Source organism: Sturnus vulgaris, chromosome Z (assembly GCF_052056855.1).
Source record: "Sturnus vulgaris isolate bStuVul1 chromosome Z, bStuVul1.hap1, whole genome shotgun sequence".
Lineage (NCBI taxonomy): Eukaryota > Metazoa > Chordata > Aves > Passeriformes > Sturnidae > Sturnus > Sturnus vulgaris.
Window position 1 is genome coordinate 44,586,252 of NC_142283.1, and position 72,089 is coordinate 44,658,340.

Consider the following 72,089-nt stretch of genomic DNA (forward strand, 5'->3'; position numbering starts at 1 on the left):
CTAGTTCTCATTTACAGTATGTGATTTATTGAGGACAGGTCAGTTGGACTATTTGTGCTCTGCTGATTCACATAATTAGGCTATATTTTGACCAATAAGGAAATGTTGTTTTGACAGATTTGTAGTCTGCTTATCCCAATTGTGGTACAACAGAATTTACATTTGCAGATAGACATAAACGTAGGGAAATAACTAATAATTTTAAAATATCCCTTTGATTCAAATGGAATCTGAGTCTTCAGTCCGACTTCAACAAGGAAGACATCTTGACTTCTGTCAAGAAAGACACTAGTTCTTCACAAAGCACTGGAAAGCTGTCTCCTCCGATTTATTGATTTGAATGACTCTTTTGCATTTTCAGTTTAAGATTAAATTTTAACAATCCACATTCCTAAATCACTGGTGGTGAGACATCTGTGAGCACATACCCTTAAGGTATAACTCCAAGACTATTCGTGTCAGCGGGAATTGATCTGTTCAAACTTCGTGTCATCCTGGGGGTTCTGGGTTTCCCATGAACGTGAAGAGTATTTTTCTCACGTTGGAAAACAGAAGTTAGGTTTCAACACCTTGTGGTGACCGCATAGTATGAGTACTCACATTTGATTGCTGCAGGGGGGTGAGACACGTTTTTTACCCTGCCTTGCTGTCTGTAGTTACCTGTACCGTTCGCAACTCGCTGGGCCCGAGGGGAACCCCTCGCCCCCACACTCCGCTGCCGGCTGGGGACCGCCCTGCTCTCCGGGGGTGCCGGCAGCCCGGCCCGGGACCTGCCCCGGCCCGGAGCCAACACCTGCCTTCCGCCTCCCGGCCGTGCCCGGCCCCGCGGGGCGCCGGGGCGGAGCAGGCCCGGCCCGCCCCGCTGAGCCGCAGGTAGGGCAGCCGCCCACCCGATCCCATCGCCTTCTGCCCGCGCTCGGAGTCTCCGCGCCCCGGCGCTGGCCGATGGATCCCGAGGCGGCGGGGGACGAGCTGTCCCGCTTGCGCGCCCTCTTCCTGGCGTGCGACGCCAGCGGCTCGGGCCGCATCGAGCGGGAGGACTTCGCTGCTCTCTGCGCCGAGCTGCGGGTGCGGCCGGCCGAGGCCGAGGCCATCTTCCAGCGCCTCGACAGCGACCGCGACGGGGCCATCACCTTCCCGGAGTTCGCCCGTGGCTTCCGCGGCGCCACGCGGCCGCAGCCCGGTGGCAGCGAGCCGGGAGGCGAGGACATGGAGGAGGAGGAGGCGTCAGCGGCTTGGGTCGCCGCGGGGCTGGAACAACCCTGGAAGGACTTCGAGGTGCGGCTCGGGGACGAGGCGAGGTACATCCCCAGGTAAGGTCCGGCCCTGCCCGCTCCGTCCCAGCCCAAGCCCGGCGGTGGGAGCGGGTCGCGGCCCCGGGGCTGGCGGGCCGAGCCGCGGGCACCCCGGCCCCGCCGCTGCCGAACCGGCCCCGCCGTCCTGGGGGCGGGAGCGGCCCTCCCGGCGGGGCCGCCGCCGGCGCTGATGCAATCCCGGCTGGGGAGCGGCCGAGCCGCCTGACCCCTCGCCCCCTGCGCCTGCAGGTGTAGCGAGCCCTCCGCACACCTGCTTCCCGGCTGCGGTGGTTTCCAACGCCGATCTTCCAGCGGGCAGCCGCTTCTGGCTGCCTCCGCTCTGTTCTGCTAGCGACCCACGTGGGAAAGTCAGGCTGCTAGAGCACACGGGATGTAAAGTTCTGTCGGCTCCGCAGGAACTTCTTCCTCGTGCTATTCCCCGACCAGCCCTCGGCATTTTTCTTCCAGCTCTGTCAGCCTTTTCTTGGTACAGGCTGACCAGCAGAAGGTTTGCCTCCACGTTAACGGTGCTGGTAAATATGGCCCTGGGTCTGATGAGCTCACTGAAGATTGTGACAGTTTTTGTCCCCGGTCTCAGTGAAATGAAGACAACTGTTGGTAGCTCGGTTTGAGATTTAAACCCGTTTACCACTAGTCTGTCAGTACAGGGCTGATTTCAGTGTACAGAGGCACAATTGTGGTGACTCTCAGGAGTCTGCCAGAAAGCTGTGGTGCTCAAAATCAATATGAAAATGTTGGCCATAGAAACTATAAAGTGATTCTGCTTCATTTTAAAATTGTGGTTTATGATGGGAAACAAGTAATCTGAGTTTCAGGATTTGTCAGCTAGTCAAGAGAGTTAAAAAATGTCATGTATGTGCACATATCTCTGTGTTGTCTCTGTGTAGTGCTCCTTAAATTCCTACCTAGATCAATAATTTGGTTCCAGCCACATGAAAATGTGTTTGGATTATGACGTGAAAAGTTTCTTCAGTAAAATTTTCAGTTGCTTAACCTAATACTCATGTGCAAATATGAAGTAAATTTTCTTTTATTTTTGGACTTAACATGCTTTAGTCTAATTGGACTGCCCCGTTTCAGACAAAACAGTAAGTTCGTACAGGTCTTTCCTAATTTGTTCATGGTGCTTTCCTTGTTAGACACTTGCTTTCTACAGAAAGAGAACAAGAACAAAAGATTCTTTGAAAGCTTGCAGGCATAGTTTATAACCTGAAGTCAGAAACTCAATAGGAGCTGAAAAAAAATCTGACTCATGAACAGTGGTAACTTGTAAAAGCATCTGTCTCCTCTCGGTAATAGTTCTGTTTCAGTATCCTGGTTACTGTTTGCAGCAGCAGTTTCAGTGTAGTCTAACTGATTGTCTAAAAGGAGAGTAGTAAGGAAGGGGAACAGCTTTAATTGGCTCCACTGGCAAACGCATCTGGTAGTTTTGCTAAATTCGTTATGACATAATGTAATTTGTGTTAGGATTCTTTTACATAAAAACTGAAAACAACTAAGTTCTGTTGGTTAAACGCTATCAGGTAGGCAGAAATTTGATGTAAATATTTCCTATTCAGGTTCAGATTTTAACATCCTTCATGGCTGGCTGTATTTATTAAGTGTGTGTGTCAGTGTCAACTGAAAAACAGTGTGCCCTTTGTTTTTTCTCTCTCCTGTCCTGAAGTGCTAGAAGTAGGTTTGTTCTACAGCTCTTTTATTTTACCATTTGTAGCCCACATCCTTTTTTTGTTGTTGTTGTTGTTGAAACATATGAAAGGTTTGTTTTTTGTTTTGTTTTTTGGTTTTTTTTGTGAATAGTTCCACTAAAATCATTAGGACCACTTACATGAGTAATGAATATATTGAAATTCTTTGAGGAGCCTTAAGCAGAAGAATATAAAAAAATCAAGCAAAGTACAAGTTGGACTAAAATATATTTATCTTTTGGTTTAAATTATTGAATTTGTTTTAGTTGTTTCAGGAAAAGGCAGTACTTTGAAAACTGCAACTGGCTTGGAACACACCTCCGTTTTCAGTGCTATAAAAGAGTTGGCATCCTTTTGTTGTATTTTATTGCTCTTGTTGTGACTGCAGTTTGGTGTATCAGTTGCACAGTCCTTTTAGATTATACTTCAAGAGATTCAAGTCTATGTTGAAGCTGTGTTTTTATTGTTTGCAGTTAAACAGGCAGAGTCACACTAAAGAGTCTAATTACAGCCTTGCTCTTTTCCTCCTCACCTGAACAGATTTTTTGGACTAAACTAAGTTAGGTTTCTTGGTAAGATGGTTACTGTGAGTCAAAGTATTGTTTGCCTTAGCCTTTACTTGTGCTTGGCGGGCAATTTGCCTCTAGGAAAAAAAAGGTGGAAAGTCTTTCCAGGCTGATAACCTATATATGTGAAGTCAGACTGTAGAGGAATTGTACAGAGGGTCGGTTTTTTTGTGCGTTCATTGTTTTTTTCTTGTTGTTGTTGTTTTGCTTGTTTTTAATTTCATTTAAAGTGCAGCTACCCTTCTGCATTGTTACATTTAATCAAGGCCTTTAGTTTATACGTATGTATAGTGAATTGCCAGCTGGAGATCTGTTTTATTGAGAAGTCAGCCGTGTTCGTTAGTTTATTCCTCTAGGAAGTATTTGCAATGGTACAGGGGTGGACAAAATAGAAACTTACCTTTTGGTGCTCCAGGCAGTGAGTGAATCAATGCTCTGCCACACTGGTAGTGTTTAGCCCTTGATAGTGTTACTGGATGTTGCACTCTTTCTTGTGTCCAATCTCAGTTTGAATTTCAGTGGCAAGACTGAAAGGTTCCCTCCATGCTCCTAATAGACAGATGTGTTCCTTTGAACGTGTGGGAATGTCTCCCTCATGGCAATTCTTTTTCCATTCTAAAGCTTGAGCAAGGAATAATCTAACATCTTCTGACACTACAAGAGATATCTTGTACTTATGAATGCCTTCAGTAAATTACAGACAAAAACCGTCCCGGAAAACAGATTTTAAAATTTCATGTCAAAGACTTCAGGCAGAAAGAACAAAGGCTTGGGACTGTCAAAAAGACTAAGCCCTACCAGGCAACTTTAGTGCAATATTTGGCAAATTGGATAATCTTATTGGAAAATGAGCTAAATTAATTAGAGCATGGGTGGATTAATATGAAGCTGAAAGTTTGTATCCCTATTTTGAGTTAAATCTGCTGCCTCTGAGAGGCCTCATACTCCATTGCTTTGTGTTTTAGTCTTTGAGACTGTTTTATTTGTGTGCCTTGTACTTTCAGCCAAGCTGACTATTCATCAGACTCAGATTTCAGTGCTGCCTGATTGTGAGATTTTATGCCTCAATTCCAAAGTCTTTTAATGTGATTATGATAACAGTGTGCCCCCAGCCATGTATTCGGGAGCTGTGTAGGAAATGTGGATCTGGGGGATGTGATAAAATGAGAAAAGCATGCTGTTCTTAACGTGAGCTATTTAAACTGCAAAAACAGGCAATGCTCATGGGATATACCACTGTACTACAGCAAAGAAGAGAAGCTCTGCTGCATAAAAAACCCATCCAAAACCTGCCATGCTCTTGCTGTCATAAAATAGGATAGATTTTTGCCAAAGTCAATATAGAGCACAGTATAAACTTTTATCAGCAATTTGTGTTTACTTCCATGAGATGATGAGCCATGAAGTCAGAAGTGGAGAGGTTTCCCTCGAGGTTGAAGCATGCTCCCTGGAGAGGACATAAAGGCAAATCCTGAGGAAAAGCAAATGCTGTGACTTTTTTTTTTTTTTGTTACAGTTCTGGAGAGGGTATCTCGTCTGTAAGAATGTTGTCTTGTCTTTTAATACATATCATGACAGGGGTCTGAGAGGTGCTCTGCTGAAAATATGATGGATACCCTTCTGTGAGCTGGAAAACTTTCTAAGCTACTTTAAGTTTTATCGCTTTTCTGATTTTTCCTTTAATCAAAACAGCATCTATGCCAACTAATTTAAGCACTGTAGCATTCATTTTCCTGGATTATTTTCCTGGTATCATCATGTGATCATTTGCCATAATGTCTTTGAAGTGTTCTCCTTTTCTACAGACTTCATCTTTCCCTGCCTGTCTCACAGTCTTTTCTAGTGCTCTACTGGCTCTAAATCACACCTCTAAGAGATGAGCATTCATGCTTTGGAAACATTAAAAATCTTTCCTCTGGGAATCAGACCTTGGCTGGGCTGTCCCATCTGAGGGTTACTGATTTGATTGTGTTCTTTTAATGCAGTCTGTTTGAGAAGGGATGGACACAGAAAAAGAAAAGGTAGTATTTAAAAACCCATAGTGCTTCAAGTTGACAAATATTTTGGATTTTACACTGTGTTAAAATTCTGTGTAATCTATTTTTCTTCAAGGCACTCAATTTAGAAAAAGTGTTAGGCACTTAGCAGTGACGAAGTTAGATCCTTTCCAATCTGTATCAGATTTCGTTGTTCTTTTCCATTGACTGTTGCAGTGGCATATCCAATGTGTCTGCTTTTCAGGAAAAGGTACTTCTCGATCTCTTGAAGGCATACATAGGCTGTTGGTCTCCAGTGTAAGCACAATTATCAACTCATAATGCTTGAGCTTTGTTTTGTTCTGACTACCCTGCTCAGACCTTCCCAGCTCAGACCTTATGCTTCATCTCTTCATGTCTATACCAGAACAGAACTTATGCAAGTGATCAGAGCAATTTTACAGGCTGACCTACAGGTGAAAGAGAGAACTAAAATAGTGTTCTAAAACCAAATACTGCCCTTAGGGTTAGACTGAGGCGCATGTGAAACATAGCATATTCTTTCTGGCGATTACATAGGGAACACATGTAAGATACTGAGCAACTCTGGAGTTGTTAATAGTTGAAAAATTCCATCATCTTCCTCTGAACTGCATTCAGAGTGTGGATAATTAGTTGAATGGTTACTGTAGAATCAGCAAACCAGAAATAATACTATGAATTGATAAGGATTAATATAGCTGTGTGGAGTAAAGGAAATTGTGATGCAATATAACCTAAATATCTGATATCCCCAGAATCAGTGTTGTGGGTTTTTTGGTGCAGGTTCTCCCCCTACTCCTGCTCCACTTCTATTCAACCATAGTATTTTAAATCTATCATATTAGAAATTACATTATAATCAGAGTAGTTTTATTTTTTTTATGCAGTTCTCACAGGAACTCTCTCAATACTGTAACTTTGCTTAAGTTAACTCATGTGAAGCTGTGCAAATATTGACTAATTAGTCTTACTAAGTACTAATTTTACAGATGGTTTATGCTATAAGACCTTTGAGATGAGGTAAGTAAAAGCCAAAGCAGTCCTTGGCCACAATGTTATACTTTTTGTGGGTTTGATGTCTGCACAAAATAGCAGAGAAGCAACAGAAATAAATGCATGCATGATGAGTAGAGCAACCATAGTGCCAGATGAACAAAGTGACAGACTTTCATGCCATATATTAAAAATCCTCTCTCTATGGATTAGTATTTGTGAATACCTTTAAGTTCCACACTCACACATTATTGTGTTAGTGTGGAACTTAAAGGTGTGCAGCTAAATGCACTGAAAAAATTAATTTAGGATTGCAAGGAAAACCAGTTTTAAAGGGCAAGTCCAAGCATTTGAGACGAATTTTGCTGAAACATTTTGTCCAGAAAAAGGACAAACTATTTAGAGTTCAAGTCAGCTTGGTGAAATCCATTTATAAAATCTTTTGTGGTAATTAATTTTGAATGACTAAAGAATTTGCAGAAAGAAATAGTATGTATTCAAGAGGAAATGAGGACAAGCAAATTGGGCAATATTAATTGCAGCTAATTTGCCCTGCTGCCGCAGTGTCACTGATACTCACCAAAGCATGTGAAAACAGAGGAATGTTTAAAAATATAAAATGAAAATTGGAACAAATGATCTTCAAATACTTATTGCATCTTGATACAGAGTCCTCATAATTGCTGCTATCTTCATCATGGATTCATGGATACTTGAAGTGACTAAATCACTGACAGTCTTTCCAATTAATCACAGTGAAGAAGTATTACTTCGTCCTGAAAGCATAAGTGATTAAGTAATCCTGCTAATTTTGTTGCATGTCTTTGATTTCTCACCTGTTTTGTTGTTGTTATTGTTGTTTTTGGTGTTTTCTAGTGATTCTTTTTTTTTTTTTGTTGCTGTAGTAGTTGTGAGCCTACTTTTTAATTAAGACATCCTGTATTGTTGCTGTAGAAGCACACATATAAGTATCATTGAGAGTTTCAGTGACCAGTTGTGATCTTTCCAAGCCCTTTCCAGAATTCTACATGGTTAGTTGTATGGATATTGCTTGACTTCTTAAGCCTAAGTATTGCTCCATAAAACTGTGTTGCTGAAATATTTTGAATCCAGCTGTGTGGTAGATGGTCATTGGGATATGAAATATAAAACTTTTTTTTAATCCCAGAGGGACAATAAAACCTCACAGTAACTACTTTGAGTTTCTGGCTACTGCTTCTTAAAGCAGTCTTAGCTGTGTGGCAAAAGGTCAGCATCAAAGGCATACTGATTTCTAGCTTCAATTCAGGCATGTGTATTTCCAGATCACAGAATATTCTGAGTTGGAAGGGACCAACAAGGGTCATCAAGGCCAACTCTAAGTGAATGGCCCGTATAGGTATTGGACCCACAACATGGTGTTATTAACACTATCCTCTAACTTATGTTGGGTTTGCATATACTTTGAAAAGAATTACAATATAGTTATGGTTGGAAGGAATCTTGGAGACCATCCAGTCCAACCTTCCTGCCAAGGCAGTGTCAGCTAAGAGCAGGTTACACAGGAATCTGGCCAGGTGTGTTTTGAATATCTCCAGAGAGGGAGACCCCACAATAGCTTTGGACAGCCTCTCCCAGTGCTCTGCCAACCTCAATGTAAAAAGACTTTTCCTCATGTTGAGGTGAAACTTCCTATGTTTTAATTTATGGCCATTGTTCCTTGTTCTGTCACTGGGCACCACTGAAGAGTCTGGCACCATCCTCTTGGCACCCACCCTTGAGATATTTCTGTGTGTTAATGAGATCCCCTCTCTATTTTCTTCTCCAAACGAAACAGGCCCAACTCCTGCAGTCTCTCCTTATAACAGAGGGGCTCCAGACCCCAAATTGTCTTTGTGACCCTCTGCTGGACCCTCTGCAGTACTCCTTGTCTCTCTTTTACTGAGGAGCCCAGAACTGGACACAGCACTCCAGGTGTGGCCTCACCAGGGCCAAGTAGAGGCACAACTCCTTCAGCCTTCTGGCCGTGATCTTCCCAGTGCATCCCAGGACACCATTGGCCCTCCTGGCCACCAGGGCACTGACGGCTCATGGACAGCTTGTGATGCACCAGGAGTCCCAGGTCCTTCTGCACAGAGCTGCTCTGTAGGAGCAACCTCTGCCCTGTGCTGGCACTTGGGGCTGTTCCTCTCCAGGTGCAGCACCTGACACTGGCTCTTGTTGAACTCATTTTCTCTCTGCCTGGCTCTCCAGACTATCATGGTCCCAAGGAATTGCAGCAGAACCTTCAGGTGGATCAGCCACTCCCTCAGTTTAGTGCCCCAGCAAACTTGCTGAGGGTATTTTCTATCATTTCATCTGGGTCATTGACAAACAAGTCGAACAAGACTGGTCCCAGTATTGATCCCAGAGAATACCACTGACTACAGACCTCCAGGTGGTTTCTGGAAATGTCCTTAGCAGTTTTTTTAATGCAAATCATTAATTGAATAAATATACATTTGATGAGTTCTTTAATGTTACATTATTTGTGCAGAGTTGGTAGCATCTGATGATCAGATAAATATGTTCGTTATTGCTACCGTTTGTGAACCTCAGCATTTCTCTGTTTAGAATACATTTTGAAAAAGAAATTGTGTGCATACATTGGAAGATTTTTAACTTACTAAATGCAGGTAAGCATTAGCCTTTGTAAAGGAAATCCTTTGCAAGACAGTAACATGTATGTACACAGAAATTCCTCAGGCATTAGAAAATATTTATCTCTTTGTGCTGGTTTTATGTTTCTCTATCTCAAAATGAATGTCAACATTTCAGCTGGAAGCAAGTTTTGCAGTGTCCTGAAGTAGTTAAATTGTTTAGAAGGGAATTTGAGAAAGGGAATTAATAAGTTATGTAGTGTTTTAATAAAGTAAGTTAGACCTTCAATGGAGAAATCGCATACAAGAAGGAGAGTGCTGCAGCATTGATAATCAAAGCTGTGGAATTGCTTCAAGTGGGGAAAAAATGGAGCGAATATACAATGATTGTTGATATAATGTGTTTGGTAAAGGTATTAAATAGCACTGCCTCCACTGAAAATAGAAAAACTTCAGCTGTCTAAGAAGGAGGATTGTTTAATCAGAGTTCAAGCTTTCATTATCAACAAAAAGAGGACATGTATTTGTGGTGTTAGATATGGTGTTAGACTTGAACTTGCAAAACATTATTTTTGGTTGTGTTTCTGCTTCTGATAATGTCTATTTCTTCATTACTGGCCTGTTTTCTCCACTTTTCTAGACTTGATCTTCTCTGTTCCTTTTTTTCCATTTGGTTTTTCAGTTGTTGAATACCTGTTCATGTTCTAGTACATAGTCTATGTCAATTGCATTCAGTTTTCCTTTGGACAGCTAATTCTGTTAAAAACATTTTCTGGTATGCTGCCTAATGTAATCCAGGAGGTGGAACCTAGGATGTAAAACAAAGGTTTGCATGACATACCAGTAGCATGAACAGAAATCCGTGCTATTTATGTAGTAATGGAATTTGTAAAAGCTTTTTCTTTCTTTTTTTTTTTTTTTAAGCTTTTTTTTTTTTTTTTTAATCTTGTAAAGGTTCTTTGCTCTGACAGTTAGGACAGTATGTAATCTCTGTAAATGAGTCCAGATTAAGTAGAAATCAGAATATACTATTCCTTCATTGAGGCAGCTTTTCACTTCATTTCAGGAGAGCTTTTAACAAATAAAATACCTACAGAAATATTTTCTTTTTTCTTTATGAGATATAGCAGTCATTTTTTACATGAGAGTCATATATGTAATTAACTTCTTATAACAACAGATTTATTTGTGTATAGAGCAGAATAATTTGTAAAACTGGAGAGCTGTATTCTTATTTTGCCTAGAGCCCCCCTCCCTCTATCTCCTTTCCCTTTTAACTTAGGTAGTTGGCATTCATACCCATTTTCAATCCTTATGCAACCTCCTGAAATCTTAAGTTACTTCACGGATTATGATTAATATTAGAGCAATCAAGAAACTTGATATACATTGTGGATTACCCCAGTGGCATTCTCTTCATTACACTATGAATAAAAGTAAAAAAATATTTCATTAGGCAGATTTTTTTTTTTTGCAATAGCTATATTAAAGCAGAAGCATGGAAATGGTGAACATAATTTAAAAGAATTTAAACATACTCTACTTAGTGTTCAAAACATGAATCTAACTTGTTAAATTTTAAAAGTAGGCAAAGAGGGGAATATCTTAATTTGTAGTAAGATTTTTCAAATCTGTAATAGAACATTGTTCCAAGTAAAGTGCATTAAAATGTGCATATCTCTCTTTTTCAGACAAGAGCAGGTCAGTGTTCTGTATCAGAACATACACATAGCAGAACCAAGATTAATCCAGCCATATGAGCATGTCATTAAGAGCTTCATCCAAGAGATCAAACTTCAAAGCACAGAGATGGAAACTCTGGCCATAGCAGTAAAAAGGTACAGTGAATTGTGTTTCTAGTTCAGTTCTGCAGTTTCTTTTTTTTTTTCTCTCTTCTCATGCTTCTTTTGATTGAACTTCTGAGAGTTAATGCCAAAATATACCATGCAAAGTATTTCCATAAGCGAAGTTCTGAAGTTAGTTTGTATGCATACCCTCATGTGTAAGCACATATAGCAGCCGGCAAATGATTACCTGTTCATACTTTTGATAAATTCTGGACCAAATTTTTGCAGACTCTATTGTTAGTTAATTGCTTTAAGACATTTTGACTCCTCTTCTTTGGCTGCAGTTTTGAGTTTTGTCATACATGTCCACTATACTTTCATTTTAGAAATCATATTTTTGCTTTGTGAGCTTCAAGGAGTGTATTTACCTATTTTAACTACTTGGCACTGTCAGTCTCACATCATTACTGCCAAAACCAAACAGATTAGCTCAGGACAGAGATCTCGTATGTGTGGGTGATGGAAGTTGCTTTTGAAGTCTCTTCATAGGACAATAAGAGGCACCTTTTATCTTTGTAATTTAATTTTAAAAATGCAGATGTGATGTATTTCATGCTAATCATCAGCTTGTAGCTATTATTTATAATCTAATTTGCCAGTGTCTTCAAACTAATTTGGGATTTAGGTTCCCAGTCACACCAGTTTCAAGGTCTGGGTAATGTTAAATTGTTTCCATGTCTGTCTAATTTGTTTCAGTTGAGGTAGGCAGATGTGTTTCACACAGTGTTTCTTTCAAGCTAGAGTGCAATTCCTTAGAGAATATTTTCTTTTAAATTTTAGAGCTCAGGACAAAGCAGCTGTTCAACTCAGTGAGTTGGAGGAAGAGATGGAACTACGGATACAGGCTGCAGAGCATAAAGTTAAAAAGGAAGTGAGTATTTTATATTTACAGAATTTAATAACTACTAAACTCTCAGTGGTCTTAAGCAGGATTGTTGACCATGTGTGGTTTTGATTCTGATGTACTGACTCAAAGGGCAGCAGGCGGGGCCTGGACAAAAAAAAAGCTATCAGTGATATAAAAAAATGAATGATCTTAATGCTTTCCTAAAGAGGAATATCTGCTTACGTGTAATAAACCAAGAAAAAAAGTCTTTCCCTTTTGTGGGAGTATACTGGTTAAGAAGAGTTTCTTTCTGAGACCAATATTGGAAACAGACTGGAGAGAATTGTATTTCAGCACTAAAGAATGTAATCTAGTTCTCCTAGTAAAGGAATTTATGTAGAATTTAATGCTTGGATGATTTGGGCCTGCTTTGTCTATCTGCCTGGAGTAATGATCTTTCTTTCCTCCGTTCTCTTGCAAATACATTTTAGAGACTTAAGAGCGGGTAACTGTGATAACAATATGTGAAGACCTGGGCCTCTCAAACTTTATGGGAAATTCTGTTTTGATCTGCTCAGTTTTAGCTGTTGTCTCAACCTGCTTGCAGTCTATATGAAAAGGTGTAAAAATCTTCTTCTCTTACCGAGGGAGAGATATATTAGATCCACATGTGACTGCGTAATTCAAAGGAGCAAGACCAGCTCCCTGCTTCATTTTGAATTGTTACTTTATTCATTTAAGATAAGCTGAACTTTGTGGGCATAAGAATAGCAGTTTGTGAAAGTGTTCTAATGTGGGCATAAGAGATACATTAATTAAAACATATACTACAGGTATAATTATTGCTCAGTAGGACACACAGTATACTGAACATCATATAATTTGCTATAGTTCTTTCACCAGAGTATTTGCAGAACCAGAAGCAACAAAGTGCTGAATGCCAACTTGCTGATTTTAAGTAGTTCACACTAATTGATATGTGAAGGTAAACGGTATGCTGATGGATTTACTTCAAATAGCTTTCTTTTCCTATACAAGAGAAAACAGTCCTACCACACCATAAAAGCCTGTTGTGTTCCTAGAAACAAAATATAATGGCATAAAAATATTAAAGATATCACCCCTTTAAAAATAAAAGTATGTTTTAGTATGTTTAACTAGTGGTAATGTACCTCTTAGTAGAGATAAATTTTCTCTTTCAGAGAAGCTAAGTTGTTAATGTTTAGAAAACAAATACATTTTCTCTGAAAAATTACTGTTCTCAAAAAATGATAGATCACTGAAAAAGGCCCTGAATACTTTTTTTCACTGCTTTAAAAAGATGACTGGGATGTGTGTGTTTGCTTACTGAGAACATCTAAATTATGTACCAGCATTATGCAAAAGTCAATCTTCTATGTGTTATCTACATCTAGTGTATATTCTCAATCGCTGTTTACATCGAGCTATAGGTATGAAAGATGATCTGTTAACTTGTTTCTCACAAGGCTTTTTAAATTTTCACTCTCCAGTGTTCCTTGTAGCTCCTAGCTCCACATACCGCACCTACTAAAACGCCCTGAGAGTAAATGTTAAGTTATTTACTTTGTGGGAATGTACTAAGCCATTAATCTTAATGTCTGTAATCAAGGCTATTGTTTGTCAGAGTGATCTCACTCCTGCCACTGGGACACCTGCTTCTGCATGAGCCTATCCTAGATTTTGTTTCTTCAAGGGAAGCAAATAGTTACCAAATAATACTTAGGAGTCTATGCAGTTGGGAACAGTAGGGAAATCCAGCATAAATCGATTACTTTGATTGTTGTTTTAACACATGAATGCCAGCTTCACCTATGGGAAATTCTAATTCTGAATTCTGAGTGAAGTCCACGCCTGCCTCCTTCACTTGAAAACTCATCTCATTGGCTCCATCTGTCACTGCTGCATTCTGATTTTTTGTCTTGTGAAACTGGAGTCCCTGGAGAGTGACTGGAGTGAGTGAAACACACCAGTCTATAGCACACCACACATACTGTTCTCATTGTGGTTGATGCAGCCTCTTTCCAAAAACTCTCTGCTTTGATTAAAATAAATTTCAGAATGCTGTACTTGGTTTGAAATGCAAACTGAGTACTATATACAGATATTGTTATTTATACTGAACACCTGTGCTGGTTTCAAATAGTGAGAAAATTAAACCCATTCCAGTTGTCACCTTTTACCCCCTCTGCTTCTTCATGTAATAAAGGAAACTAGGAGAAATTATAAACTAGAGTTAGAGTTTACTGGAAAGCTGCAATAATCACAACAATATTAATAATATAGGATATACAAAGAGAGATAAAGTTTTACCCACAAAGGGCATTCACCACTGAATATCCCTGTGGGCAGTGCAGTCTCCAAAGACAGGCAAAATGATGTCCATCCTGATGTGGCTCCCCATTCCACAGGGAGGAAAACAAAGGCAGAACACCTGGAGGCTCCCACAGCTCAATGTTCTCCCCCTGGACCTGAAGTAAGGGAAGGACAAGGGACAACCCAAAACCTGGAAAGAGAGTTTGTCTGAATAAGGAGTTGTGCTGCCAAGATGCTGACACCAGTGGTGTTGGCAGTACGAGTGCAGCTTCTCTCTGGGGCTGTGGTGGTGACAGCAGGGCAGGTGTCTGGGCTCTCTGTCTGTGGTGATGGCAGCAGCTGTGGGACAGTGGCTCCAACAGCTCCAGCAGCTGCAACAGTGGCTCTGTCCCGGTGCTCAAGAGCCGTGCAGTCCTGACTCCAGTCTGGCACACACCCTGCTAAAAGACGGCACTACTTCCTTTTCCATCCGTGGCATTTTTCCTGCTGAGACCATCCTGGTGATGTGGATGGTATTGAATAGACAGCAGTGAAACAGCCTCCTTGTCTCTCTTCCTGGGACAGTACCATTCGAAACTGGAGGTGCTGTTGTGTGCTTGCCTTTTACTGTCATGGGCCTGTAGCAGTCCAACACTTGCAAGCAAAAGAATTTAAAAGAAAAATGGAAGTAAAAAAATAAGTGACATTGAGAATGTTAAGCTCAGGAATTGTGAATAAAAAACACTGAATGGATCCATATCTTTGCTTTCATGCCATCATTTTATTTCTATGATTGTTTTATAAGTGGACTGCAATTACAGAATTAGAATCTATGGATCTTAAGGAAGGGACAGAATGGAAAGACACATTTGTCTAAGTGAAAAGTATGTGCTTTCCAAATCAATGAATGAATTTTTTAATAAACATTTGAAACCTGTCTCAACTTCTAATGAGATTAAAAATATTGCAGGAGAAGCAAAAAGCTGAAGAAGCACTAAATGAGCTGAAGCGCCAGTATGACACTGAAGTTGGGGATCTTCAAGTGACAATAAAAAAACTTAAAAAGGTGAGTTGAAGTCTGGTGAGTTTTCTAAAGTGTTTGAAGAGATTTTGACCTTATGAAATGCATCCCTCAGGAGGGATAATCATAACTGTAGGTTTCTAATTTAATTTGTATTAGTAAATGGCAACTGCAGATAATTTTTAGATTTTGTTGTCGTTCTGTGCTTTTGTATTCATGCTGTGAAATTTGTTGAAATACTTAGGAAAGGGAGCAGCGACTACTACCTAAATTCCGCGGCTTAACAATTTTCTAGGTCTATCGGTTATTAACACTGCAGCTACCTAGTCTTGTATTTGGTCCATTAGAAATAGTCCAGTATATTGCCACTAAGTATATGTAACTTATAGATAAAGATGGATTTGCAGCGAGGTATAATAATTTACAGTAGTGTCGTGCATTTTAGAACCCAGCTGCAATCTGATCTTGTAATTTGATACCTAGTAGTAAAATAAACTGAAATCTCAGATAGGAATGATGTTTTGGGATATTTTGGTTTTAATTTTGATCTTTGTTTTAGCTGTAAGTTTTACCAGAATTATAACAAGAAAAGTGGATATATTTTTGGGTTTTGTATTTAATTGCACTTTAAAGAGCATTTGTAGAAATGGAAATTTTCACAAGAAACATGAGAGCTTCTTGTCCAAATACTACATGGCTGAAGTAGTAAAAATGTATATATATTTTTTTAAATTAGTGTTTGTATCTGTTTCTATCTTAATAGTTGTCTTCTCTGTCACTAGTTATATTTTATACCTAAAGAGTGCAAAATGCATATCAATTTTCTAGAAAGAGAGTAATTTTTGAAATAATGCTGCCTGCTAGTACATTCAGAAAAACTCTTTACGTTTTAAAAACTTTAGTAACTGTAAAACCTTGTAAGCGTTATTTATTGTGGTTTCCATAAGGTTTTTTTAATCAGAACAGTCAAATAAATTAATTGTGCATTTTTTTAATACTTCAAGCTGGAGGAGCAATCCAAATATGTCAATCACAGAGAAGATGTAGTTGAACTGAAAAAAAGAATACATGATATGTTGCTGGTAAGAGATTATTATCATTAACATATTAATTTAGTCTCAGTTTTAGTATCTGCAATACATATTGTTATACTTGTAGGAATTTGGGTTTTGATTTTTTTGGTTTGGTTTTGGTTTTTTTAAAAGTAAACTTTTAAAATCATGAGTAAGTGTATGTGCATCTTTAAAGTTGAAAAAGTTTAAATGTGTAAACATTCTATGTAGGACATTTAGGACATTTAGAAATGGCTTGAGATTATGCGGTTCCATATTTTTTGTAACTGAGTAGAAAAATGAAAGTTAAGAGATTCTTGCATGTTAATTTACTGACTTTGCTGTTGATTTAGCATTCTTTCATTTGCTTTCCCTCTCTATGCCAAATTGTATAGTGTTTCATTTTTATTTAACTTTGATTTTTTTATTCTATTATAATATATCAACATTTTATGGAGGTGACTATGACAGCTAACATCTAATATCTTCCTTTTTTAAAGGAAAATCAGAGACTTAAGAAAGATCTTTTAGAAGCGCAGACAAATATAGCTTTTCTACAGAGTGAATTAGATGCCTTGAAAAGCGAGTATGCAGATCAGTCTTTGAACACTGAGAGGTAAGTTACTTCTGCATGATAATATTTTCACCTGGGAAAAAACAAAATCTATTTTCTGATGTAATAATTATGTATGCAGTTGGCAACTTTTATTTTCTGAATTTGCCTTAAAGGGTAGGTACGTGTTTGACACCGTGTCATCAATTCTGTTCACTTTTCTTGTTAGGTTTCTAAAAGAAAAAGTTCTGGCTTTGATGTAAGCCCTCACAATCCTGCAAGAATATCCATTGATTTTAGTGGGACTTTATTAGGCATAAAACAACAGTACAGCATCAGGCATTTTTTTCTTCATGAGTATGTGTATGAATATTAGAGAGAATAGTTTTGGAAGCCTTCCATGTCTGTCTTAACCATTTGTTTTTCTAAAGTGAATGAAAGCTACTCCTAGTTAGTCTTTCAAAGGAGCATAAAAGGCAGTTTCATTGTGTGGTTATCTTCAGGTAATGCATATTATATTTCAAGGAAAAAGGAGGCAGTCCCTATGGTGATTTTGTACATCCTTAATTTTTCATTCAAAGTCTTTGTTGAGTTAAAATGGCAGAGATTAATGATGTCACCAAGTGATCTTTGAGTAAAATTGCTCTCAGCATATTTCAGCATAAATGTAAACTTTGCCAAAAGCGTTATGGTGAAAATATAGGAATATCCTATTAAGTATAAATTAATTTAAGTTTGATGTTGGGTTTTGGTTTTTTTTTTCCAGGGATTTAGAAATCATCCGAGAGTACACTGAAGACAGAGATAATCTCGAAAGACAAATTGAAATACTTCAGTAAGTTTTTAGTAATCCAGTTTTTTATTATCAAAGAATGTTTTTGTATGCAAAAGATCAGGTTGAAATTTGGAAAAAAGTGCCAAGTGAAAATACTGAAATGGCCTAAATTATCATAAATGGCTTTGTTCTCAACTGTCTTAAATATTAACTCTACTGACCCACTAACACTTCAGTTGGTTTCTTTCCATTTCTTTTCTTAGCCCCACTAACTTTCATTTCTTTCCAGTAAGCCAAATGCAATTTGAGTCTATCCATGCTATCATAAAAATTATTGCCTGGCTCCTATTTCTATTGGCTTTGCTTCTTCAGAAATTCTGTGTCTTATTGTTGTCTGGAAAGTAGTAAGACTGTGCAGTATTATACGATAGGTGTACAAGAAAGGTCACAATGAATAGATTTTTTTAATATCTTTATTTAATTTTCTTATCCTAAACAAATTCTTTCTTTCAAGAAATGAACTGTATTTGTCTTCAGAATCACCTCAGCAATAACTGAAGGGTAATCATTTTGTACAGAAATGGCTGGACTAGTTGTTTTGTTGTGTGGTTTTTCTTTTTTTGTGAACATTCCTACAGTATCTTTTTTCCACTCAGCTAACCAGAGACCATGCTGTTACAAGTGAAAATGGGCTTCCTGGGCTGCCACTGAAGCCTAAAATTCACAGTGATTTTTTTCAGATAATTTGAGTATCTGTTAATGTGTTTCTAGTTTCATGTTACTCTTTAGAGTTTGGCTGGAGGAAAAAAAAAGGGTCTTTTAGGAGTATTTTTAAAATTTTTTCTTTTTGAGAAGTTACATAGTTTTTCATATTTTCTTTAGTTCTGTGAGTTAATCTGTGTTTCTTTTTTAGATCAGCTAATAGAAAATTACATGACAGCAATGATGGTTTAAGAAGTGCACTTGAAAACAGTTTCAGCAAGTACAACAGATCATTGGTATGTGTTTATGATTTTATTACATTGTCATAGAAGGTGCAAAAATCAACACAGCAAATTTAAATTGGTACTTCAGTGGGTACTCAATAAATTGAGTTTTATTCAGTGGACTTGCTATGGGAATACTCCTGTGTAGTTTTGTTAGATTTTACTTATGTTTTGCTAAATAATGGAAGTTTTTTTAGAGCAAAGCTGCTTTCTGAGGTGCTTTGGAAAGTAACTATTTTTTAAATATGCTGTGATATTTAATGACGGGAATAAATCAGCAGTTTCTCTTGTGCTGAAGGTAATGTATTTATGTTGTGTATGGGAGTGTCCTACCATTGACAACACACTTTCTCAGAAAACTGCCCTTTTTTAGTGGCAAGGTCTTAACCTGACTTGAACTTTTGTCCGGGCATGTCACTGGGAAAATTAATAGCGTGGACTACTGATAGCGACCTTAGTCAGACCCTTTTGGGCTCTCAGAACTGCATTGGAGTGACTTTTAACAAATGTCACCTGACATCCTACAAACCAGAGAAAGGAAGGCTTGAAAGTAAGAAAAAACCTACGTTACATTGTCATTTTGCAATCCTGTGAAACCTGTTAAAACTCTTAAAATTAATGATTGGGCATCATGAGGAAAGCAGATAGCTTTTTAGAAGGATGGGACCAGAATAATGGGCCCACAAAGACAATATGGGACAGAAATGAGGAACACAGGGGTCGGTCACTGCCTGTTTCCAATATTCCATACCCGTGAACGAGTGCTTTTTGCTGATAAAAGCTACCACAGATTTGCTACAGATGCAACAATGGATACCATTTCTTACTGTCATGCGTGGAGATATAAATGACTATATTACAAAGAAGACAAGAAGTTGTTTTCAGTGAATAAATGTAAGCAGGCACAGCAGAATGTACAAAATACTTTGTCACATGCTATTAGTCGAGACCTTTCCTTCACTATCTCTCTCAAGAACTAGGAGGTAGCTCTCCTGAAACTAGCTTAGCTAGTGGCAGTTCCCCTTTTTTTTAGTAATCAGCATGCTTTTCAAAGCAGGCAGCTTTTCAAAGCTTAACATTTCAGTCTTCAGGTGTAGTCAGTGAAATCATCCTCTTGGAAATTCTTTTGTGGTTGAGCATGTCTAGTAGTAGAGCCAATATAAAGGCAGTGGTGAAGCCTAAATGCCATAGGTAATAGGCCTTCTGACCTTTGGTAGTATATAAAGTATGAAGTTTAACTAAATGTAAGTAGCTAAATATATATATATATGTATGTATGTATAATATAAAGAAACATTTGTTAAATACATCCAATTTGTAGTTTTGATCACACTTACTTTTTTCGTAACAAATCTAGATACTTTCTCTGTGTTCATCAAAGTTATAATGAATTTATTTTGTATCTGTTGCAGCGGTTAGCAAATACCTCACCAGGAAGTACCATTTCTAGAAGCAGTCCTAAATTTAATGGTGAACATTCTCCTTTAAATCCACGGTATGACAGGTAAGCCAGGCTTGCTTTTGTTAATTTAAAAATGGCTTGTCTTAGAAGAGCAGATTACTGTTAAGTAAGAGAGAATAGTTCTGTCTGATTTAGAAGTAATGAGTGACCATAGCATATGATCCAAAACATTCTGAAGTCAATAAGAATCTTCCCAATTGCTTCAGAAAGCTCAGGATAACCCTTTTCAGTGGAAGCCATTAACTTATGGAGAGTTCAGGCAGCCTCTTGTCCGGTCTTGGCCTCTTTTGACTCTAGTTTGATTCTCAGTCTCTTTGTCTCCAAAAAACTATATAACTCTTCTGACGGCCTTTGTTAGAGCCTTACTCAGTACCTTGAACATAAAACCAAAAATGTTTTATTTCTCAGCTTGTGTGCCTTTTTTCCCCATGTAATAATTACTACAAATGTGGCCCTGATTCTTAAAAAGAATAAACCACCTCATCTCACACTGACATGCAAGAGTAGTGAATGCACTTGGATTTAATGGGATAAGAGTACAAAGCCAGTAGGTTATCTAAATGGAATTTAGTGTCATTCTTATTCTGTTGTCTCTATGTGAGATGTGTTTGCTGGCTGTAAAGTTTTGTTTGTCACAAGCTGTTTCCTTTTTATGAATGCACATAAACCAAATTCCCTAATGTTGGACCCTCTGCAAATTTTTAGAGGCATCCACTCTAAGTTGCCTATATTAAATTCAGTAATTTTCTCAAGGAGTAACTAAAACCTCTCTGGAGGCTTAGTTATGTTGTTCTCTATGAATATTTATGAGTACCCGCCACATGGTGCAATCCTTGCATTTCCACAAAAGTGAGAAATACAAGCTACTTTAGAGGAAAGTTTGTGTGGTAGGAGTAAAGCTTAATCTTAACATGTGTGGCTTTATAGTATCAAAAGATAGAAAGAGATGTAAATGTACCCAAACCTGTTTGTTTTCAGTACTTTGTCTCCTCACATCAGATCAGCATTAAGAGTTTTGCATACTAACATGTTTTAGGCAATTTTTTCTAAAAGGTATGATTTTTCTTTTTTTTAATCTGTAAGATTCATCTTGGTCTAACTCGCTTTAAGCATATATGAAATTCCCAGCATTGAATTAATGGTTCAGTGAAGTTGAAAATTGCTTACTAAAGAGCTTTATTTCAGGGAATGCCTGACAAGCTTAACTTTGTTATAGCATGTACTCTTCCTCAGCATTTCAGTGATTTGATACAGGGCTAGTAGGTGCACGAATACAAAGACCATGCATGTATGCTTTGATATCCTACAGCAAAGATTGCATGCATTCATGTGATTATTCATTAGCCTGAAGGGATGTAAATTAGATGGTTCTGAATGTTAACTGCATGGGACAATGATGCCACTGTCACTCCCATTTGGCCAGTTATAGGAAGGAATTCTACTCAGTAACAACTTCATAATTTGGTGATTTTCTCCAGTGTACTCTCCCATGTTGTGCCATCACAGGGGAACCCCTCTGGAGCAAGCTGTTATTATAAGGATTGATGCTGACCTTGTCTGGTTTAGCAGTTCTGTGCATCACATCCATTCTCTACAGGGCTAAGCCAGAACCTCTCTTCTCTGCTGTGACCTGGAGACATTTACTGCCTCACTTTAGTTGATGCCTGTCCCTGTCTTGCTGAAGGAGCATGATAATGATTGTAGACATTGTAATCTTTTATATAAGACTGGTTTTTTTCTAAGATTCACTTTATTAATCTTCCTTTTCTGTGGTTTTAGTAACGTGAATATAACCTTTTTTTTCTGTAAGCCATACTAGCATTGCAGCATTCATTAAAATATTTTTCTATATTACAGTATCCAGAATGAAAAAAAAAAAAAAAGACTTTTGAAGGAAGTCTGGGGGGAAAGAGAGGAATTCTGTGTAAAAATTTAGGTTTTTCGTAGCCTACCAAACTGTAAGAAATTTTTTCAGTGACTTCCTGAACTTGGCTACTACTTCTTCTGTATTTATAGCTGTTTCTTACTGACATGTGTGCCTCTGTGAGCAAGTACATTCATATAAATGAGATACATTATGTCAAGATTATATTATGAGCTAGAATAGGCCAAAATTAGCTAAAACATTGCATGTATTTTTCTTTTTCTTATGTCTTCATCATACATCACTTTCGGAATGTTTTTTTAGATCAGCTTATTAAAATTAACAAATAGTCATAATTACTGAGATTTGGAAAGTCATCTTCAGTAGCATAGATTAAATAATTTAATCTGAGCATCCCAAGACATATGATTGAGAAAGAAACTCTTTATAAAGGCAAGGCAGGGATTAACATGTGTCTCTAACTTAACGTTAGCATGTCTGAGAGTTGGCTATTCCAGAATTGCTCAGAAGAGCAATTATTTATTATTGGAATTTATTATATGGAATAATTTATTCTTCCCCTTCCAATATTTTCTTATTAGGTCATCTCATTCATCTTGTGTTGATGAAGATTATGATTCTTTAGCCCTTTGTGATCCGATGCAAAGGATAAACTGTGAAGTTGACAGCTTACCTGAGAGCTGTTTTGACAGTGGTTTGTCTACTCTGAGAGATTCAAATGAGTATGATTCAGAAGTGGAATATAGGCATCAAAGGATTTTTCAAAGGTCACAGTATATGCAAGAAAGCTTTGGTGGTGATGCTTCTGATACAGATGTAAGTGCCAGATTTACTCCTTCTGTGGGGAAGGCCTTTGATTGGAGACAAAAACAGCTTCCTGTTTTTAAAATAAAATGGGTCTTTGTCTACAGGCCAGTTAAAAGTAAATATTTGGGACATATGCATTTAAATTCATTAGTGAAATTTTTTTGAGAATGTATCATTTTTGGATACATTTTTGAGGTAATGACTTCATTTTTAAAGTTTGAGATTTTTGAGGGTTGTTAAACTGTATGCAGAAAGGAGCTAATTTTCTAATGATAGAAACAAGCAGATAGAAGTAAAGTAGGTTTCCATTCACTTCCTCTTACAGTGCTGTGGCAGTGGAGAAAAAAGCACATATGAGATAGAATACTGTTAGTGCCCACATTGACTTACAGGCTAAGTCGTGGAGAATTAAAAAAATCAAAGAAGGTGTTACTGTGTCAGTTTTATTGTTAGTAACATTGAAAGATTTACTGAGGACTACTTAGCCAAAACAGTATCAAGCACAGTAGAATGTTTTTTTCTAAGGTAAACCATTTTCTGTGCATTTAGTAGACATTAATCTGTGTTGAGACTTTGCTATTAATAATGTTGATTACAGCTGTGCTCTACTTAATTTAGCTTGAGTAGTAATAGCATAGAGAGTAATGTCTTTGGGGAAATTCTTCATGTTTGCAAAATAAGCTTTGACATAAAGTATTGTCACAATTGTTTATTGTGACTATGTTTTAAGCTGAAATTTTCAGATAGAAATTAATTTTCTTTTTAGACTTACTGAAGGGACGGATGTCGAACAATAAAAATGTTGAAAGACAAAATGTAGATAATAGTAAAGAGCAAAAATGAATGAGAACAGAGTAATCACATTATTTTGATTAGAATTGCACAGCTGTGTCTGGTATTTCTCTGTTTAATCCAAACTGTTAAAATGTTTTAATCAGTTTTAGCTGTTCCTTTCCAAAAAACACATACTTTTCTCACCAGAGAACTAACTCATACTTTCAGGTTCCAGAGATCAGGGATGAAGAATCATACAGTCCTGCTAACAGCCCTGCAGCTGTGGACTGGAAGCCCTCACGACCGGTTAGTCGAAGCAGCTCAGTTGCTTCAACGAGGAAACACATATGTCCTCTCACTCCTCAGGTAACCAGTTCTTCAGGAGAAAAATGGAAAAGAATGATACAGAGGGGTCTTACTTTTTGAGTTGTTATAGAGGGATTTTTTTTTTTCAGTCAGATGCAACTGAATGCATTCCAAAATACCCCAATTCAGAGAAGGCTTACAAGATTGTTCTTGCTGGAGATGCAGCAGTGGGAAAATCCAGTTTTCTTATGAGACTTTGCAAGAATGAATTTCAAGGCAACACCAGTGCGACTCTGGGTATAGTTGGTCTTCTTCTTAAAATATCGAAATTAATTTCATTGTTATTTTACAGTGAAGTGGGTGAAAAGCTTGCCTTTGTCATGCTTTGTCGTTGCTACACACACAGGTTGAGGTCTAATTGAGTACTAAAGCTCAGTAATAACAGCTGTTTGTAGTGGACAATAGGGTACTGGTCTAATTTAGTTTTTCTTTACGAAGCCTCTTTTGGAACAATACAGAGCACCAGAGAAGGAATGTCAGTGTAAGGAACTTTCAGTGTGTGTATGAACTCTTCTGCATTTTTCATTGCTTTCTTGTTTTCTCAACACTTCCCACTTTCCTTAATATTTCATACTATCTTTTGATGTCTTTCCTACTATTTTTTGTTGAGATTTCTTCAAAGTGTTATTGAAGCTTTGGTTTAAATACAGCTAGAAGGATTTCTGACTGACTTCTTGTTTGTATTAGTATAGCTGTCAGCCAACAAACTTAAGTCTTAACGATTCCAAAGACTGAATTTTGTCTTCCAATCATATCATACCTATATGTTTGTTTGTTTTATTGCCTCTTGTCAGGATTTTTGTTCTAATTTATCTTTTTCTTCCTAGGGATTTGAAACCAATTTTTTTACAAAGCACGTTCACTTCTTTGATAAAACTGTTTAGAAAAGTAAAGCAAAAGGTCTTATTTTTTGTTCAGAATGCAATTTGTATCAATTCTGGGAAAAGACAAATACAGTCAGGGGATTATTGCAGTTCAGAAGTATGAGCATGACTGACTGAAATCTCATAACCTATTAAAAAGACATAAATTTTGGAAAAACTATTGTATATAGCCCCTACTTTGTAATTTTCTGTGGTTTTTTAAAGATTAATGATGGTTTTTTTTAGACTATATGCATGATTCTTTTCAGGTGTGGATTTTCAAATGAAAAGACTAATTGTTGATGGAGAGCCTACAGTGCTACAGCTGTGGGACACAGCTGGGCAGGAGAGGTTAGTGATCCTCTGCACTTACCTAATCCGATTTCTTTTGTAAAAGTAATTTAACTTTTTTCATGTAGCTGAAAAAAACCCCATTAATTTTATAGTCCATATGTAAATATCTGTAAACAGATGCAATTTTTCTCTGCTGAGACCTCAGGACAGGTGGAATTTTTTTAGCTTTGGTGATGCTTGAGGTAATCTTTTCTCACCATAGAGGAAAATAGTTGAGGTTCACCAGAGGATTAATTAATTAAATCCATGTGTCCCTCCTTGGCATTACTAAATGGTGTAGTAGATGCATATGGTTTCTTCTCTTTTTAGTCTTTGGCTTTCTTTGTTCTTATGCACCTGTATTTTTAAGCAGGATTTTTCTTAGTTTCCCTTCCCCATCGTCTCCTATTGTTTCCTTGAAAATCCTGGTCCTGATTTGCATTGTATCCAGTATATAAAAACTTCTTTCCAAAGACTTTGGAACTTTGCCAAAAATATCTTTGCATGTTGCTGAATTTATATCCAAGATTCTTCTAAATATTGTGTAAAGTTTTCTCAAAACTCTATGGCATCTTTGACTTGAGAGCCTTTACTTTACCGACAGCTTTTAAGGCTTATTAGGAGGTTAAACTAGCGACATGGAAGAGTTTTATATGCTTATTGATCAAGATTTGTGGTGGGCTGTATGTAGGTAGGGATCCAATCAGTCTCCTCTCATGTATAAATTTGTGAAGAATATTTTAATATTCAGTGAAAATACATAGTTACTGTACTTGATTGAGTAGAGTGTGTAAAGTTCATGACAAAGATGACCAATTGGCCAGGGAGTCCTGGAATCGTTTTACTGGATTTCTGTCTTTTTCAAAGGAAGTAATGTGAGCCAATCAATTTAGGAAGGTATATGTGGGTGGATCATAGAATTGTAGAACCATTAAGGTTGGAAAAGACCTCCAGGCTCATGGGGCCCAACTGTTAACCTAGTACTGCTGTGTTTATCACTAAAACATGTCCCCAATTGCCATATCCACACGTGCCTGTTTGAACACTTCCAGGAATGAAGATTCTGCCACTTCCCTGGACAGCTCCTTCCAATGCCTGACCACCCTTCCAGAGAAGAAATTTTTCCTATTATCTAATCTAAACATTCTCTGGCACAATTTGAGACTAGACTATTTTAATAGATACACTGTAGATTGTTTTGATACACAAAATATTGATTGTTGTTTAGAACAGAGTCCCGTTTATCATTACGGAGCATTTGTAGACCTGCATCAGCAGTTTTCAAGAATTCATTGTATTATATGAAGAGAATTGTACTCAGTAGTGAAATTAAATAATGCTGTGTTCTTAATGATGTTAAAGGGAACTATTATTTGATAATGTGGTCTTATGCAAATATTTTCTCTTTTTTTTTTGAAAGATTTAGAAGTATTGCTAAATCATACTTCAGAAGAGCAGATGGTGTCTTACTACTATACGATGTAACATGTGAAAAAAGCTTTATTAATGTAAGAGAATGGGTAGATATGATAGAGGTAAGACCCTTACATATATACAACTTAGAAGCTATGCTTCATTGCACTGTTAGCCTTATTATTTATAAAATTGTATTAGATGTAAATTGTAATTACCCAGACTGGAGGCTGTCATAGAAATAAAAGCTACATGGAAGTCCTGAATGTATTCTGACATACTCAGTTAGAACTTGATCGGATACATCTTTTTGTGTTAAACGATGTTGTGCAATGACACTTTTCTCGTTCACTTCCTTTTGAAATGAATGTGGCAGGACATTTCAGATGTCTTCTTGTGGATGGCTTGAATATTCCTTGGAGTTTTTGCATTTTAAACCAATATATTAGATTCTGTAAATTAGCTACAGCTTAAGTGAAATTTTCTGTATGTCCTTCTAGTTGTACTTCTTGTTTGTTCAATTTGAATATAAATTTGCATTTAGGGCAAGGGGTTTTTCTCTTGTTCTGGGGATGCTTAATAGGAGGGAAAGTAGCAAGAAAATACTTAGTTCATCTTATGTGAAAGCATTTTCTTTTAGCCATGGTTTAGGAGTTGGTTACTTTTGCCTTAGTAATTTTGTCATACAACATTTGGATGCAGTAATCAATTCCATTAGATTAATTAACAGATTAAATTCCTTTTTGGGAAACAAGGCTTATGGGAATGGAAGCACATCTTTGCAGGCTGGTAGTTAACTTTGCTGATTACATTTTGAGTTGTTTATAAAACAATTTCAGCATAGCTTTCATAATTTGTCAGATTTTTTCTACCAGTGTGCAAGACTTTGTGGAAAGGAAATTGGTATGACACGATGATGTTAGCCACTTCTTCGTATTCTGAGTGTTCTAGCAATAAGGAAATAAAATTCTCTTTACAGGATGCGACTCATGAGAACATTCCAATTATGATGGTGGGAAACAAGGCAGATCTCCGTCAAGATGTTACACAACAAGGGCAAAAGTGTGTGCCTATAAACTATGGAGAAAAGTTGGCTATGGTAAGGTCCAAGTGTACCTCATTAGTATAAAATGGTTTTAGGAATTTTAATCTGAAAACCATGTGAGAAACTAGTAAACAAAAGTAACTTTCCGCTCACTTGTCCAAGTCAAGTAATTAGGATTCCTCGATACTTTGCGTTAAGCTGTGGTGTTCTGATGGTGTTTGCTGGGTGAAATCACTTCTCAATGTCTGCTGAGCTGAACTTCATTATTGGTTGTGAAAGACTTCTCAGTCTTTTAAGTAAAAAAGGGGATGGATAGAAGACTGAGTTTTTCTGCTGCCAAATAGGAGTTGCCAGTTCAAATAGGAGGCACACTACCGACTGATTTGTGCCTGTCCAGACTTTGTGCGGAGTATTTTCATCTTCAAGAGACTCTTTTGTATTCCCACTACATGTGCAGAAAGAAAAAGGAGTTCTCTGCTATAAACAGAAGTGTGGTCAAGGTTTTTTTGTATGTGTTTATATGGGGTAAAAGAGAAGCACAAATCCTGTATTTTTAGAATAATAAGAATCTTAAGGGTCTTCAGTGGCTGAGTAGCCTGCACAATTGATTGATTATGCTGGGGCAGATACCATGTCTGTTACTTATGGAATGATGTTTTTTGGTTAATCTAAAATAACCAGCTGCTGTAGTTATAGTAGCTAGCAAGTTAAATTAAGTAACCTGTCCTGGCAACTTTCTTATGCGATTGCAGTCTTGTGGACAAGAAGACTGAGTTTGGGCATTAAACTTATAATATGGCTTTTACTCAGTTTATTAATTCAGAATATATAAATTTTAAACCAGAAATAATTTAAAAAGCAATTTATTTCACACTGCTAAAGAAAATGTGTTGACTATGAAGAGCACTAGAAGAAATCACGTTCATTTAAACATACTGTCATTCTTTGTGTTCTTCAGGAAACAATTTGAAATTAAATGTACCCATTCACATGAGAACCATCTCAGATCAGTTAGCTTAACATTTTATTTTTACTCACAGACTTATAATGCGCTATTCTGTGAAACAAGTGCTAAAGATGGATCTAATATTGTAGAAGCAGTTCTTCATCTTGCTCGGTAAGTAACTGTGTTTCTATTTTCACCTAAGCACATCTGAGTATATTTTATAAAAAGGCCATTGTATGTGAATATACCTAGAAAGATACACATAGTTTTAAAATTGTACTAATGTTAAAAAAATTAAAAAGAATACTCTGTTAAATCATTATAGATAAATGCAAGGTAGGTTATATTCTCAGTTTAATGAAGTAACATTTTTGCTTGAAAATGTTACAAAGCTCTCTCAATAATTAATATTTAAACCAGGGCTCAGTTACAGAGCACACAGTTTTAAGACCTGTTTGCTGAATGAATTGTAACTTTAATTGTACATGGACTCACTTTCTTAACTCTTTCATAATTTATTTTGAAATGTAATGATTCTATGTGTAATTATTTTTTTTTTCACACATACTAATATGTATTCAGTTTTATTAATGACCGTTTTAATTACACATATTTTCTTTGATGTCCCCTTCTCTAAATTATTTACAAAATAGAAATTCTGTTTAAGTTCATTTAGCACCCTGGTGTTTCTATGATAGTATGTGAGCCAAATATTTCAATTCTACTACCTTTTCAAACAATTTTTGGTTAAAATAGAATTTTGAAGGGCTAGGTGTGTAATCCATAATCAGTCATATGTGCACAGCTTTTAAATCTGCATATCTAAAAAAAATCCCACAATATACATTTTTTCTATGAAAGTTACTTTATACTTAAAACTGAAGTTATTTGGTCTTATAATTAGAGCTGTGAATATACTCTTTTCCTATAGAAATATAGAAGCAATAAAAGAAAAACTTTTCAGAAGAAAACTGAAGATAAATGATAACATGAAGGAGTTATTAGATATTAAAAAATTACATTTTCATCACTATGAATGCACAGAAGCATCAATATGATTCCCAGATTGGAAACCTGTGAGACATGTTGGTTCTGGGCTAAATTACGTTGTATTAGCCATACAATAGATGGTGATGAACTCTGCAACATATAGTGGGAAAAATAGAAGAGTGAACATTAATAGAAATATGTTAATTGAGCGCAATTTTTTTCGTTTTGTTCTTTTACAGTGAGGTGCGAAAACGAAGTGATAATCAAGATGATACAAGATCAATAACCAGCCTGGCGGGGACATCTGTCAAAAAGTCAGCACTCACGAAAAACTGTTGCAATGCTTAAATGACAGAAAATTTTCCCTAACTAATTAACTTGTATATTTAAAAAAAAAACCCAAGCCAACAACCAAACTGAAATATTTCAGTAGTGTTTTCTTTTTATGATGGATTTATACATTTATATATTTAGAAGCTACACATAATTTTCAAAATCCAGACTCTACTTTCTATTAATTCAAATTTGTGAAGTTGCTTCATCCCATAGACTCTGGTTTACTTTTCTTAGGGGATATAATTCAGTTCAATGAGCTCAGAATCAATGCTACAGTAGTCACTACATACAATATTGTAATATATATTATTGTCTCTACCTGCATGTTTCTTTATGGCATCAGTATTTCTTATATACAGAACTTAGTAATACCCAATATTAGTCACAGGTAAAGAAAAAATTGCAGCTTTGGTTAATTTAATCTCTTTTTGATCATGTCTACCTATTAGTTTTTGACAGCCTTAAGTATATCTTGGTTAAACGTTTCTTAGGAAAACTTCAAACTATTAAGGGTTGCCTAGGTCCAAGTAATCCCTAAGTTTAGGGGAACCAGAATGGTCTTTGATGGGAGAAGACATCGGCAGGTGCATGGTGTTCTGTTGTAGCTCCTCAAAAGTTGGCTAGTTGGAATGTATTTAATTTTGAGTTTTGGGGTTTGACTAAGAACTGAGAAGTAGACTTAACATCTGATCCTACACAGCTCAGAGGTGTAAGAAACAGTCAATTTGTCTGGACTATTACAGTTCAAAATTCCAGAGAGAATGTAACACCTGTGGTATGTAGGATTGCTGAAATGAGTTATGAATTAATATCTGTTTTGGGCTAGATCATTATTGTTACTATTTCGTGATAGGGGTTGTAATTTTCCCCTTGTTTTTTCAAATATCTTCTATGCAGTCAATAATTGAAGGATTGTAATAGTACATAGGAGTCTGATTTAATAAATATTTTAATGCATTTTTATAAGTTTTAAATCAACAGATGAAAGAATTGCTGCACATGCACAAGCATTTGTATCAATTTTTCATTAGAAGAGAATGCTGGACTGAAGAGCAATCACCTTAATGAGAGTACCTTCACCTCATTTTAGACAAGTTCTGAGAAACTTGCCAGAGGGTGGTAGCTTTAGGTGTCAGAATCTCTAAACGTTATTATTTCTTAAAATAGTTCCCAAGAGTTCCATAGTGTAGTAAAAAAATATGGGCATTTATAGAGTTATTGGTCAAAATCCAGTTCTTCTTAACTTTCACTGATTTTGATCAAAATAGGATAGGACCTTTTCAGAGCCAGCAAACTGTTGTCTACTCTGTTTCCATTAATAAAACATCTCCAGGTTGAAGCCTAGTTCAGTAAATCAAACTTGGATAAAGTTTTATCAACTGATGGAAAACCCATATGACTAGCAGCTGTTTGCTGCATTTTATCAGCACTAGATGTGAACACTGTTCTGGGTTATGTATTGTATAAAATATGGGGGTCTGAGAAGCAGGATGGTTCATAATTTGCAAAAAATTAAAAAGGTTTCAACTAGGAAAAGTATTGTCTTTAGGCATCCTTTCAAACCTGTAATCAGAGCAGCTAATCCTTGAGTAATGATTGGAAATTTTTTTAACAAGAGAGAGAAATCTAATGCCAGAATGAATAAGACATTTTATTTCACTTTATAACAGTTCAGCTCTAGAAGACAAAACATACCTGGTAAAGGTTTTTTGAAGTACTAGGAGAATCTTCACATGCTACTTAATTCCATGCAGGAGATTTCAGGGTTGTAGCATTTTCCCACACAGCAGTACAGGAGGCCTCACTATAGTTCTGAGATTTATCTGAAGCAGATGGCAGAGAGTGCAGGACACTCAGGTGTATCAGGGACATGCTTAATCACATAGATGTTTGCTGTTAACCCTATAGTATTTAAAAAATATAAATGCAGCTTCAGTTAGCTTTTTTGAGGAGAAAAGCAAAATTTGATTGATTGCATTGATGAGGGCCTCTTCTGTGTTCTTTGTGTGAAATTTTCCCTCTGTCCATATGAGTGAAATGGAAGTAAACTTAATTTGGGATGTGTTTGCAGTAGGTAGAAGAGAGGAAGACGATACAGTGCTTGGTTTGCATTTCCTCAGGATAGGATCATGATTATAAGGTGTTACTTACATTCCAAAATGTTTCTCCTTCAGTGTTGTTAGCTTGGAGAACCTGGACTGGGGATTGGTGTTCTAAGTGTGTGTCCTGAGCTACTGTGTTTGAGCAGCTCTGTGGTCTTGGCCTGCAGTAAATGAGGTGCAGTGTTTGCCTAAATATTATTGACTCACCTGCATGAGCCAAGTGTTTTGGCTGGATACAGAGAATCACATAAAGTGATTTACAGGAAGGATTTCTGGAAGTGGTTTTGTCCAACCTTCCGAGGACCCAAGCAGAGATGGACTTTCCCCAGCCCTAGATTTGGTTATCTGTGGGTTTGGGTAGCCAGCCTGTGAAAATGCCCCAAGATTATCACCATTCTGGGCAACATGTTCTCATACTTGTCCTCCTTTTCTGGATAAACATTTCTCTTCACGCCAACTTAAGTTCCCCAAATGACTTCAAATTTATAACAGTTTTCCCCCATGATGTCCTCACCTGTTACTACAAGAATTTGACTGCAATCTTGGTGACTTCCCTTTCGGTATCTGTATATCTCCCTTGACCTTCTCTCCACCCGTGTAACAACATCAGGAGTATCTCTTGCAAATTATCTCTGGGTTCCACATCCCAGAATTAGTGGCATGTGTGCATGTGTAGTAATTTCTTTCATATCTAATATTTTTACCATACAAAGGTTGCCATGTGAATTTCCATGTTTGTAGAGGCTGGTTGAAGGATGTGAGTTCAGGGACCTGCCTTCACACCAGTTTTTCCCTCTGCAGGCCACTGACGTTTTGGGTACTTTTGTTTTTCATTTATTTTAATAATCAAAATCTACCTTATGTTATTCAGCCAAATTATGTAGCCTGAATTAATTTATTAAGTTCTGTAATTTTTTTTATGTCATGTAAAGCAACTTTAATTTGAAACAGTGTTGTTTTCTAAGTAAGATTCAGGATTGAAGGTTGTTAGCTGTTAACAAAGTTTTACCTTGAAGTAAATTTATGATCAATGTCTAGATGACTGAAAAAGCACTATTAAATGGGGATATAGCTATAGCTCAGTTGGAACTAATTTTAAAAATCCTGTGATGGTCAGATCCATCATGTCTTGAACGTTCATGTAATACCATGTTGAATTCATGTTAAAGCAAAAGAACTTGGAAAAATCTTTAAATCTAGAAATTAAAGCATGTATTTATACATGGACATAATGAATGCATAAATTTTTCTGTTGTTTTACTTTAAAAGGTTGCCTTGTCTTCAACCTGAAATGTAAAATGGCAAACATCAGCTTTATTCTCTGACATGGTTGCACTATTGTCCTTTGAATGTTTTTATGGTTTTTTTTCAGTAAGAACTATTCATTTAATCGCACAAATTTATTTTTTTAGTTAGTGGAAGTATTCCCTTAATACATGTATTTATTTGAAAAGGAAAGGTCTTTTATGTTTTTCTTCGTGATCTGTAAATAAATTATTTTTACATGGAAACATTATTTTATCCTGTATTTTTGACCCTTTAAAATTGTAATTTATTACACATTTCTGAGGCAATAATTTCTATGGCATGCTCCAAATTTGTTTTGATCCTGTAAATTCTTGTAACCGCTTTGTGCCTGTTTAGCATATATTGGTAAGACAAACTTGAGCTTGTAAGTTCTGTTATGGCCTTACATGGCTTAAGTATTTTTCTGTATAACTACTTTTGTTTTGACTAAAAAATCCTCTGCTAGGAAAAAAAAATCACAGTTATAAATCTTATAAGATGCTAAGATGTAGTTTAAGGAAAATACCTATAAGCCACCCTCCAAGGAACATCGTTTAGCTGTGCATACATGCAGATCTCCAAATTAATAGATTCTGTGCTAGTTCAGGCAATCCACACATATATCCTTCTAAAGTGGTTTTCTATTTTTTCCCCTATCCACTGCTATACAGCAATGGTAGGAGTAGCATTTTAATTAAAAATACTGCAGTCAAAGATCCCCAATTCATAAACCAAATGGAAAAATATATTCATGTAGTCATGGTACTTCATTATATTATAAAGAAACATATTTTCAAGGTGTTTCTAACTGTGTTAGATAATTATAAAAATGGACCAATATCTCATGTACAGTTCCAATGGCCTTTACCACTACCTCTGCCAGACTTGATACAACATGTAATTCTCTCTAACCCTGTCTGGGCTACTTATAGATTAGAGAAGCTTTTTAGAGTACCAATTATCTTATTATTTATCTTCCACTGTATTTCTATCAGTCCTAATCCTCTGTTTTTGATATCCTTAGGACTAGTAATATAAATATTTGTCATTATTAGTTTTTTTAAACTATCTCTTATTTTGAGAAAACTTCCTGTAAAAGAAAATCTGACTCAATATGTAAAATATTACTGAGTTTGTACAAAGAAGTCCTTTCTCTACAATTCTGCTCCTTGAGTAATGGCTTCAGATAGCTGGACTAAGAGAAAATTAATCATTAAGTGGCTAAGTAACAAATAAAACCAAGCTGTGGAGGTTTCCCACTGAATATAAAGGGAAGTATGTAAAATGCAAGTGTATTTTCATACTAATATGAGGAAGAAATTGTGCCCATTGTGTGTTCATCTTTCAATAAAAGTCTGTATATTCTATAAGTAGGGTTCTAAATTGTGAAAAGTGTTTTAAAATTTTATACTGTTTACAAGTAAAACTGGATTTACTGCGGCTTGTGCCTCAAAACAACTGATCACTTCCATTACTGTAAGTTTGTATGCTTAAAACACCTTTCCTGTATTACGAATTGCTGTATAATAAAATATGCTTCAATAGCCATTTTTCTTCAGTGTATTTACTTTTTGTCAGTGCTTATGAACAGCAGTCCAGCATAACATCTGCGACCTGTCAGCTTAATGTTGTTATGGTTCACCAACTTCTGCAGCGAGTTGCATGCAAGAGTGATGCAACCAACCACTGGTATCTGGCTGCTTCCAAATTTTTAGCCTCAATGAACTGTCATCAGCTTTGAGCTGAGAGATGTCCCTTGCTGTGATTCTTGAATAAATCCTGCTGTACCTCTTTTCAGAGATGCTTCAGCCAGGCTGTCTCTAACCACTAAGATGTCATATTGGTGAAGTAAGAAAGAAAAGAAGTAGCCAAAACAACCAGCCTTGTACAAATATACTTTATATAGGACTCCAGGCATCAAGCAAAAAATACTTAGGGGTACATATATCAAAGACAAAAAATGCCCCAAAATGCAAATTAAAAGTTACATCAGGTAAATTTGGCCAATTTAAATGTTACCATGGAATCACAGAATCTTGTAAATTAGAAAAGACCTCCAGGATCGAGTCCATGGGGTAAGACCAAGTCTTGCTCTTCTAAGCTCACACGTGGATTCACCAATGACTGGAGCTGGAGCTAAAGCATCAATGTATACTGCTGTCCAAAGCAGAACAATAGGTCTGGATGGACAGGATGGGGGTGAAGAGTGTGTCACTGTCAAAATGCCCTTTTCAAAACCCTCTTTTTATTTTAGAATACAAAGATACTAAGACATCAAATTTAATTTTCACATTCATTTTCCTCTTCAGGTATTTTTCCATTTTATTTTTGTAACCTATTTTTCACTAGTCACAAAAGCAGTAAGAATTAAAATATAGTTTTGCTTTCTTTATTGTTTGCACAAATTATAAATTATTGTTGGAACTGAATAATTTAGCCATATTTAACACCTGATCTAACCAACATAGTATCAATGTTTATAATCTTACATTGGAAGCTATATCTTACTGATACTATAGTCGGCAGGGAATTCTAGTTCACAAGCTAGTGATGTAATCCAAGGAAAATTAGACATGCAGCAACAGAAGCTGGTCTTACTGCAACAAAAAATACGCACTTGGTAATCTTCTGGTTATGCTTTTCTATTACTTTCTGCCAATAATCACAGATTTGCTAAGAACTTGCTGTTGTTTTCATTCCGAAAAAGGTTTTTAAAAAAAATCTTACTTAAAAATAGGAAACAAATCAAAGACAATCAAGGATATAGTCCTTAAAGGAATGGAAATACTCTATGAGTTGCTTATTTTTCTTGCTCTCCAGAACCAAATGAGAACTTCCACAAAAACAAAAATTTGAAGTGTTTGCACCAGTATAAAAGATCAATGACAAAAAGTAAGACACAGGAAAAAAAGACAGAGAGTGTATTTGGTACACAATACTGACAGCCCCATGTTCGTTTTTCCTGAAAGTAGCTTTCCACTTCAGTCTGTATCCATTCCAGTGGAGTGTTTCCTTTTTGTAGCTTTTAGGGAATTGTTCTTTTCATATGACAAAAATCTTTTTAGAAAGGTAACTGTAATTGGAGTAGCTGGATAAAATCTTCAGGCATTTTGCAGTAAATTTATCAAACTTCTCTTTATCAATTGAATAAGTCAAAGTGCCCAAGATTTGCAATGGTTCCACAAAACAAACTCACTTAACATTTTTATGCTGAATAGATGCACATGCTAAGATAAAATAAAGAAGCAAATTATCTGTAAAAGATGTCAAACTAAAACCAGGTCTGTGGGAGCAGATGGTATTGTATTAAACTGTATGTGTAAGTGATGAAAACAAAAATGGAAACTATTAATTGAGTGAAATGTTTTAGATTAATCTAAATCCCAAACCGTGAATTATGGTAACAGTTTCTGAAGTGGTTCATATTTTCCAAAATATTTCTGCTAGTATTTATGCTAAAGTGAGGGCATTTTTCTGGCACTATCAGAGCTGTAATATTAAACTTGCCTGTAACTGAGTTCTGGGCCACAAGAATCCTAAGTGAACCATACAGAGCCCTTGCCAACTCTCGCGATTCTTATTCAGTGTGCTGGATCGAACTGGTGGAAATCTGTACCAAAGCTGTATAGATGAAGTAAATTCTACTAAGAGAGGTCTGCAAATGCACAAGAATGTATACACTTCTTCCACATTTGTTTCCAAGTCATCAGAAGTGACCAAACATGAGTGATAGTGTAAGGTTAAGAATGACTAGTAAACTTGCTTTGTACAGCAATGTTCTAATTCTGGAAAATCAGGTTTAGGAAGGTATATACTTATACATACCGGTATACACACAAACATTAAAATAGATACTCTTTTTTCTTTTCTTTTATATACAAACATGCACATGTATATGTATATATGCTGCATGCATACTTACGTGGAAACAATAACTACTGTCTTTCCCACAAAAAAATTAAAATCCCAGATCACAGAAGCCTTCCTGTAGTGGTTTTCATAAAAGAGGATGGTGACATCAGTCATCTTGTCATTTTTTTTCCTCAGTGTATGTCTGCTCTATATCCAAGGTGGTGTCTTGCTAAATATGTACTGACAACTACTTTTGAAACCCAGAGAATTTTTAGTGCTTAGTATATAGAATCACAGAATCATTGAGGTTGGAAAAGATCCTAAAGATCACCAGTCCAACCATTAACTCAGCAGTGCCAACATGAAACTACGTCCAGAAGTGCCGCATCTACTTGCCTTTTAAATCCTTCCAGGGCTCAACCAGGTCGCTGGACAAAGCAATTTTTGTGTCCCATATGTATTTCCCTGAGACTGTGTATCAACATTTGAGCATAGAAGCCCCTCAGAATGAATTTCTCTGAAGATCTAGGTGGATAACTTACGTTGCAAGGTGGTCCTCAGGAACAAACTGTGTCTTTTCAAAAGAATTCATTTGACCATTATAGTTGTCACAGAATAGCTGTGGTTTTTGAAAAGGAACGTGAATAATTGCAGCCTCAAAGTGCTGTGATGGACATAAAATCTGTCTTTCTTAAGTGGGGAAGATGCACAGATCATATAATGTCCGTAATGGATAGTTTTGAAGTTTTCCTGCTAAAGAAAGTCTTGTGTCTTTTCTTGAGTCTTTTTATCTCTCTCCTTTTTTTTTTCCTTTTTCTTTCAGTGTGTTTACAAATAATGAAGTCATGCAGCCTGTGTGTGTAGCTGCTTTCCAAGAGGGCATGATGACAAAAAAAGGTTTTAAGTGAGTTCAAAATAAATACAACACTTAAAAGTGACTGAAACAAATAGGTAGTTTAGAGTGTGAAATATCTTTGGTGATTAGTTACTGATAGGATTTTGTTGAATAAAAGCAGTAAAATTTTACTTCCTAAGAATTTGAAGCTAGATGGAGAGCCTTAAAACCCAACCAGAGAAGCATGGACATGCCTATATAAGCTTGAATGAAAGATGCATAAGCAGGTATAGACTTAATCTTTTTCTATAAAGACAAGTTCTATAAACATTTTTTAAGTCACAATATTTTATTAGATTCCATATTTTCCTTACTTTTCTCTTAAATTTGAGATTTAGGCAAGTGAGTACTTTATAAATGAAGAATTTAAAATGTTTTCATTTTGAAGTGAAGTCATTTATTGAAAAAATACAAGCACACATTTGAAGACCAAAAGTCTGTCTGCACAGCACATGGGAAAATACTTTCTTTCCTGCTCCCAAGTCCTGGAGTTTTCTCCCTCTTATTCTCATATTTTATCTTTTGCTTTGTCCTGTGTCTCTACCTGTCTGTCCATCCCATACTCACCATCCTCTTTTCATGCTTTTTCACACCCTTTCATTCATCTACATGCAATTACTTGTCTTTTCCGATTTTCTTTCACCCATAGTTATTTTCTTGTAAACATCCATCCCTTCTGTTCAACAATGCAAGGGCTTTGTCTCCCAGACCTGTGTGACAGAAAGTTTTCTCAGATAATTGTGATAGTTTCTTTGCCATGTTATCAAAAAGGGGCCGAGGTGATAGGCACTTCCTCTCAGATATTTCAGGTAGGGATATTTCAGTGTACTGTGTTTTTATCACTACTACTTTTCAGATCACAACTTATTGGTGAAGTAGAAAAGTGCAGGAACCTAAAAGAGTCCATTCATGTGTCCCAGAGACTGATTATAAGTTAGATAGCTGTTTAATATTTAGCATACTCTGTTCTTCTAGGTCATTGCAAAACTAAAATGTTTACTAATGACAGAGGAAATAATTTGCTGCATTCATCTGGAGCATTATAGTTCTGGGTTAACCAAGAAAAGGAATGTGTTCTGCTTGTCAGAGCACAAGTGCGTGAGAATCCAAAAGCTGTTGGAAAACTGAAAGACTAGAAGTGCATGAGGATGTTTTTTTTTTACTATTAATCTGATTCAAAAGAGAATTTTACTGAAGCTAGCTACAGAAGACAAGTTTGTAAAATTAAAAAAAAATGAAACTGCATCAACGGATATGATTTAAATATTTTTTTGCAATATGAACCAGGTCGCATCAGAATGCAAATCTATAAGCTAAACAAAGAGAAAATAAGTCACAAAATATTGGAAATTTGAAACTATAATATTAAGGAGTATCAGACACCTTGTCTACCATATAACATACTTCTTTGTAAAAACGTAAAGGTTAATTTTTACAAACATTAAAGCAGTAATTTATTCCCACTGAAATATTGGGCAATCCTGCAAATGTGCATTTTATGGAATGTGAGAAATGATGCACATTTATAATTTACACTGCTTTTAGTTGAAATATCTGACAATGTTTATTGTGAAGGTCCTCAACAGTGAAACACCGTCACATTCTTATGAAGTTTCATAACCTAATTATACCCATTTGTTATTTAACTAATTTTCATGTAAAACAGATTTCTTGCTTTCAGCTTTTCTGAAAAGCTTGTCAAGCACAATTTTATTGCAACACAGAAGTGTTACTGATTGTATTTGAATCGAACACATTCCATTTGCAGAAATGTATTTATTTACATTCAAATACTTCAAATATTCAAATACTTTACATTCAAATACTTAGTTTAATCAAACAATATTTTAAGGCTAAGATTAATTAAAATTTCAGTATCATTTAATTCTGTCATAGTTCAATGATAAGCTGATCACTTACCTTGAGAGCAAAGAAACCTTTTGCAGCAAAAGCTCTCTTCTCCAATTGAATGTCCTGTATCATCACTGGAGGGCAGCAATGTCCAACATAAAACTATTTTATCCCTCAGGTTTGGCTCCTGTTACAAAAGCTGTCACACAAACCCCCCCATCTTAGAAACACAGTCTAGATGTGGGTTTGTATAACAGAACATTCACCCTATGTTATTTAAATTCAGTTCTGTTTTCAGTAAAACAGCCTTTCTGAGCAGTGTAGGACTCGCTTGTGAAAACTCCCCCAAGACTAGAACTTCACATTCAAGAATCTTACACCACCTTCCCACTCTCCTTCCCACCCCAAGCACATTTTGCTATAGATTTGCTACAGATTTTGCTGTAGATTGGTTTGGCTGTTCTCTTGTTGGAGTCTGTGATGCATCAGGTACTTCTGGGACTATGGGTGCCAGCTGCTGCCTTGCAAAAATGGTTGGACGAATTTCTTTCATTTTTCTTTTAGGTTACTATTATTACGAAAAAAATAATAATTGCTTAGGTCTATTTTCTGTAATGACAAGAATTTCATTATAGATTTGAACGGAGGGGAAAAAACCCCATTCTACCTCTTCTGACTGCTATTTCACAGAATGAGGGATGTGTGCTGCCTTTTGTGTCCTAGACTATCTTGTGGGCTTGAGAGATTACTTCTTCTGAGAATCTCTTTATATGTGTATCTTGCTAGCCTGACTATGTTAATTTTGAGTAAGCAAATAATAAAAATGTAAGAAGACATTCACTTTGAGACTATCCTGATTAGAGTTTTTGGAAGTGTAGAGGCATGCATTAATTGAAAATTAACTCAATTCAACTAAAACAGCTGTAAATGTTAAGACTGGCTAGTCCCAAGGTATTTATTTTTATTCACTGCTCCATTTCATTGATGCAGAAATGTTAATTCTTTACCCTGTTGATCAGCCTAGGGTAATGAACAAATGTTTGCAGTTGGAAACAAATAAGCTCTGTGCTAGCTTTACTGTGTGCAATGGAAAACACTTGCAAACATAGAAAAAAAAGACTCCTTAAGTGGTGAACTCTGACCCTGGAACAAAGACACTGACCTGACGCTACTGTAGCTTTTGCCTTTGCTGTGGAGGCTGTGGGCTGAGGTGAGAACTAGCCCACCACTGCTCCCACAGCCCCTGCCAAAGAGTTTCAGCCCAACTGCCTGTGGCTGTGGAGAGCTGGATGCCCCCATGGGATCATGGTATCCTTGAATTAAAAATTTCCATATGCTGTATAGACAAAAGAGAAAAGCCCAAACCACCTTTCTGGCCACCCATAAGGTTCCAATCCTGCAAGGTGCTGGCCAGTGCTGGTGGGATAAGGTGGGCTAAGGATCCTGAGAGCTGGAGAGCGAGGGTGAAGCAGGACCCTGGCCCTGGCATCTCACCCAAAGCTCCCTCTCAGCAGAGGGGCTGCTGAGTGGGAGGGTGGAGCTGCAGGGCTATGCTCCCAGCTAGTATAAAACATTTTCCCCTGGCCTGAGTGGTGTGGTGAGTTGGTGGATGCTGATATGTACTGCTGGATGAATCCTGGGTATATACCCGCAGTGTATTTTTTCAAGCCAAGCCTCTCCCACGTTGTGTGTAGGGGCCCTTTCTGTGGGAGAAGAGGGAGCAAACATTGCTCTGTTGCAGACTAGTGAGGCTGTGGTGAGTGTGGAAAGGAAATCAGCATAATGAATTAAATAATTTCATAATTGATGAAAGGGAACAGGCTAAGAGGCTTGGGGAGAGGTGGTGGATGAGTGGAGGCCTTGAGAGAGTGCTGTTTATATGGACAGCCTGCAACAGCACCTATTTTTGAGCAGATGTCAGGGCTATAGACTCTAAGCATTCTCTTTTTGCAGTGCTAGGTGAATTGCATAAAGAGGGATAACATTTTGTGCTCAGACAGCTGGTCTGTGGCATGTTGGGTATTGGTGCTGCCTTGAGCTCCTGCACACCCTGTGGGGGAGCAGGGCACAGCCCTTCTATGGGACTCTGCTGTACAGTTTCATGTATATACAGTCCCTTTGGCTTACGTAAGTTTTGTTTTGTTTTGTTTTGTTTTGTTTTTTTACAACAGAGTATTTCAAGATTGTTTCATGTCCACTATCTGGAAGAGGGCCAGATCTGACATCATCTCTCTCTCTCTGAAGGATGTGTTGGTGGCTGCAGCTGCTGGGGACTGGGAGATGGGGCATTAAGTTTTAATTATCCAGTAGAGGTCTCCAGCCACCCTGGCGAGTAAATGCTGAAACACCATACAAGCTTGGGCATAAGCTTGACTGTGTAAAGGTAGGGTCTAACCCCAAATTAGATGGTAACTGAGTAGAAGTTGCATTAGAGACCTCTTGGAGTCTCCACGAGGAGTTTGTAAGATGGTGGGTGCTGAAGCTACTATAAGGTGATGCTCTTTCCAGAGACAAAACGGGTTGTGAATTGTTACTTTTCCCTTCCCTGAACTTAAACCATGAGAAAAAAAAGGATTTTTAAAAAAAGTCTCATAGAAAGCTTTAATTTCTGGCTTTTTAAAGTATGTTTTTTGGGAGGAGTTGAATGAGATAACATTGTTTTGAAGCAAATCCAGGTGTATCTCTTGTGGAGATTTGATATCAAATGTCATACATGTATATATGTGTGTGTCTGTGCGCCTATTAATATATATACACACATCCACACACCCTTTTTTACCAAAATGGGTTGCTTATGAGGTTTCAAAAGCCATGTTTCTATGATTGTTTTTGTGTTGCTTCAGTAACTCTGGAGCATTTATCCATGTAATAGCATGGTCTTCTGCTTCACTGGTTATATAGAACTCATGCCTCAATAACTTTGTTTGATAGGATTCAGATGAAATGTTGCTTAGTATATTTTGTGTTTAAAACCTTACTTTTAGCAAATAAGAAAAGCAGGCATTTAAAAAGATGTAATCAGGTTGATTTAATAGGCTAATTAGGTTTAAACATATATATTAAAATAGATGGCTGAACGACTTGTTTTTAATTGATGTAAATGTTTCTTTTTATTGTGGTACAATTGAAATGTGGACTATTGCCAAATACAGTTTTTGTAAATAAAGAGATCTTAATTCCTGTATAAATAAAAAATATCCTAATTGGCAGTGTATTTTAGGAATTGATTACAAAAGTTGTTTTAGGAGGATAAATATCCATGTGACTTTTACAGATGATAGTGGAACAGTTACTACGGGGCATTGTGATGTTAAATTAGCCTAAAAGAGCAGTATTGTATTACCCTTGTATTACCAGTACTCCAAAGCGATTAAATTGATAGAGCAGAATTGGTTGTCCTAGTAGATGAGTGAAACTCCACCAGTCAAAAGTCAGTGAAGCTCGGGAGATACAGAAGGGTGCAGAAGGGTAGTGCCTATATTTCAACTAAGTCACTGGCCATTCTCCAGTCACTTTCTTGCAGGTTCTTGTAGTTCAGCAGTTACTCTCAGTGCGTTCCAGCGACAGGTAAAGGTTGATCTGGAACAAGTAAGATTAGTTATTTTTGTTCAGCTGTGTCTTCTCACATGTCACTGAATTTCCATCTCAAACTCTGGTGCTAGTAATTCCTCAAGTATGGCAAAGCAGAAGGGTAGTCTTTCAAGTGAGTTTTCATACATAAGAAATCTAATAACTTAAATTCCAAACCTAGAATTCAATCCAGACTTGAAACAACTGATTGCACCTAGGATGGATATGACAGATATTTGGGCAACTATTTTTGAGCACTGGACTCAGTAAGATCTATTAGATAGTGTCTAAAAGATTGCTAAATTCACTTGGCTTACCCCCTCAAAACTTAGTAAATAAGAGACTGTGAATGCCTGAAAGGTTTTTTTCCTAACAAGCAAATGACCGTCCATTAGACAACTTATTGGGAAGAACATGACAAATCCTGGTTATCACACTGTCTCCAGAGTACTCTCCAGAGTCTATAAGTTGTAGCTGTTTGCCAAAAATTACTAGAAATCTACAAGTGGTGATTTGCTTCATCCTTTTTCAACTAGCAGTAAATGTGGATACAGAATTGACTGTCTGCCACACTCAGAGAATTTCAGTCAATGGCTCAATGTCCAAGTGGAGACCATGGATGACTGGTGTCCTCAGGGATGGTACTGGGACCAGTGCTGTTTAGCAGCTTTGTCAGCCACATGGACAGTGGGATGGAGTCCACCTGAACAGCACCAAGCTGTGTGGTGTGGTTGACACACTGGAGGGAAAGGATAATATCCAGAGGGACTGAGAGAGGTTTGAGAGATGGGCTTATGGGAATCTCATCAAGACTGATGAGGTCAAGTGTAAGGGCTGGCACTTGGGTCAGGAAAATCACAAGCACAAATACAAGCTTGATGAAAGCCTTGATAAAAGCTTGATACAGTCTTGATGAAAATGCCTTGGGGGTGCTGGTAGATGACATGAGCTGACATCCCAAAAAATCAGTCATGTCCCAGGCTGTATACAAAGCAGTGTGACCACCAGGGCAAGGGAGGGGATTCAGGAGGGGATTCAGTTCCTCTGCTCTGCTGTGGTGAGACCCCAGCTGCAGTGCTGCATCCACGTCTAAGGTCCCTGTCACAGGAAGGACATTGGAGCAAGTCCAGACTAGAGACATGAAGATGATCAGAGAGCCAGAGCACCTCTCCTGTGAAGATGGACTGAAGGAGTTGGGACCATTCAGTCAGGAGAATAAAAGGCACCAGATAGATCTTATAGCAGCCTTTCAGTATCTAAAACGGGGCTACAAGAGAGCTGGAAATGGATAGTTTTACAAGGGCTTGTAATCATAAGACAAGGGGGAATGGCTTCAAACAGAAAGTGAGTTGACTTAGATCAGATAAAGGAGTTTTCTACAATGTGGTGCTGAGACACCAGTTCAGGTTGTCAAGGGATTTTGTGGGTGACCTGGAAGGCTGGATGGAATTTTGGGCCACTTAGTCTAGTGGAAGGTGTCCCCATCCATGGAAGAGGGGTTGGAAGTAGATAAACTTTAAAGTCCTTCCAACCCAAACCATTCTATGATTTTATGAAATATTGACATCAGATGTTTGCTATTCCTTTTTTCCGTAGTAATCTTGGACTTGCTGTTTCAAAGACTTTTCCATTTGTGATTCAGGAACTTTTCCACAAGACATGCATGTACATTTGAGCTATGGAAATTAATCTTTTGGCTATATACAGTGAGTAGGTACACTTCAAACAATTGGAAAAGAGAACTTGTTTGTTTTGTGTTCACTTAACTCTGCAGACAATGACTCTTCCTTTATTTGGTCTCGGATTTTTTATTTTTTGAGTGTGTGCAAAAAGGTAAAGCTATTCTAGCACTTTGAAAATCATTGCAAGACAACTTTAACTGGAATGCTGAAAGTCCAAACTTCATTTATAATTTGATTTAATCTGATCTGTTTTTTCAGTATGTAGACGTCCTCCCCCGCCCCCCTCTACTATTTACACTTTCAGTATGAAACTACACCGGCAAATGAAGTATAGAGTAGGAACAGTTTTACCTGCATTGCAAAACTCTGTTTATTTTGAGAAAGCCCTAGGCTGTATGCCTCTGTCCAAGTTGTTTTTCCTGTTGGGTAAATGAGGTATTGGTGAGGCTGGGTCCATATCAGTCAAGCTCACCAAACAGCTGCTTAAGCTAAGGGTTTCTTAATTACAGCTTGATTACCTTCAATGACAGATAGCTGAATGCCCAGCAGTGAGGAGGCAGAAGCATGTGGGTTGTGGAGCTGGTTCTCTACTACACATGAAAACATGCAAAATGCATAATGGCAGAGCATAAAATAAATTGCCTGAAATAAATTATTCTGAATAGTAAGCTCCCCTCAGTGATGAACAAAATTTGTCTAGAAGAAAATGTGGTTTTTAAACCTTGCTTAGAGTGCAAATATATGTTGTGACCCACTCAGACTGCTGGAGCAGTGATCTGGGTGTTCTAGTTTGATTTGGTTAATCTTTTTTCTTCCATTGTTTTAGGGAATCAAGGGAACCCAACAGGGCCAAAAAGCCTGTAATACTTTGTTCACATCTCAGCCTTGGATTCATCTTGCACAAGAAGAAATTCTTACATTTTATTGCTTATGTTGTTGAGATAAGTAGCCAGAGATAGGGTGTTACTTGAATTACTAGTGTGTTACCTGGAAACCATAGGTGTGTTGATACCTGAAATTCCTGTAGCTGACCCCTGACTCTGGGGTAAGAGTGAAATGTTTTTTGAAAAACTCTTGCAGAAGATAGAACAACAAAGTGTAGGCTAAATCTTTCCATCCTAGATGTTATAGCTCTATGTGGCAGAAGACGTAGTTTTCTTTTGATTTTACAAGAAGATATTGCAAGATGTATAGTATTATCTCTGATAAAAAAGTGTATTTTTCATAAGAGTCCCACATCGATAAGTACAGAATGCCAAGATGCTGGCTGAAGGGATATGGGAATGTCAAAGAAAGCTAGAGCTTTTGAAGAATTAAAATACAAATCTCAGTCTGAACTCGGACAAAAGAAAATTTCCAACTATTTTTTCTCCAAATCTACATACTTGTATCAAAAAAAGAAAATGTAACTTTATGATTCTTTTCTTATATTCTGCAGAATGTATGTTGCGAAGTGGCTAGTACCATTAAATATACCACCTGATACAAATGAGTAATTTCACTTTTTTTTTTTTTTGATGGCTTTTTCAAGGAAATGGTTGAGTAATTTCTGATGGTACATTGAAATAAATTTAATATAGCCTTAAGCGGAGAGAAGCATGAAAAATTCTATCTTGAATAATTCTGAAATTATAAGCAAGGAATAGAATTATAATAAGCATAATGCAATCTTCCTTTTTCTTGCAACACAAAAAGGTAGAACTGAAGTGAAAGTAGAATATGTATCAGAGTCATTATTTCTATACATGATGAAAAATATGTAAAATCACACTTGTGTGTGATCTCTAACTGCATCAGTATACAACATGGAAAATTCAAAATAATTTTTACAAATTATTTGATAGATGTCTGTGATTCTTTTTTCGATTCAAACTGCTGTGGATGCAGATATTGTTATGTGGTAGGAAGGACTGATCTGTTTATTGATTTCTGAGGGGTGCCTGAAGTCATATAGTCCTTTTTCCTTCATCTTCCCTTTTCCTTTCCCTTCCCTGTGCAATTCCCCAGAGAGAATCTTTCCAATAGAGGTGAAGTATGTTTTTCACTTGTAGAACAGCAACACCCTAACTCTCTGAGACACAACCATTCACCAGGAAACAAAATAAGATAACTGGACTGTCTGTCATCCCCCCAACAGAGAGAAGGCAGTGGGGCAGAGGGTCAAAAAAAAGAGCAAATGGAGAAAATGGATAAGAGGGTCTGTATGTGGAAGGCTGGTCAATGAGGATGGATGAAGACCCAACTCCATTGGGGGTGTTACCAGTGTCTGAAAGACCTACACCTTGTATCACAACCACTTCCTCAGCAACAAAAACAAGACAGGATGTAGTTGCCGGCATTTGCCTTGAAATTGGAATGGAGTTCAATATGCTGTGTGAAACTGGGGCCAGGGTTAAGGACATCTCCAGGAGGCTTCCTGGTAAGGCCCTTGGGCTACTGCCCATTACTAGTCTGCCATGGAGGTAGTGATGAAGTTGCAATGCATAGGCTTTGGCTAATCAAATGAGCCTTCAGGATGTTCATGTGATTGGGATGGAATGATTACATTAATGGACAAAGGAAGGGCTGTGAATGTCACCTATCTGGGTTTATGTAAGGCCTTTGACATGGCTCCCCACAATATCTTTCTCTCTAGACTGGAGAGATGATTTGATGTGTGGAATCTTTGGTGCATGAAGAGTTGGTTGAATTAAGTTGGTTCCCCAGAGGTTAGTGGTCAATGGCTCTGTGCCATTATTAACATCAGTGACAAGCACTGTCCCTCAGACATCCACACAGGGAACAGTACCGTTTAATGACTTAAACAATGACATAGAGAAAGGCAGCAAGTGTACCTCCGGCAAGTTTGCAAATGCCATCAAGCTGAGTGGTGCCATTGACACTCCTGATGGATGGGATACCATCCAGAAGGGCATGGTCAAGTTGGAGGAGTGGGACCATAGGAATCACACGAAGTTCAACAAGACCAAGAGCAAGGTGCTGCACCAGTGTCGGGGCAACACCCTGCTTCAACACAAGCTGTGGGATGAACAAATTCTTCTGAGAAGGACTTGGGATGCTGGGGAATGAAAAACTGGACATGACCCAGCCATGGGCACTCCCAGCCCAGAAAGCCAAACCTGTTCTGGGCTGCATCCAAAGCAGCAGGGCAGGGAGGGGATTTTGTCCCTCTGCTCTGCTCTGCTGAGACCCAGCTGGAACCCTGTTTCCAGCTCTGGGGTCCCAGCACAGGAAGGACATGGAACTGTTGGAGTGAGTGCAGAGGAGGGCCATGAATGCTAGTGATTGCACAAGGTGTCTAAATAAATGCTTAGTGCCAAATTCTCAGGAAGACCTTAAGACATAGGCTATTGAAACTAAGGAAATACACCAGATAAGTATCATGTTTCATATCTACTGTACTGTGTTTATTTGATATAGAGGGTTTCTTTTTGTTTGTTTGTTTTTGGATGTGGGTTGGGGTTTTTTTAATATATATATATATATATATATATATATATATATATATATACACACACTTTTTTTTCCCTTTTTTAATAACAGTCCGTATGGTGCTGTTTTGAATTTGTAACTCAAACACTGTTGCAAACGCACTCATGCTTTGTCTGTTGCTGAGTATTTTTTGCCCAGCATCAAAGTTTTCCCTTCTTCTCCTTTTCCTCCCTCACCTTCCCCTCTCAGGGACAAAGCTGGACCTGGGCACGAAGCTGGCAGGAAAGCTGACCCTAAAAGACCAAAGGGATGTTTTAGGCTGTATAACATCATAGTCAGCAATGAGAGCAATAAAAGCAATAAAGGGATAGGAGGAGGGATTAGGAACGTTTGTAGTTTTGGCTTGTGTTTCCCCAAGTAATCATTGTGTGTGCTAAGGCTCTGCTTTGCAGTAGGTTGCTAAACATCTTCTACCTCATGGGAAATAGTGAAACTGTTCTGCTTCCATATGTAATTTTTCTTCCCCTATTAAATTGTCTTTTTTAATCCATGAATATTCTTGTCTCTGTTTTCTCCTCTTTCCAAGGGATAAGGGAGTGACTGGCTGGATGTGTAGGTATTTGCCCTACCCACTACAGGATTTTTTGTTGCACAATGGGGCTTAAGAGGTGCAAGATAACATTAGATTGATTGTAGTTTGAATTTATAGCTGTTATAACTGCTTAGGTGTTTACTGGCAGGCTCTCATGCTTGCCATGAGGCTCATTTACTTTACTGTATATTGGAGCCTGTGGCTTGCTGATGGCTGTTTTTGGGTTTTGCTGTTTGATGTGCTGCTTATCATCTTTCTTTACTATGCCTGGTAACATTTTGATAACAATATATTCCCATGTGTCTGGGCTGGTATATGACCCTGGCAATGCTTCCATTCCCGTGCTGCTATACCAGACATGAATGGAGTCAACTGTGAACTAGATCACAAACTCCTGAAGGGACTATGGCTCATGAATAAACCCATGCTGGAGCAGGCACACCCTCAGAGGAACTGCGACCTATGGAGGATTCATGCCAGCACAAGTGCAAAGTGTGGACATTGCTGCAAAGGTAACTCTATCACCTGGTCCAAAAGAAAAAGGGGTGCAGATTCTAATGGATATACAATTAACCCTAGCATTTATACATGTTGTATCCAATGGCTTGAGATGTATATTATAGAAAGTGATATAGCAGGAATAACTCAAGAGAATGGAGGACAAGCCTCAGACGGTATTGAGTAAATGAACTGGTGACAGCCTGAGCTGTCTTTGCTTCTTAACAACACAGCAAGCATTTTATAGAAGAAGCCCATCTATGGGAGGAACAAACTCAAAGGACTTTTATAATCTTTCTCCTATTTTCTCTTCATCCTAAAGGAAAGGTGAGTGAGTAAGCAGCTGTCTGCATATTTGTGTATTGGCTGAGATTACTCACCACACTCGTCAGTTACAAGACACATTTAAGAAAACATCTCCCCAGATGTGTGTCACTTCTCCCTTGCAAAACTCTAGGGTTCTCCCTTTTAGGCAGCTAGAAAGAAATTAACTATTGGACGCTATGGAGACAGAAACTTAGCCAAAAAAGGACCTTTCATGTGATCCAGTAGAGTGTTTTTTGTTATTGCTAGAGAAATGCTCCTTCTTCATCTCATTTTTGTTTTAATTGAGTTATGTTACTTGGTTTTGGTATCTTTTCAGCAGAAAGACATGTTGAGTTAAAACTTAAACTAGTACTTAAGATTTATAGTATCTGAAAAATCACTCAGATTCCTCACAGTTTATAAATGGACAGTGCAGAGACTTCAGTTTTGGCATGGGATGCTTTAATTTGCAATTAATCAAGGGGTAAAAACACCATCAAAGAGGAATTGCTTATGTTTACAAATAAGCTTTATGATGATTGTGGAACAGCAATTTTTGAAAAGAATTGTTGAGAACCCTCCACTAAGAGTTGTACAATTTTATACATATGATTAAAACTAGACTGACCTCCTTTTGTCCTGTAGATTAAAAAGGACCAACACTGAACAACGTGACTAACAACATTGAAATCAACTAGTTATAGTACTAAGGACCATCCATAAATGGATGGGAATTCAATGAAACTAAAATCAGCTTATCTTTCTTTTCCACCTGTTTTGGTTCTGAATAAATAATTCTTCAATTTAGAGTATGTAGGGTAAGGACCTTAGCCACTCTTGAAGTATGGTTATATAGCATATGCTATATGACAGACATACAGCATATCTTACACACCAGAAGAAGATAGCAAATTTTAGACAGCAAATGATAGAATATGATAGCAAGTCTTTTCCTTGTAAGAATATGGCAATGTCATTTAATCCCAGTGTCTGATTCTACTATCATTCTTTTTGTCATGAAAAATAGATATACAAGGTCTAGCCAAACAATTGTATAACTGTATAACTATCGAATTGACATCAAATTTTTTAACATTTTTATGCCCTTTTTGTCCCTGTTTGCATCAAGAAGGAAAGTTTATTTTGTGGCAAAAATTGTCTGAAATCCGAGCTCTTTGACAGACAAAACTCAGGCTGATGTGTGTACAATTCTTTTCTGCTTAAATATGAGAGCTGTGGAGCTTAGGAGGTTTTGTTCGTTTGTTTGTTTTTGGTTTGTTTTTTTTTTTAGGTGTTTCTTTATTTATCTATATTATCGTCTTTTAAAAGAGATTGCTAAGTAACAGAGATTTTAGGTAATATTGTACTACTACATCAGGTAAAAGAATAAGCTTTACCTACTCTTGCCAAGATAATTCTTTGTGGCTTTCTTGCTCAAATCTCTTGGTTGAAGAGAGAGGGATTTAGCCTTTTGGATCAAATGTAAGCATGTCTGTTGACCTGGATTTAAAAATATCTGATAACTAAGGCATAGAATATCACACCTTGAGCTCACTCGAACAATGGTGCCAGTATTCAGTGGTTCAGAATTGTATTAAAAACCAAGACCAAATAAATGAATAAATAAATAAATAAATAAATAAATAAATAAATAAAAGAACAAAAGAAGAAAGGACCTTTTGGGCATAAGATAAATTTTCTGATACATATTTTAGTAAATAAGGCAGTGCTGCAATCAGTGACAGCAGAACACATGCTGGGGCAGTCATTGGAGCAGAAATTCCATGTTGGTGGATTATCTCTTTCAAATATGAAAGAAAAAATTAAGTAGTGTTTGAAAATAGTAATTTTTTCTAGTTGGAAAACTGATTGCATGTGAAAGCATTGATTTACTTTCAATTGTGAATCATATCTTTGGTGTGGTGAATAATCCTAGACTCCTTTACATAGATACACATTTAATTGAGATCAGCTTGCGGCTGCTTCTCTCATTACTCATTACTCTAATTTCGCTAAGTACAGAGAAGACCTTTCAGAAAATGTGTAATATTGTGATATCTGATGACAACTACAGGAAAATAACAGAATGAGTAACAAATCAGACCTTAATAGAGCAATCGATGATCTGTGATAATAACTTGAAACATGGATTGTTTGCAATACCATCCCCTTGACAGATTCTATATTGTAGGTAGAAACATTTACATAGTCAAAATCTTCACTACTCTCCCTCTGTAGTGCCTATGTCTTTTCATATTTAACATGACAATATTTAATTACTTTACTCTTATATGAGCCATTGATATATTTAGCTTGTACTGACCTACTTGAAAGCTCTTTTAATAGGATTTTTGTGTGCAAAAAATCCACCGATATCTCACTAGACTGCCTTGTTTTTCATAATGGCTTTGTTGTGGCTTTCTTATGTTTGAACATAAGAGCCATTTCAGAGCTTCTGAATTTGAACTTCATGTCCCTAATAGTCCGTAAGCTGACAAGCCCTTTAGTTCAAAGAAATGCTGAAGGTAATACATCCTTCCACAACAAAGGGAAATCTTTCAGTATAACAGACTACTTGAAAAAAAACCTTAAATTGATTAATGATTGTACTTACTAATTATACAGTAATTTTCCTCTTCAAGATACTTCAGTCATTAATTAATTTCCAACACCTTGCTACCCTCCTCATTTGTTCCACCATTTGCTACTTCACACATTACTCCTATTTTCCACCATCCCCTAATTTTCTATTGCTGTTAATGCACTTTTATTTTCCTTAGATTCATTTGGTGGTTCTCACCATCTGATTCTTCAGTACATGTTTTAATGCAGACTCATCACTGAGCATAAACCATAAACCTATAGAACATTTAATATGCTGTATTTGATTGTGCATCAGATTCTAGCAAACTTACCATAAATTGATCTGAAATATTTTCAGTGGGTTCTGGATTTAGCACTGCTGATTCATTGGTAGTATATAAATAAGTAGATGATAATAGCTTCAGCAGTGTAAATAAATACTTACAATTAATTCTTCCTTCAACTTCAGAACTTGAGAGTGTGAAAATATTAATAAAAGTATTATGGAATGATCAGTTTGTATCATAAATATGAATTTTCATTCCCTAGAATATTAGAGAGAAACAGTCAAAATTTGTTTTAAAATTCAGTAAGTCAAGCATCATAAATACATTGTAAAGGCAAAATATAGGGCACAGGAGGATAATGTTTTCTTTTGTTATTTTGTGACTAGCTCCAGAGAAAAGCATTGTTTACATCATCTCTCCTGCAAAAGGGATGGAATTGAAATGCAGATACATGTGATCTTATTCTGGATTTAGAACCATAGAATGCTTTGGCCTGGAAAGGACCTTAAATATCTCAGTCTGGATTTAGAACCATAGAATGCTTTGGCCTGGAAAGGACCTTAAATATCATCTAACTACAATCCCCCGCTATAGGCAGGGGCACATCCCACTAGACTAGGCTGCCCATATTCCCATCCATCTTGGCCTGAACACTTCCAGGTATGGAGTATCCACAGCTTCTCTGGGCAACTTATTGCAGTGCCTCACCAGCCTCACAATAACGATTTTTTTCTATATATCAAATCTAAATTCCTCCTCTCTCAGCTTGAAGCCTCTCCCCCTTGTCTCATCTGTACAGTTTTTGATGATGAGTCCTTCTCTCTGGCTTCCTTGTAGGCTCCCTTCAGACACTGGAAGCTTACTCTGAGATCTCCATGTGACATTCTATTCCCCAGGCTGAACCTCCCCAGCTTCTTCACCTTGTCTTCAGCCTAGAGGTGCTCCAGTTCCCTTTGGGAATCCACTAAATACAGCAATAGACTTTGTTCCCTTTTTTACAGGGAATGCTAGGTGTCCTTTAGGATAAGGATTCATTTCATATAATTTACATCTATGACAACTTGTAAGTTCGTGTTAGTGTTTCATATCTACTTGAGAATCTCTATCTCTGGTAATTTATAATGTTATGAATACTGTGAAAAGCAAACAGATCTTTTTTCCGTTCTCCATTGACTTCGCTTACAGCTTTTATTTCCAACACTTTAAGTAGTCTTGCTGCTGTTTGTCTTCATTCCAATTAGCTTATTACAGATATATAAAACTGTGCAAGGTATTCTGTGTACCTGGTATTCTTCCCATTCTCAAAACGTGCAGAGTTGCAGAAGTGCTATCAAAACCAAAGGTTTTTCTTTAAGGTAACAAACTATGAGTTAGTATTACTTTATTAATTCGTGGCTTCAAAATGGGGAAAACTGATGGTTGTACTGGATTTTTGCATAAATATTTATGACTTTGTCTTAGAGGCACATTGCTTATACACTGCATAAATAGAAATTGTGTTGCTTTAAGTTTTCTGAGGCTGTTCCACATGGGTTTATTGGCACTGAATTCACAAAACCTGCTTAACTTCGGTCTTGAATTCAGAGTTTTGTAATCCCTATCTAACTGTATTAACCCACTCTAGACTACATTAGCTCCATTATCTTTCTTCTGCTTAGCAGTGTGTTGGACTACAAAGTATTATTTGCATTTATGACGAGAAAGGCTAATTGATGAGTTGTGTTTGAATTTTTCTTTCCTTCCCAGTAGAGTGGGAAGGGTTTTGTGGTTTTGGTTGGGTTTTGTTTTTGTTTTTGTTTTTTGGGTTTTTTTTCTTTTTTTTTTCTGTTTTTAATCATATGTTTATTTTATTTTTAGCAGCTGATTTGCTTTAATGAACCTGCTGACTTGAAGTCTCTGAAGATAAAAGCTCAGCCCTTTTGCATGTTTAAAATATATAGGAAGTTCTGTTTATTTATAACTGAGAGTTTTTTAAACTGCACACAAGCGCTTTATAGCCCTATCATATCATCAGAACTGAAATAGATCATACGCCTGTGAAATTCCTGTAACAGAAGCTTTTAATTATTCTATCAAGCACCAAAACACCCATGAAGTCTTTCTTTAAATTACAATGGGATGCTAGCTGTAATCTTAGGAAGTAAAAGGTTGTATGTCTTTTATTTCAGCTAGAAAACTATCTGTTCTTGAAGTTTTCTAGTGTTGATACTGACATGAATGATTTGCCTACTGAGCTGAACAAGAATCTTTTATTTACCTAAGGTTTTTGTACTAAGGACAAAGAGTTCTGGATCACCAAGTAGATGTTATCTTAAGTACTTGCTACTATCTCATTTTTTGCTTCACATTACCTTTTCTAGAAAATAAGTATTCTTCTTCCAAAATCTGTTATTTCTTATCAACATGCCCAACCTGACCTTTCAAATAAAAACTAGTTCTGAATTAATGTACTCAGAAATTCTTGGCCTGCCAGAAAGTCATACTAGACAGGTGTATTGGTTTTGCACAGCTTCGTTTTTGGTAGCAGGGGCGCCTCAGAGGTGGCTCCTGTGAGAAGCTGCTGGAAGCTTCCACCATGTCCAGCAGAGCCAACCCCTGATGGCTTTGAAGATGGACATGCTGCTGGCCAAGGCTGGGCCAAAGAGACAGGCTGGTAACACCTCTGTAACGACATATTTAAGAAGAAAATCAAACCAAAATCACAGGGTTTTTGCTCCTACTCAGAGAAGAGGAGGAGGAGGTGAGAACATGTGTGGGAAAAAACTTGGTGACACCAAGGTCAGTGGGGAAGGAGGGGCAGGAGCTGCTCCAGGTGCTGGAACTGAGATTTCTCTGCAGGCTGTGGTGAGACCATGGTGAAGCAGCTGTGCCCCTGCAGCCCCTGGGGATCCATGGGGATCCATGGGGAATGCAGAGATCCACCTACAGCCCTTGGGGATCCACGAGGGATGCAGAGATTGACCCACAGCCCGTGGGAATCTACGGGGTATGCAGAGATCCATCCACAGCCCATGGGGATCCATGGGGGATGCAGAGATCCACCTACAGCCCATGGGGATCCACGGGGGATGCAGAGATCCACCCACAGCCCATGGGGATCCACGGGGGATGCAGAGATCCATCCACAGCCCGTGGGGATCCACGGGGGATGCATAGATCCACCCACAGCCCATGAGATGTGCCCATGCTGGAGCAGGTGATGCCTGGAGGAGGCTGTGATCCAGTATGAGACCAGCAGAGAGGGCTTTTGCTTCCATGCTGGAGCAGCCTGTCCTTGGAGGACTGCACCCCCTGGAACAGTGACCCAAGCCACAGCAGTTCTGGGAGGACTGCGTGCCCGTGGGAGGGACTCACATTGCTGCAGCTCTGGCAGGACTGCTGCTCGTGAGATTGGACCCACTCTGGAGAAGTTAATGGAGAACTGTCCAGTGGGACGGACCCCATGGCTCATAGGGAAGGCCTCCTCTCCCAGAGCAGCAGAAGAAAATCTCAGTTAATTCTCAAATGAACTGACCAAAACCCCCATGCCCTGCCTCCCTGAACTGCTGGTAGGAAGGAGGGAGAGGCTGGGGGAAGAAAAGGTGTTTAAGGGCTTATTTTACTTCTTGTTATCCTCCTCCACTCTGTTCGTAATAAATTCACTTCACAGTTTAGGTCTGAGGCTGTTTTGCCCTTGAAATATTTCTACTTGTCCTTACTCACTCATGAAACCTTCACTTTTTTTTCCCCTCCTTTGCTCAACTGTAGCATGGAAGGGTGAGTGAGCAACTCTTATGGGTGCCTGGCACTGGACCAGTGTCAAACCAAAACATGTGATAGGCATGCAGCTGGGAATGCTTGACATGGTCTAAATAGGTCTCTTTTTAAACAACAAATATAAGGAATAGAAATGTTCCTCATATACTCCTAGTGTAAATGATCAAGGCCATTCAGTCTTTCAACAAAAAACTCCAGAAATGTAATGTTCTATTATTTTATTTCCTGGGCTTGAAATGCTGTCCAATGGTAATCACAATTGTTCTACATAAAAAATAAAATTATGATTAAGCTACAATTTAGAATCTCTTAATTATAAAACTTTCTGGAAAGATTATGCAAGACTGAATAATGTTGATCTAAAATGATGAATGAGATGGCATGTGATAAACATGGAAACTAGTAAAGAGTCATTGTCCTAGAATTGGTGGGGCAAAATACAGATTAGATTAGATTTCTGTTTTAACCCCTTTTAACTGGGAAAAACAGACTGAAAGGATTGATATTATTTTAGTAAACTGATAAGGTAACTACCCACAGGGTTATGCTGTTCTGATAGACATGCTGATGAGCAATATTCTTATTAAATTAACTGTAAGAGAAGACTGGTTTGGTCTTTTTTAAATAAATTTCTCATTAACATAAAACATTTTGCTTTCACTACAAGTCTAGAGTTGAATAACATGGGATCTAATTAGCATATTCTGTGTGATTTTAAGAAAGATATGCCATGCTTAAGCTCTGGCTTATGCTGTGTAATTAAGTGTAGATATTGCTCGGAAGAGTAACTATAGACTCCTCAGTGTCATAATTGCACCTGTTCGTAGCTCTGTCAAGCCCACAGGTAGTGTTTAAATCGGCAGGTTTCACTGAGGTTCTTTCTAGGAAATTGACTTACATGAAATGAAAAAAATTGGTCCAGAAAAATGGTTATGTAATGGGATAGAGCTCCTGAAAATCTCAATTTTTAGAATTTCATATCTCTCTCCTGCGAAGGCGAGAGGTATGAAGTAAGCTCTTTTTCAAGAGAGAAGCATTTGTTTAGTTGTTGGACCACTTCCATTTCAGCCTTAACTGGTCTATAGCAAAAGAGGAGAGGAGAAGAAAAGCTTCCTAGTTTCAAAAGGAATCCAAGGAGCTTTTTATTGTCTTTAAGCTTTGTGACTTTCCAGAAGGGAGAGTTTACAGGTACCATCTGAAGACAATAAATATTGTTGTGCATCTTGTCACTGCTTAATTCTTGTTTAAATCAGATAATAGTAGTTGATTTAGTATCAATGTATAATTATCAAGTAATCTGACAAATTCAAGGTCAAGATCAGCAATACAACAGAAGACTATCTCTAAATACCTATACAATTTTTACAACTTTCTTAACATGCTTCTTTAATCCTCAGAAATAGTAATTTTCCAAAGTCCTAATGCCATTGTCAGAGAATCTGTTGGTCACTAGCTCACACACATTCTTGAACAGGAAGGTACCACTATTTCACCACCCCTTCTGGTGGAGATGTGCAGGTGCTGCAGCTCAATCTGCATCCATGTAACCTTCCACGACCTTCTGACCACACGAAGGTGAGATACTTACAAGGTCACATCGGTCTGAGGCCCTATCAACCCTCTGGGTAGTGCAGGCTACACCTCTGGAGTGAAGCTGCTTCATCAGGTCTAGGCAAAGGTTACAATAGTGGTGAGACGACTTCTAGCTGTGTCAAACCCACTCTGAATGCCTGCTCTCTTACCAAGGTCTTTCCCCCAGCTGCTGTTAAAATCTCATCCTTCTCTTCAAGCTCATTCTTTTTTCTTAGACGTTTTCTGATATTCCCCTGGTTGTAGTGTTTAATCTTGGCTGATGGTAGTCTCATTGTTAAATGCCTCACACTGTTATGGGGCTTTCGGCAAACACTTGGTGAAAATTTTGCATGGGCCATTCATATATGCTCTTCATGCTCACGTTGTGTCAGCTGTTACTATCCAGATGATATCCTCAAGAGGGACTTTGTGAATTCCGCATACTTACATTCCAAAGTCTTTCATGACATTAGATGATGACCTAATCTATACACTTTGTCCTATTTATTGGCAGGAGACTGTAGTTAGAAGAAATGTGTCAGACCAAATAATGCATCTGGGAAAATCAGATATTTTGGAAATTCTTCTTGGGTTTTTCCTGATTTCTTTGTGTAATATGGTTCTTCTTCCTATAAATACTCTTCCTTTGTGGGTTTTATGCAAGGCCCACAGAGTCCACCATTCTGTTTAGTTTAAAACCAAGACATGTATAAAAGGGGATATTTTGGAAAGGGATTTTTTTCAAGTTCAGGGAAAGTGTGGGATTCATCAGAACTGATGCCTGTGGTGCATGGCTAAAAAGTTCCATCTTCACAAAGGTGTAATGATCAGCCTGCTTGGCCCCAGAGGCCAAAGGAAAAGCAATGTTGTAATATACTTAAACTGAAGTAGGGTTAAAAGTAGACAGGCTAACAAAATTGAGATTTTTTCCAAAAGCCTAGACAGCTTCAGTGAGAATTCGCTTTTCTACATGTAAAGTCAATGGATATAAAGAAGTCTAATTTAAGACTTTCCATGTGCTACCAGGTTCTTGCAATGCAATCTTCCCTTAAGCAGCACACACTTATTCTGTAACAAATTACCTCTAACAACTGAAGTGTGCATGAGGGACCAAGGAATATAATCTTAAATATTTCTCTTGTGCTGCTGGGCTTTTTAAAAAAACATGGATATCACTAAAGCTAGTAAAAAAAATTCATTTTCAGATAATGATAGAAGTGTGGATGTTACAGATTTTTCAGTTTTCATTGTTCTTGAAAATGGTGATTCTGATTTCTTAGGTGATAAACATTTAATGTTACAGTACTTCTAAATGAATTTTGGGTTTGGTGATATGATTAAATATGACTATGATGAAGGCCATAAAAACAAGGTCAGTTGGTCTCTGATTCAACATCAATGATGCACAGTCTGTTGGAGGGACAAATATAGGATGAATTTTGCTAAGGTTCAGGTGCTGTTATTTGTTCATTATTTTCCACTATCATGAGCAAAGATAGTGATTTATAGTGACTCAACTTGCTCTTATCTGAAGAATGTCTGTGTACTCAGATCTCTATGCAGCAGCAAATTGTTACAGTCCAAAAAAATGTGAATGGCAGCTGCTCCAGAATCTAAGTAAAATCTTAATGTAGGAATTTCTCCATTCAAAAAACCACTGGTGTGAACTACAGAATGTTTTATTTATTCATGATGAATGATAGCTGATGTTCAGTTGTAATTTTTTATAGTGTTTTTCAAAATCTGTAGCTGTGCAGTACACTGTTTAGAAACACAGTGTATGGAATTCTTGGTTACAGTTCACTGCATAGATGTATTGTTTGATTTTTCCAGGTGGTGCAGTATAACTCCTTACCCTGACTCCATGATTTTGGGGCTTCTGTGGCAGATGAGTCTTGTGTAATTATTAGTGCAAGAAAGTATGTTGCTCTGCTTTATCAACTCCTTGTCTTAGGATCAGAATCTAATTCACTACAAACAGTTGCAGAAAGTGAAAGGTAAATACAACTGAATCAAATTAATTGCTTTTATTCACAAAGAGTCATAATTGATACATCACCACACTTGAAAGTTGTTTTCGGAAATCAGTTTCAGTCCTGAAAAGTACGGAAATTTTCTAATTAAATTAGAGAATCAGGGTAGAATGATCTTGTTTTGAAAGACAGGTGTCTGCCAAGGGAGGCAGGAACCTCCATTCAGATGGAGAATATGACCCCCTTTGCTCCGGATTATTATATAACTCTGATATTAGGGCCTTTCAGGCAAAGCTGTGGGAAAAGGAGTACGAGTCCTTTCCATGTGTGCATGTAGCAGCAGACACAGGAGCCAGGCCAGCGCCGGCCGCGGCCAAGCGGAGCCGCCATCCCAGGGCAGGCTCTTCCCGCTCTCCAAGGCCTCTCCCCGCTGCTGCGGTGACGGCCGCCGCCGCCAGGGGGCGCTGCTGGCTCCCGGCGGGCAGGGCGGGCCGTGGCTCCCCCGCGCCTGCAGGGGGCGCTGTGGCGCGGGGCCGCCCGCGGGTCCCTCACGCCCTCATGGCGGACGGGCTGGCAAAAGTGCGGCCAGAGGGAGCCTCGGAGCAGCGGCAGCAGAAACTGTAGCTGTAGCTGGAACTGCACTGTCTCCCCACAGGCAAGAGGTGCAGAGCTACAGTGTGTCAAAAACCCGGAGCTGCGGCAGAGGAAGGGCGGGGTTGGGCAGTGGCAGGTCCGGCTCCCCAACACAACCGGGAGAGTCTCCCTTGGAGGGAGAAGAGGCTCGGGGTCCCGGGGCTTTTCCTGAAGCACCCTAGCAGATGGTGAAGGCTCCCTTTTGTAGTGAGATAGCGTGTTAATAAGATCCCAGCGTAATGGCAGCTCTTAGGAGCAGAGCTCCACTCACGGTAGAAGAAGGAAGCAGGAGACAGAACCCTGCAGTGGTGCTGAATTCTCCCCACGGCAGCTGCCGCCTGTCTCCCACCCCAACGCCAACAGTGTAGAGAGCTTGGAGCTGTGCCCGACCCCTTCCCCCAGCCCAGTTCTCGGGGTATCTCTACTGCTCCAAGAGAAACCCCTCAGATAAGAGAAGTGCAGCCAGATGCCCTTCTCCCCTGAACCTGGCAAATTCTTTTGTCTCTCCTAGGCACCAATTGTTATGGTTTCTTAGCGACATGAGATGGGACAAAGTTCCATGACAGAAAGAAACAAAAGGAAAAATCCTAAACCCCAACAAGAATTTATGTACCATATTTCAGTGTGATAATATAGATGCTTTTAATGCATTTTGGCGAAGAAATTATTAACTCTGTTTTTTTGGGGTTTTATTTATTTATTTATTTAAATAATATTAGATTGGATAGGAAACTTCCTGTTAAATGCATGTCAACCTTCAGAGAACAAGAAGCTTTCTAGATATTATCTACCAATTGATATATATTTGTGAAAAGATTCAACTAACTTCCTTAGTTAGAAGTATTGTGTAAAACTTACTATTCTTGAAAACAGTTAGGCTGTGCTTTCATGTGCATCAGCTGTATTATCCTTGCCTATACAGTATTTGATGTCATGCACAAATACTGCTTGTGGACATACTAGAGATTTAAATCATAGTGGACTAACACTCTAAGGATAGACTTAATGCACTTCCTCAGCAGTAAATTTCTCAAATATCCCTATGTGTTTTGAGAGTAGAAATTTGAGGGATAATGAAAATATATTAAAAACTCTGAAATTCCATTGATAGTCCAGTTTAAAAAAGAAAATCATCACCCTCCAATGCCCTTACCCGTGGAGATGAAACCATAAACTAAATCATAAAATCTGTGACTTGCTTCCTGTTGGGCTTCTGTGCTATATCCTAGAAATCTTGTCATTCTGCCACATTTTTGGCAATATAACCTGGATCAGGGATGAGATAAAAGCTAGTGTGGGGTACTGTAACAGCATGGCTCTTGCTTAGAGGTTCATGGTGAAAGTAACCCATTTAGAGCACATAATTGCCCTGAGATCTTAATCTGCTCTCTTCCTCTCTGTCGCTAACAGTTAGTACTTCCTATTTCCATCCCTATGTTCTTTGCCAAATTATTCAGTGAAAATTAAGTCTTGCAACTCATTGGATCTTAATATATCAGACATACATGCCAAACTCTGAGGTATCTAGTCACACATATGTAGTCACACTCTGTTGCTGGCAACCCACAGATATTTTACTTGCTGCTGAGTAGTGCTTACCCTAAGTCAAGGACTTTCCAGTTTCCCATGCTCTGCCAGCCAGCAGGTGCACAAAAAGCCATGAGGGAGCACTACCAGGACAGCTGACCAAAACTGGCCAAAGGGATATTCCATAGCATGGAGTGTCATGCCCAGTAGACAAACTGGGGGAACTGGCCAGGAGGTACTTACTGCTGCTGGGGGCCATCCCTCAGCATCAGTCAGCAGCTGCTGAGCAGTTGTATTGGGCACCTCTTGTTTCTCTTGGGCTTTAGTCCTCTCTCTTTTACATTTAATTTTTATTATTTTACTTTCTTTCAATTATTAAACTCTTCTTATCACAAGCCATGGGTTTTACTTTTCCATGATTCTCCTCCCTATCCCCCTGGGGAGTGTGCATCAGTGAGACGCTGAAGGGTATTTAGTTGCAAGCAAGGGTTAAACCATTACATGCCCTTACAGAAAATAAGTCTGAAAGCACGGCTTGAAAGGAGAAAATCCAGAAGGAATTCTATAAAGTCCATGAACCTGTGTGTGCCTGTTTGATGATGTAGTGTAGAGGGAGACACTTCAGAATAGGCTGCCACATGGACAGGAGGCATGCTGTGATGCCAGCTGCTATGAGGACTGCTCACTAGAAGCATTGTAGGCATGACCAGTAGGAGCTGGCACTGCCCTTCTCTGTAGCAAAAGTCTTTTTTCTCCCTATGGTCTGAGTTTCCCGCCACCTCTGTAACTTCACATTACCTATAGCTTTGAAGAGCTAGGCTTCTGCAAACATTTCAAAACTTTATCTACCTATATCACGGGACATGTTTTAATACAACCTACAGGCCTAGCTTGCATTGATTCTTTAGACGCCTGGACACCTCTAGAAATGTGTCCCTTGGGCTCTTTTGAAAGTTGGCTGCTTTTCTGCACGCGTGCACACACACACACACAGACACACACACACGTACCTATATATATATATGTATGTATTTATTGGGTAATAATCTCTACTGCTAACTGACAAAAGATAGTTTCCTGAATTAATGTGGTGTATCTGAGCCTTATTCCAACGAAAATGTTCACTAGATGCTTCTCTGGCTAAAGATGCAGAGAACTAATAGGCAGACAGTACCAAATGGACAGAGCTTCTCCTCAACCTGGAAAGATGCTTTTTCCATGCTTTGATGGGAAAGAAGGAGTAAAAGCAGCATCTGCTCACAGACTGCATAAAGAAAATACTAAGCAAAGAGAAAAGATAATTCTGAACTAAACAATTTTAAGGTTAGTTTCTCATACGCATGATAGTGTAGTTCATATTTCATCCCTTGTACTAGATTTTATTTCAGAGTGAAAAGGCAAATGAATTAATAGCTCAGCAGCTATGATAAAGTCACTTTTAACCAAAGTTGAAGTTAGTTTGGAAATTCTTGAGGGACTTGAAAAAAATATATAATTGGTTTTGAGATGCACTTTCATAAGCTGAGGGGCCTGCGTCTGCAAGATCTTTCTCATTATTATTCATGCATGCCTTGTTGCTGCCCTTGGGACACTTTCCTTGGGCAAGAGAAGCTAGAACAACACTGCAGTAGTAAAACAGATAATAATAAATATTTTGTCGATGCTCAGTGTTTCAAGAAATTAATTTCAATATACATTAGAGAACTTTAGACTGCAGAAGTGTTAGAATGCTCAGCCCTGGGTTGCACTAAGCTAGCACCCCCCTCTATTGCACGCAGTCTAGGTGTATACATGAAGACACCTCAGCACCTATTCTTTAAATGTACAGATCCAATCTAAATGGAATCACAGAATCATAGAATATTTTAAGTTGAAAGTGGCCTTTAAAGGTCGCCTACTCCAACCTCTCTGGCATGGAAGGGGACACTTGCCACTGCTCCAGGCCTCTCAGAGCCCTATCCTACCAGATTCTAAATATTGTCAGGGTTGAGGTATCCATCACCTCCTGGGCCACCTGCTTTGGTGGTTTATCACCATTACTGTAAATGCATTGAATTGCCTTTTAATGTAGACATAGGTAGATAAACTTTCCCCTCTATTTGATATGGCAAGTAGCACACCTTATCCTAACACACAGTATCCGAACACACCTTAATATTCCATGTATTTATTCTCCTTTAAAAAAATTGTGGTGACTAATTAGGAATTCAGTAACAACTTAATATGGAAATGTGTGTGTTATATATATATAATTACACATATATAAACTTATATATCTCGAGTGATATTGAAGGCTGTAATCTATTCAAGTAGGCTAAATGAAGTTAGAGCTTTCTTAACACTGACTCAAAGCAGCCTGTGTCCAAATTCTTTTAAACTGCTGACATCTGAAACACAGTTTACTCTTAAACAATTAATTAGCACGAGCAAGAATCCTTCTCAACTCCTGAGCTGCACCTGGATGTTTTTTAGAAGAGCAATAGGGGTTATTTAGAAACCTAATATTAAAAATTCCCTGGTGCTTTAATTTGCTACTGTGCATGTTACCAAAGAAATGGTTAATTTGCTTAACTTGAGTGTGCTCATAACTATGTGGGAAGCATGTGACCATGTACTTTATGTTGTACAACATTTCCAAATGGCATGCAATTCATCCTTTCCATTAGTTAACAATACTAATTTCTGGTGCTAGAACACTTTGGCGTATATGAGTACACATTAAAAAAAAAAGGAGAAAAAAAGGAAAAAAAAAAGGAAATCATTAGGAATCCTTGCTGCCTGTACTCTGTACCTTATTTTAGCTTGTTCAGCAGCACATGGGACAAAATTTCTTCAGTCCAGCATAAGTCTTCCCATTAGCAAATTAAGACGAAGAAATGGGTAAGTAATGAAAATTCTTGGTTAGAAATATTCAGAAATTAAGTCCAGTATGACAGGTAATAGCATTACCTTGTCACAGATTTATGCAACATATTGATTAGCTAATGGCAATAAAAAGAAAAAATTAGGATGCTGCAGACAGTCTGTGATATCTGAGCCAGAGACGTTATGATCCATCAATGATTTGTGAGATCCAGAGAAGGAGAACATGATAACACTAATAAATCCAAAGTGAAGAAAAAACTCTCATATGCTGACACTAATTTTGCCACACTCTTTATGGAAATATATGCTGGAGAAAAGAAAATGTTTTATGGGAGAAGACTGACTGTATGAACAAGAGGATGAGTGTCAGAAATGCTTCTGGATTGTAAATATAAGAAATTCTGTAATAGTATTTATATTTGTCTGAATTCTTAGAAACAAGAAACAGCAGAGATTTGTTGGTTCCCTGAGAAGAATGAAACATTTCTTGGCAATCCACTTGATTCTATAGATTACAGCTGTATATTTGTGGCAGTAAAAGCTCCTGATTTCCTGGAATACTTTGTTAATTTTGATTACAAGATTCGTTTTACCTATTTATGTTTTACTTCTGTGGTGCTCATCTGGTGCATTATACAGAATGTATATGGGATTCATGCTATAACTGTATGACTATATGAAGGCATGCAGGGATTGCCTTATTAATAGGCAAGAGACTGAAAGAGGGGTGGCTGACCTTCCTGACCTTGCAGGCTGCTCGTCAGAAACTTCTGTCCTGGAGAACTCTGAGATTCATGTCATGTCTGGCTAATGAGGAAAAATGGAGCTTTCAGGGAAGGAGGTGCTAGACGTGTGCTAGAGTAGAACAAGCCAGGAATGGCCTTTCCTGGATTTACTTATTTGTTTTCTCTACAGCTGGGGATGTCTACTGCCTGTTTCTAGCATGGCCTCACTCCTAGCTGTGCTCATACCCTCTGTATAGGAGCATCACTACTTGAGAATAAAGTGAGAGCCAAAGGTTGACTGTAATATGAGAGAACTTGCCTGATTTCATACCTGAAACACCGAATAAAATTCCAGGCTTTTCTGTGTTTATGCTGTTCAGAACTTTACATAAACATGTATATTGCATAGAGGAAAATTTAAAGTTACCAGCTACTCTGACTTCTGATTTTTAAGTCTAACTATACAGTGGACACCTTCATCCACTGGCTTTGTGAAAAAAAGCAAAGCCTTCTAAAGCAAGATCAGAAGCTGATCCTTATACTGGATATTTATGCAGGAAAACCCCTGATTTTTTTCTCCTTTGACCTATAGAAAAGGTAGTGACATTATTCCTGATGTGAAAATGTCACCACTACATTTCTGCTGCCAAAGTGCTCTTGCAACCACAGCCTAGCAGAAGACTAGCAGTCTTTTTTAGCTAACCTGTATGTAAAAGCAGCATAACCTGCTGTGGCCATTTCACAACTCCTCTGGAAATAATTCTTAAAGATACTGAAAAGCAATTTTAAATATGGTTTGTGTAAGAAATTTTTATTGCCTCTTATATTTAAAATCTCTATCAGGAGACTAGACTATTTGTGTTTAAATCCCCTAGAAAAGCAATCCTGTCCTCATTATCCAAGCCACCAGTCTACAGACAAAGGGTAGAAACAAGAAACAAATTACCACATTGACACCCAGATCTTTCCTATTTTGTCTTGACAGCATTTCATTTATATGATGGTGTATTTTTCCCTTGCAGCTATTGCCTCCTGTTACTCTTTAAGGTAATTGAAGCTGGGCCCAAAAGACCTTAGAGGCTTGTATCTTCTCCTCACATTAGTGACACTTCAGTGATAAACTTGAACTTAAAGTTACTGAGGCGTAACTGAGGGTTCATTTGATAGCTAGTGGTTTTCAGCAGCACTGCAGGGCTTCAGAGGCTCAGCGTGAGCGAGATTGTTAATGTCCTGTGAGGGAAAACAATAACACATTTCATTAATGCGTTCATGTGTGAAGCATCCATTAGTGCACTGGAGGTATTAATGACGTTATGCTTTAAACTGACATGTGGGGCATGACAGGAATTGCAAGGTCTGATGAGAACAGATGACAAGATAAGCAAATATTTGAATGGCTTCATTTGCCTGCAGGTCAAACCATGTTGCAGGGGAACTGAGAAAGCTAAAACCTGGGAGAGATTAGTATTTTCCTAGCACGGACTGAACCACAGGAAAACTTAAGAAAGATTGTTTACTAAGTAAATAGAGAGGTCAGTAAGGACAATAAATATGTTAAAGGTACAAGCTTAATTAATCCTGAGTCTCAGTTTACAATTTGAGTTTAATTGCTAAAGCCATGGCACAATTCAAGATACAGATATACAGACAAATGTTTTGATTTTTTATCCATTAAAATGGATATTCTTTTAGTTTTCAGTAATTCACCTCTTTCTTCCTGATGTGAAGGCTTAAAATTTATAGTCAAATAAGCTGCTGAGTAAATCACCAGAACCACTGGACTTTGTGCCAGAACTGAGTTTAGCAGTGGGATTTTAATAAACGTTTGTCTGCAGGCAAGCATAAGTTGTTAGAGTTGATAAGATTATTATTCTTCTCTCATTGCCATGCACATTCTTTATTTGTCAGGTTTGAACTAGTCGTAAATTAGCAGATAAAGGTCTGTTCCCCTGTTTTGGACCAGTGTTGAGTTGCTGCAGGAGGCTCACAGTGCGACGGATTTGACAGCTGCAACTCAGCCATTAGATGACAGCAGTGCACATCTCAATGCCATCCAGCATAATTTAACATGAACAATCTGACATGCTTGGCAGATCCTTGAAGAAGGGGGAGGGAAAGGCCACTCCTTTGCTACCTCTGATTCAGAATGATTTCGTACAGCCAGACTTTTCAGAAGCAGTAACACTCACTAGCTGGCTAATGCAGTGAGGTTGCACATCATGACTTTCGTGTAAGTGCTGCTGTGTAAAACCAAAACAAAAAACTTTTGCATTGCATCTCTAGGATCTATGAATAAAAACCTGCACATTTTGTTTTTACATCTTCAACACACCTTCATCTAACTTATTCATGAACACTTCTCCATGCCTCAGTATCCTCTGCTTTTCATCTTTTAGCACAATGTAGTGATTTCCTGTCCAGGGTTTTGTGCTTGTACATCAATCAGTCTTGAAATAATTAAAAAAACCTAAGCAAATATATGACAATTTTTCACACTGAAATTCTGGGAAGTTTGCTCAGAAGTTTCCATTACAACTGTTGTCACAAATATTACTCATTTGAGCTAAAATTTTCCATGAGGATCCATTTTTTTCTGTGAGAGAAATGAAGACCCAATCATTTCAATCAGCTGGAGTCTTCAGGAGATGGGAAAAACATAATTTTTACTCTATAATCGGCAACAGATATTGTCAAGGACAGTGTGTGTTTTCCTTTCTAATAAGATGCACATTATATACAATTTGCTTCTCTTATGCTTGTCTTCAGTAACAAACTTTCTAAGAAAGAGCATGCTGATGGACTATACATAAACTTTCTCCAGCTAGCCAATCAAATTTGAACACTGTCCTATTTCTTGGCCATCCACCCTTCAAATTAACTTATGCTATATCTTTTCCTCAAAGTGCATACTCCAGGAGGGAAATGGCTGACTGGTGTAGTAGATAGGGAAGGGAGTCAGAGTTGAGTTTCACTGAGCTGATATTTATTCTTCCTCAGGGACTGCCATAACAGGACAGGTGAGTGGAAGCTATGCTAGAATGACCCTACAGATTGAACCCTGCAAACCAGTTTTCAGTGTTCTAAGCGACACATTAGTTTGGGTTTTGTGTTCTGTTTGTCCTTACTCCTTCTGTTCCCAATTTTGCCTCTAAACATCAAAAATTTTCTATTTAAGACGGATGCTACTTTTTAGAAATTGTCTATTAAAGGAATTTTAAAAATTCTTAATGTATCTGCTTCTTAGGGTCCTCTTCATGTCACGGCCTAAATTTACCATGACATTTACTTTTAAATGGATTTCCAGTCTGCTCTAAAAATGGAAATGATTTTGATAAACAGTTGAACTTTTGGATGCTTATTTGAACTGACTGTCTAAGTCTTTACTGCTTTCTGTTTCCAGTGCTGCACTAGTGTCTGTGATGGTGATGATGATGAAGGGTGGTGTATGATGTTGATGCTGAACTTTAAAGAATGAAGGCAAGAGCCTAAGATAACAGGAGGCCTTTGGGCAAAAATTATCCCATGGCAACAAAGTGACTCTGCAGTATTTTCTATAGATAATTTGACCCTTTTGATGAGGACATGTCTAGAGATGAATAACAAAATGCCAGGTCTGTCCTTTGCCTTTCCTGTTGAAAATGACTGACCAATATTTCTTCCCATAGCATGCCTTTTCTAGCGGAAGATAAAGAAGTGACAGTGGAAGAATCTCTGTAGCCATAAGCTTACGTGGAAAGCAAGCTGGAGTTATTACAGGCATGCAGACTATACTCAACACTTTATGCACTGGGAGAACTGACTTACAGAACAAAAATCTGAGAGTTTTTTCTGCATAACTGCAGTAAGGCTGTGTGTAATGTCAGATCAATGAGTGCACCACCAGGATATAAATTTGTGTTTCAAGACAATAATGGTGTAATATTTGTCCTGTTTATGAGGCAGTATCCATGTTGCATTCCATGTATCTCTTACTATTGCTGGTGCTCCTCTGCTTTGAATACCCTTTCAGCTGTGAAATCTGATTTAGGAGAAATAGCTATACAGTCAAAAGTGGTTATGATAGAATGAGAAATTTGAGTCTTGACATTCTGTTTGTGAGAAATTAGATAATAGTATGGCTTTCCTGCTTAATAATTTCGAAATCTTTTTCCTTGTCTTCATGAACGTTCATCAAGATATTAGGCTGTAATAATATGTGACATAAGCTTTCTATCCTTTGCTTTTACAATTTATCAAGTCAAAGTTAAATCTTGCCAGAATAGCTCTCAATTTTTTTCCTTTGTGAAAAAACTGTGTTTTCTTGGAGTGAGAGATGTATGTCATACTGGTTACTTAGAACCGAAGGTGTTAAACAAGACCAACCAATCAGCTGGGTCCCCCAAGTCACTTGCTCTTCTTGGTAGAGTCCTTCAGGCAACTCCTAAGAAGCACAAGGATATATTCTCACAAAACCCTTACATTTGTTACAAACTGATAATTTCCAGCTTACACTAAAGGCCTGGAAAATGCTTTGTTTGTCTTTGCAATTTGTTTTAAAATGGAAGCTGTCACTAAAAAAAGAAAGCCACATTGACAGCTCAGTGTTTATTTTTGCAGAGACAGTTCTCAAAACGTGTGTCTTTTGAAATATAAGGTTTGAAAACTTTTGAAACTTTTTAAAGACTTGTAGAATAATTCTGTCCCATTACTTAAATCTTGCTTTGCTTCCAACTCTTCCTCACATTCTTATTTAATGTTTCTACTCCATAGTAGGCAACTGCATGCCTCTCTAGTTCAGAGGATGAGATCCATGAAGGAGGAATTCAGAAAAAATGAGGATTTTCCAGAGATCATGTTGGGAAGAAGTGGATACCAGACAACTGTTATCTGGCTGATAGTGATGAGAGAATGTCCTTGTCCTTTTTACAGTGATTTAGCTAAATGCAAGTTCATTCTCCCACACATCTTGGGAAATTGTGACTATGTGGTAAAAATTCATTTGAGATACTGCTCAGAGTGAGACAACAAATAAACTGTAACTCCAAACATGGGACTTATCCACAAAGAAGTTTTTCTTGATCTTCTCTTTACTGTTCATATTTGAGTGTCACTTTTATTAGAACAGGCAAGTTTGTGTTTTCTTAGATTGTTAGAGTTCATAAGCTACTGTGGGCATCCTCCCAGGGAACTCTTGGAAAATACTAAAGGAATACTGGAAAGAACCTAACTTGAGTAACAGGTGCTCTGCAGCATAAATTTCTTCCAAACTGCTGAGCACTAGGAATCACTCTGTTTTAATATCTGAAGCAAACTTTTATATAAACGACTGCTGAGTTAAAATTAGTGACTAGAGAGAGTTTGTCTCAATTTGGCTACTTTGTATTTTGCTAATTATCAGATTCTGGTCTGTTGGCAAATGATTCAAGCAAAGTGGTCTTTCCTATTGCTGTAATGGCATATTTTAATCAATGAACATAATCTGAAAGTTTTAGACTAAATTAAAACAGAATTAATATAAAATTTTGGGTTGCTTAGCTTTTATTTTTTACTGTTTGTTTTGGGTTTTTTAATTTGCTATTCATAATTCTTATATAACACTATATATAATACTATATATATATATTTAGAATACTTTATGCTTTTATACATATGTGAATATATAAAAAAATGCCCATGAATATATAAAGTGCCTCTAACTGTATAAAACGGAAGTAAATTTTCTGTATCTTGAAACAGTTAGGTTAAGAGTTGCATTCAGAAAGTCATGTTAAAACTCAGCTGAAATAGCCAATGACATGCTCTTATAAAACGTTTCAATTAGCATGATTCTTCCTGCTGCAGTGAAACATTGGAGAAGATGGAGTGGTAGAAATGGTGCCTATATAAGATGAGATTAGAAATACTTTTTATATCCTGCAAGCAGCATATCTCTGAGATCCTTATTTCAATGACTATTAGAAAATGCATAAATGATACATGAAGGTCAAACTTGGTTTCAGGACCTTGCTCTGCCACAGATTTTGGAAAATAGGCACAAAAGAAAGGAGAAGAATGGGGTGGCTAAGCAGACTGGCAATTTTTGTCTGAGCCAATTTAGTGAAAGTGTCTGAAATGTAATCTGAGAACGAAGATACAGAGTTTAAAACTGGTGAAAGGAGAAACATCTGAGGAAGAAGGCAATAGGCAAGCTAGCAAACTAATAACTGTTTAACAGACAGCATTTAATAGTTTTCAGTTTTAAAAATTTTCTGAATTTTCTTGTTGTACTGCATGCAGTGTCTTTCACACAAATTGTTTGACAATAAAATGACAGAGTTTCTGATTATTTTT

General features: G+C 37.8%; 1 protein-coding gene across 1 annotated transcript; it reads left to right on the forward strand.

Moving 5' to 3' along the window:
• Positions 1–945: 945 nt before the first annotated feature.
• Positions 946–34,722, forward strand: RASEF (RAS and EF-hand domain containing). The gene is made up of 17 exons (XM_014869083.2): positions 946–1,313; positions 10,891–11,037; positions 11,827–11,917; positions 15,156–15,251; positions 16,211–16,288; positions 16,759–16,874; positions 17,578–17,646; positions 18,500–18,584; positions 19,985–20,076; positions 22,501–22,735; positions 23,729–23,866; positions 23,956–24,103; positions 24,999–25,080; positions 26,483–26,597; positions 27,455–27,574; positions 28,561–28,637; positions 29,696–34,722. The coding sequence occupies exons 1-17, from the start codon at positions 946–948 to the stop codon at positions 29,802–29,804; spliced, it is 2,166 nt and encodes a 721-aa protein (XP_014724569.1). The 3' UTR covers positions 29,805–34,722.
• Positions 34,723–72,089: the final 37,367 nt, after the last annotated feature.

Coding starts and splice junctions, on each gene's coding strand:
- RASEF (XM_014869083.2), top strand. CDS start 946: ATGGATCCCGAGGCGGCGGGGGACGAGCTGTCCCGCTTGCGCGCCCTC. Junction 16,875..17,577: donor CAGTCTTTGAACACTGAGAG/GTAAGTTACTTC, acceptor TTTTTTTTCCAG/GGATTTAGAAATCATCCGAG. Junction 17,647..18,499: donor AGACAAATTGAAATACTTCA/GTAAGTTTTTAG, acceptor TTTCTTTTTTAG/ATCAGCTAATAGAAAATTAC.